The 72,089-nt window shown below is 30.2% G+C and overlaps 7 protein-coding genes, 1 long non-coding RNA gene and 1 pseudogene across 18 annotated transcripts; 4 read left to right on the plus strand and 5 right to left on the minus strand.

The window, feature by feature from the left end:
* Positions 1 to 1,121: 1,121 nt before the first annotated feature.
* On the minus strand, positions 1,122 to 20,515 carry LOC132935166 (uncharacterized). Of its 7 annotated transcripts, none has more exons than XR_009663177.1 (5): positions 19,605 to 20,515; positions 4,873 to 5,025; positions 3,170 to 3,505; positions 2,888 to 3,103; positions 1,122 to 2,782 (listed from the first exon to the last, which is right to left on the minus strand). XR_009663177.1 is itself a non-coding variant. In XM_061001636.1 (5 exons), exons 3-5 carry the CDS (start codon positions 4,881 to 4,883, stop codon positions 3,010 to 3,012), a joined length of 441 nt encoding a protein of 146 aa, XP_060857619.1. In that variant the 5' UTR covers positions 4,884 to 5,025; positions 12,098 to 12,199; positions 12,269 to 12,357; the 3' UTR covers positions 1,122 to 3,009. The 7 variants fall into 7 exon arrangements, 3 of the variants coding, with proteins under 3 accessions (XP_060857619.1, XP_060857617.1, XP_060857618.1); XR_009663176.1 differs by having other exon boundaries at positions 1,122 to 2,813; XR_009663178.1 differs by having other exon boundaries at positions 1,122 to 2,634; positions 2,746 to 3,103.
* Positions 8,272 to 10,234, plus strand: LOC132933558 (uncharacterized; annotated as a pseudogene).
* LOC132935411 (uncharacterized) lies at positions 12,494 to 17,674 on the plus strand. 4 transcript variants are annotated; one of them, XR_009663239.1, is made up of 7 exons: positions 12,494 to 12,988; positions 13,593 to 13,863; positions 13,932 to 14,041; positions 14,812 to 15,072; positions 16,008 to 16,171; positions 16,233 to 16,326; positions 16,457 to 17,674. It is a non-coding gene; the product is annotated as an uncharacterized LOC132935411 (long non-coding RNA). The 4 variants fall into 4 exon arrangements; XR_009663242.1 differs by having other exon boundaries at positions 13,593 to 13,859; positions 13,920 to 14,041; XR_009663241.1 differs by having other exon boundaries at positions 13,593 to 13,859.
* A 2,120-nt stretch (positions 20,516 to 22,635) lies between the features above and the next one.
* On the minus strand, positions 22,636 to 27,551 carry LOC132936043 (uncharacterized). Of its 2 annotated transcripts, XM_061002706.1 has the most exons (10): positions 27,334 to 27,551; positions 27,020 to 27,263; positions 26,755 to 26,886; positions 26,509 to 26,696; positions 26,194 to 26,287; positions 25,794 to 26,077; positions 25,545 to 25,710; positions 25,349 to 25,466; positions 24,790 to 24,870; positions 22,779 to 22,822 (listed from the first exon to the last, which is right to left on the minus strand). In XM_061002706.1, exons 1-8 carry the CDS (start codon positions 27,364 to 27,366, stop codon positions 25,360 to 25,362), a joined length of 1,248 nt encoding a protein of 415 aa, XP_060858689.1. In that variant the 5' UTR covers positions 27,367 to 27,551; the 3' UTR covers positions 22,779 to 22,822; positions 24,790 to 24,870; positions 25,349 to 25,359. The 2 variants fall into 2 exon arrangements, with proteins under 2 accessions (XP_060858688.1, XP_060858689.1); XM_061002705.1 differs by lacking the exons at positions 25,349 to 25,466; positions 25,545 to 25,710; positions 25,794 to 26,077; positions 26,194 to 26,287 and having other exon boundaries at positions 22,636 to 24,870.
* A 2,669-nt stretch (positions 27,552 to 30,220) lies between these two features.
* Positions 30,221 to 31,061, plus strand: LOC132937415 (uncharacterized). Its single transcript, XM_061004237.1, has one exon. The coding sequence runs from the start codon at positions 30,330 to 30,332 to the stop codon at positions 31,059 to 31,061; it is 732 nt and encodes a 243-aa protein (XP_060860220.1). The 5' UTR covers positions 30,221 to 30,329.
* Positions 31,062 to 31,639: 578 nt separating this feature from the next.
* On the minus strand, positions 31,640 to 32,828 carry LOC132941019 (uncharacterized). Its single transcript, XM_061008899.1, has 2 exons — positions 31,722 to 32,828; positions 31,640 to 31,663 (listed from the first exon to the last, which is right to left on the minus strand). The coding sequence occupies exons 1-2, from the start codon at positions 32,826 to 32,828 to the stop codon at positions 31,640 to 31,642; spliced, it is 1,131 nt and encodes a 376-aa protein (XP_060864882.1).
* Positions 32,829 to 36,396: 3,568 nt separating this feature from the next.
* LOC132941099 (uncharacterized) lies at positions 36,397 to 38,851 on the plus strand. Its single transcript, XM_061009025.1, has 4 exons — positions 36,397 to 36,948; positions 37,547 to 37,701; positions 37,792 to 38,240; positions 38,835 to 38,851. Exons 1-4 carry the CDS (start codon positions 36,397 to 36,399, stop codon positions 38,849 to 38,851), a joined length of 1,173 nt encoding a protein of 390 aa, XP_060865008.1.
* A 245-nt stretch (positions 38,852 to 39,096) lies between these two features.
* LOC132936168 (uncharacterized) lies at positions 39,097 to 41,722 on the minus strand. The gene is made up of 8 exons (XM_061002858.1): positions 40,952 to 41,722; positions 40,776 to 40,886; positions 40,401 to 40,711; positions 40,206 to 40,338; positions 39,972 to 40,148; positions 39,811 to 39,915; positions 39,254 to 39,749; positions 39,097 to 39,193 (listed from the first exon to the last, which is right to left on the minus strand). The coding sequence occupies exons 1-8, from the start codon at positions 41,436 to 41,438 to the stop codon at positions 39,097 to 39,099; spliced, it is 1,917 nt and encodes a 638-aa protein (XP_060858841.1). The 5' UTR covers positions 41,439 to 41,722.
* LOC132941230 (uncharacterized) lies at positions 41,512 to 44,092 on the minus strand. The gene is given in 5 exon segments (XM_061009219.1): positions 41,512 to 41,537; positions 41,642 to 42,083; positions 42,085 to 43,196; positions 43,686 to 43,871; positions 43,936 to 44,092. Coding segments are annotated over 5 exon segments (1,923 nt in total).
* Between the last annotated feature and the right edge of the window lie 27,997 nt (positions 44,093 to 72,089).

Genomic DNA, 72,089 nt, shown 5'->3' on the forward strand with positions numbered 1-72,089 from the left:
ATTTCACTTTATAGTTTATAATATAGCTATACTGTTATACAGAGTGTAATAGGAAGATCTGACGGATGAAATAACTTTTGTTCTAATTAATATTTTACATTTTTTTATATATATATATAATTTATATTCACTTGCGTTACACTTATAAAATAAAAATATTTTTATTTTTAATACTGAAAATAAAAAATGTTAATTTTAATTTTTTGGATAAATTAAAATAGCCAATTTGTGTAATGATTGTAAGAATAATTTTCATGGAAAAAAAATTTATCCAAGGCAAGTAGTTTATTTTATAGAATTTTTTAAGTATCAATATTTTTTTGATTAAATTATTTACTAATCATATATTTTTAACTAATTTTGTCTAACGTTTAAAAAGCATGATTTTTTTTTCTGTTAGGTCTTCGTGTTATTATCTTTATTTATCTTTCCTGGTCTTCTTTACAATAGTTTTAAAATATTTTGCTTTTCCTTCATGGTAAATTGTACAAGAGGGCATTACTGCTAGTAATCTCATATTTTATTTATTTAAATTGTTATTACCTACAATAGGTTAGGTTAGGTTAGGTTAGGTTACATAGGTAAATAGGTAAATGCAATCATTTATTATTGTCATGTTTTAAATAATTAATTTTTCTATATAATATAATTTCTTATATTATTCATACCATATTAAAATAAGGTATCTGTCATAGTAATTACTAAAGTACCCTACCTATAATATGAAATTTACTAGTTGACCGCGTTATACCATATTGTAAACACAAATATGTAGTATTATATTTTTGGTATTTTAAATTATTCAAATTTTAAATTCTGTCATGTAGGTAATATAAATACTTAGTAAAACTTCTAAAATTTGAAATTAAACTTATTATTAAAATATTAATATAGGTAGTAGTATACTAACATGGTAGTCTTCCGTGTGGTATCTAGTTACATTTATTTGTTACAAAAATAAAATATTAATTACACCATTTTTTTTTTTACAATTTGAAATTAATTTTCATTTAAAATATACTTTTCATTACAAGAAAGAAATTAAAATATATAATATTAATCATGATATAATAAACTAGGTATGATGGCAACGACCTAATTTTTGTATTATGTTGCGCAAAGATGGCGACCGTCTTTTGCTACTTTTCATTGGTTTAGATATTAATAATATTATTATCATAATGAGAAATTTAAAAACGGCGAAAGACCAGCGCCATTTTTTGTCAGAGTGATGGTCAGCGGGCGAGGAGAATGCGTATCACGATGTGTGCATTATACCTAGTTTATTATATCATGATATTAATAAATTTAGTTGTACAAAGAAAATTCAAGAAGAACTAACATTTCTTAATAATCGAGCAACCATTTTAAAATCAATTAAACCATTAAATGAATCGTATATTAATACGAATAATGCTTCTACTTCTACTCTAAACCAGCATATCAATGATTTTTAAAAAAAATTTATAGGCAAAGCAGAAGATTTAGTTAGAATCTGTATTTATTCCGATATTATAATAAGAACAGTTTCTATACATGCAATTTGTGCTGATGCTCCGAAGTCATTTACTGGGAAAATCAAAAGTCATACTGGTTATTTTTCTTGCACCAGGTATCTTGCAGAGGGTAAACATGTCGGAAGTACTTGTTTCCCATTTTAATATAGTAATTCTAGAGAAAGAACACACGAAGATCATAAGGTTCTTTGACTGTATCCTACTATACCAAGTACGATAATCTAAAAAATTAGTACAAAATTAATGTTTCTCAAATCTTCAATAACTAGTGATTTTGTACGAAAACCAAGACTAAGTAAAGTTGTTGGTCATTGAAGGCTACCGAGCTTCGTCAGTTCTTACTTTATAACGAACCACTTGCTTTGAAAAATGTACTTAATGTTAAAGTGTATAATCATTTAATGGTTTTGAATGCATTGAATATTATATTGCGTCCAAATATTGATGTTAAATTATTTAATTATTTTGATAATTTCTTAAAGAATTTTGATAAAAACTTATAATCGCTTTGGTCCTCTTGATGCTTGTTGTTGTATATTTGATACTTTAATTTAAGAGGACGCTACCCATGCATTTGTTGTCCCTGTCTTACACACGTACGATATATCAAATTTTCATTCACTAGTTAGTGTGCTGTTAGTTTTGATATTAAGAGTGAATTGACCTGTTATCAAACTTTTAAGTTAGGTTAGTGTCCTCTTAAATCTTTGTCTCATTAAAATTAAACTAGTAGAAATTATAATAATTTCATGAGAATAATAAATAAAATATAATTAACTTGTTGATTTATTCAATTTATTATTACGTATACATATTTAAAGTAATCTCCCTCTACATTTTCGAGACTGACAATTGCATATTATTTTTGTGGAACCCGTCTGTTCTGTTCCCACCAGTATGTTTTTGTGTGCAAATAACGATACCCATGGGAACTGTAAGTCATGCATATCAACGAATACATTTTGAACAAATATATTTGGAGAACACGAATGATTGAAATAACATCCAATATTGCCTCTAATTTTGGCATCCATAATATATACACACTCGTTGTTTCCAAAGTATTCACGCACTGATTTTGAAGGTTTAGGCTTTATTTTTTCGTATCGCGTGTACTCTGGAAGATGAAATGGACCAATATAGAAAATCCAAAGCCCAAAACTGCTATTGATACATTGGTATATTGTGATTTATTTTATCCAGATATTAAACTTTTTGCAACAATTACCATTACATCAGCAACAGCAGAAAGATCATTTTCTTCCCTACGGTGGTTGAAAAATAATATGAGATCTTCTATGACAGAAGACAGACAAAATGGGTTAGCAGTACTGAATATTCATAATATTCATATTCTTAATATTCATTACCTAATAACATTGTTGAAGTTGGACTGCTAGTACTGAATGTTGATTGGTCAACTCAACCATTTGACGGTTTGGATAATTTTCCAAATAACTTTTTATAAAATACCAGGAATTCTCTACTTCATCTATACAACATGTATACTTCTCCAACGTGCAATTAAACGAATCCCTTGGTGTTGTCGATATTGAACTTTACTATCATAAAAAAAAATCAAGTATCTAAAAAAAGAATAATTATTAGTATTGAAAACTATTGCTATATTGTCATTATATAATTAACCTTACCGAAAGTTATTAAGCATATTTGGAGGTTCAGCTGCTATACCAGCATAAAATTCATCATCATATTTAGAATTAGGATCATAACATGAACCTTTTATAGTTAACTGCATTGCATATACAGTTTGTCCACTCTCAATAGTAGGATACTGGAAATTCCGAGGGAAATTCCTTTCTAGAGGTATATTAGCTGGTACAACACAAACTGTTCTATCAAACAAGATACTATTGTCCTTATCAGGTTTATCTAGTTTAAACTTTTTGGCTCCTTTTGATGCAAAACTTGTGACATTTGAATTAGATATTTTACGTTTAGGGTCACATTCAAGCATTTCTTTTACACTGGAATAAAAATACATTAATATGTTAATAATAATACAACAAAATAGATGTATCATTAATTTAAAAATGTATCTTGCAGATGACACCAAAAAACTTTTAGTAATCTGTTATCCATAGGCCATTATTTTTAACTTTGTCTGCATAGTAACTAAACTATTTGTTTTTATACACTCAACCAATTAAACCAATAAGCATTATTACTATACTTATATTTAAAATATCTATCTAATTTCAGACATCTTTTTATTTAATACTAATTGAGTGTTTTCGCTCACTTATCTAAAATCGTTTTATAGTGCTTTTATTACTAGAAAATGAAAATGAATTGTAGAACATGTCAAGATAGGGTTATATAATAATTTGACCAGTTTAATATACTAGTGGGGACAATACTTAATAAGATGAAAGAACTTAGAGATCAAAACTTGAAATTATTTGAAAATTATGAAAAACTTTCAATTGAAAGCAAAAATTGAAGAGTTGGACCAGAAGTCATTTGAAAATGCAGTTTAAATTATTGGACATTACCTATAATTTGGAATGAAGATTGCTAGTATATAGTTAAAGGAATAATTGAAAAATTTAAAATAGAATGTGATGTATTGAAAGCATATAGATTATAAGATAACAACTGAACATAAAACCAATATGAAAATAATTGCTTGGCTGTCAGATAATAATGGTAGAAAACGGTTGGTCACAGAAGCGAAAATATAAATGGGCAGCTAATCAGTATCGAGACAACTGGCCAACACCGAAAATGTATATTAATAATCATCTGACAAAATTGATATATTAGTAAGGAAAGATGAAAATACCAAAGTTATGAGGATCTACAACGAAAATGATTTGAATAAAATAATATAGGTAGGTCTCTAGTCTCTATCTGTTTTAATTATGTACCTACATGTAAAAATTATATAATGAATGGTACTATAAATGAGTTAGATAACCTGTATATTAGAACTAATATTTCTATTTGATATTATATTATATCGACTTACAATCATATTATTATATTTAAGCATATTGGGTATTAAACTAACAAGAGCTGATCTATAGGAAACTATTCCGATATAATTGAGAATCGCCGTTTGAAATACAAACAAAAGTAACGAATGTTTTCCAAAAAATATATATATATATATATATTTTTACTTGTTCACGGATGCGCGAAAACAGGTTGGTGGTAACATATTCTAAATTCTGATTCGGGCATAACGCATTCAAATTTCAAGCAAGTGTAAAATATAAACATTTAACAATTGACAGTTGAGGTTTGCGATCGGAATATAATTTATCCATCGTATATCACAAATGTTATTCGTGATTTATTATTCTATTTTTTAATATTAATATTTACTGACCTTGAAGACATGTTATCGAAGATTTGCAGAATGACACTGACCAGCGTCAGGATATACAAATCAACCACTCAGCGGGATCCGTGAAAAATGAAATATGTGTCCTCTGAAACAACGGTGGCTGCTTCGGCGGTACAGTGATTAAACAAGTAGCAACTAAAACATAAATGGAAGAAACTAAATTGAGGTTATCGGTGGTACCTAATATCTATATCTATAACGTCAGTGTGTTGCAGACGAGTAAAAAACAGTTGTATGCGTGCCACCAAATACTAAAATGTAATCCATTTTAAAATTTAAATTAAATTAAATATAACCACTTCACTCTGGCACAGTTTATTTTCTAAATTCGTTAATGTTATGTAATTTTATTTAAAGTTTTTATTGAATTTAACCACCTGATGAATATTTTTACCTAACCTTTTAAGACCGCTTATCCATTCCCACTACTCTCATAGGGGCGGCGGCGGCAGCGACTATGTACTACGACGACGCACGGACGATATTCTTACTCTATGGTGACAACTCACAATTGCAAAAACAAACCATTTCGTGACTTGCATTCGATTGTTCGCGACGTGTTTATACTTTTATTATTATTTCCTTCTATATTACTATTTTAGGAGGCCAGCGGTTATTAAAGATTATTATTATTATTATTATTATTATTATAGAATACCAGATAATTAACACATCAACATTAAAAATAGTTGATATCACACCAAATACACTTCGTAATAACTCCGTGTAAAAAAAGCTATGTTAAAAAAAAAAATTTAGTAATGATTAAATCTTTAAAAGACGTGATACCTATATATGGAAATTAAGTAAAATGCCATTTTATAATGTTACAAATACCTATGATGACAAATAAGATCAATTGTAATGTTAAATACTTAGTCAACATATTGTTGATACATTATTAATAACTGTAAATACTGTAGTGGTTACTTAATTGTATTTATTTAAGTATACTTCTACGTCCTGCCAAATAGTTAAACATAATATGTTGACTAAGTATTTAACATTACAATTTATCGTATTTGTCATCATAGGTATTTGTAATATTATAAAATGGCATTTTACTTAATTTCCATATTATATCACGTCTTTTAAAGATTTAATCATTACTATTTTTTTTTTTTTCAACTTAGCTTTTTTTTTACACGGAGTTATAACGAAGTGTTTTTGGTGTGATTAATGTTACGCGGCGCTCGCTCGCATATTATATATTTATATTTACGCGGCGCGTACTATGTATGATTAGGTTTTATCAAAAAATGACCTAAAAAAAATGCAAATGACATAAAAATGACGAAAAATGTCTTTAAAAAATGACCTAAAAAAATTACAAATATTTGTTTTAAATTTATAAAAATACATTTTTATATAAATATCGTCGCCGAATTCCGACACAAATGCACGCAGACGAGCACTAACCGACGTTTTAATTTTCGGCATTTCGAAAATATTACGAAAAAATAATAAAATGTAGGTACAATATTATTTACTATAACACGAAAACGACGAGACGACTGTAATCGGTCAGATAAAATAGGATACTAAATACTAATCGATTATTAGGAAACACGACAACGACAAAATGTAATCGGCGAGATAAAATCGGATAGGTACTAATCTTAGTCCGTGGTAATTTCCAAGTTTTAAGTTATCGGCATAGACAAGAAACAATCAGAAGTGAACTAGTGTAAAATCAATAAAAATGTCGAAAAATGTCAAAAAATGACTTAAAAGGAAAAAAAGCCAAAAAATGCAAAATAAAATTTAGTTTTTCAAATTCACATGCTAATGAAACACATTTGTGGCCAGGAGAGTATCGTCTAAAAAGTTACAAAAAAAATGCAAAATGCATCAACTTCCGAGCCCTAATGATTACGTATACACTATGATATTACTTATATAGGTGTTTATATAGGTAATTTAATAGGTATATAGTCACGGCTCGCTACAAAATTATAAATACGTCACCTAGCTAATTAGAAATGTCATTTAGATTTTATATTATTAATTATTTTACTTTTTTTTTAAATAATTACAAAAATATTAACATTATGTATTTTCTCAAATTCTAAAATATTATTAAACATTGATTTGTATTTTAATAAAGATTGTACTGTATGTCATCTACCAGTACGATATTATTATATTCAACGATTAAAATTAATATTTTATTCGAATTTTTTGCACGTGAATAGTTGCAAATTATCATATAACAATTTTTATTTAATGATATCCAGAATCGTGTGCTGATCACAATCGTCCTGTTCACGCTTCGCAACACGGTGAAAGCTGGTTTCGAACACACGCCAGCCGAGTTGGTTTACGGTGCGACACTTCGACTTTCAGGCGAATTGTTTCACCCCGCCTTCGCAGAATCTCAACCACCCGAGCACGTAGCGACGCTCCGGGATTTCATGGCGCAGCTGCGATTCACGCGCGGTACTATACTAGTATTAAATACTACACTCTACAGCAACCGACCCACTACGTTCGTCCCGAGCGATCTGAACCAGTCAGTCATGTTTTCATTCGAGTCGACGCCGTCAAGCCGCCGCTCCACGAAATTATGATGATAGACCATGGTGTATTATATTCCGTTACAATAGTTACCGACGCTCACGCGTCGTACCCGAAATACTTTGTAAAATTATTTAAATTCGTGTATTCCGTCTGACGAGAAGTCAGTAGCGACTAGCGTATTTGTGTAAGTGTAGTCGTACTAGGTCAACCTCCGACGCCCCGGGACTTCTACACATGAGATATAATATAATATCGAGTAATATATTATGTATCTAATACATGATACACCACCGCCCCAATATTCCCTTTCCGTGGTTGGCTACACCGCCCGGTACATCGGCATCCGAACATGCCGAGCGGTAGCAGCTACTGTTAACTTCTTACCGCGACTACCGACAGTAACGGGCCTCTCTCAAATTTAATAATAAATTACGTGTTTTTTGATCCGAAGAATTGATGGAAAGAATTATAATTGTTATTAGTTTTCAATAATTATTATATTATCGCGCACGAAGACTGAGCCGCCGACTTGCGTTCTGTGATTGGCTGACAGTCAGAAGGAAGGAAACCGTCCTTTATCGAAAGCGACGGTTTCGCCGCCGTGCATACGGAGAATCACGAAAACATCGCGTTTTTGCGTGATCCTTAAACAATAACAAAATGTACAAACAATAAGATAATAATTCGCAAAGGAATATTATTACACGTAAATAAAACATATTATCATATTAAACATATTTATCTATTCTGTGATATTATGCGTGATAATCGCAAGAGCAAACGTATACGCGCGAGTGCAATCAAACAAAATTGTGATAGTGTGATAATACAACTCGCTACGTATACAGCTGCTGCAGTTCTCGGCGATACGCGAAGAATAGTTTTGGTTGGCCAAGTGGTATAATATTCTTAAAGTGACCGAAGTATGTGATCACAATAATTATACGGATTAACAACCGGTGGTTAGATTGTAAGTAATTCAGTAATTGTAAAACGTAATTAATAATTATAAATACATTTGCTACTTGTAAAAATGATAAAATAATTTGAATATGAATACCATTTATCATAGAAATTAACACATTTTAACAATTTAACAATATACTTAATAGAGTAAAGCACAATCTATGTCTTAACATGTTTTTTTTATTCATAAATGATTAATTTATTTTAATTCAATAAATAGTGTACCTATACTTATATTATCTCTAATTTAAAATCTAACTTATTGGTAGATTGTCTAGATTACCTAGGTAAATTCATACTTAAATCTTTGGAAGTTTAACCAAAAATCAAAATAGTGGAAATGTTAAATTATAAGTTCTAACATATCATATTATCACGTATAATGAATAAAAAAAATATCTCTTATTGGTAAAGAGACTTAAAATTATTGTATTATCTATGTAGTAATACTTATTAGTTATTAATTATTAATTATTTAGGTAATAATATTTTCATTTTAAATTTATCGGATATTTTTTTTATGCTGTTATAATAATAATATTGTTACTAATTGTTATAGGTAATATCTGTTTCTTTAATATGTTAAAACAGTAAATATGTTTTCCAAAATTGGAGGTTCGAGTTATAAAAATACTGTAAGAAAAATTTTAAGAAAACTTCTTGAATATATAATTTAATATTATATAAAAAGTAACATCATATTGAACATAAATATCAACATAGTTGTTATTCGCAAATTGTGAATCATGCCATAAATGTTACAATAACAAGGTCAATAGGTAATTTGTTTATAAGGCCACCTTTCACCATACTGTAGGCACTACATTATAATATTACTTATGTGTACGTCATGTCTATATGTTATTCAGAAACAAATAAAATAAAAGTGAGTGGAGAAGTTTTTTGTACGAATGAAATAACTGATAATGACCAGTAAACTATAGATACATTTAACCCCTGGTAAAAATATTAGTCTCAGTTAATATAGTTCTTATTTGGTAAGTTACATAGTTTTTTAATAACGTCTATCTTTGCTAATGTTGTACAGATGATAGTGAGGATGATATGTTTGAGCCAGCATACCACTCAACGGAAAAAAGCAATAAAACAAATCATATTGGTCACAATTAGTTTTAGTTAATACAATTATTATTTGATAAGTTACATAGTTTTTTTTTTTAATTTCTATATTTGCTTAGGTTGTACAGATAATAGTGACAAAAATATGGTTGAGCTGAATATTTCAGCAAGAGAAGTATCTCAAGATGGAAGACGAAATTACTTCTAATGATGGAGGTAAATTAATTTTTATAGTAAATCTGGTTATTGTAAAATAAAATGTAATAACTTAAAATTAATAATTTTAGTAAACTTATCAACCATTGGCATTGCAAACATCATGTAAAAACAGTTCAAAGCAACACTATACACTCATTGTTTACTTGAACAATTACTACAATCCAATAATCAAACTGTCCAACCAGCTAGTTTAAGTATTCAAGAACAATTTTGAAGCAAGTTCCACAATTTGCCACTTAATTCCTTAGAAGATGTTGTTGAAATGGAAAATAAGTTGAACGATCCAGCATCACAGCATTTAATGGTAATTTTTTATTCATGATTATTAACTCAAACTTAATTTATAAATAATTGCTTTTATCATTTTAGAAAAATCACTCAAGACAATGTGGGTGCCAAAATAGTATATAAGAAACTGTCACTACTATATTAAGAATGGTAATGACTAATGAGTGATACATGCGCTCAATATTATAACTTTGATGGAAAGAACAATGCAAAGAATCCATTTAAAGAATTAACTCTTAATTCTATCATAATAGGTATAATCACTGAGTGATAATAATCTATACATACAATTATACTAAAAAAAATTATTTTTTATATATTATTCTTTTTCGTTTTGTTAACTATTAGATGTTGTTATAAATTTCCACACCGATGCAACAGAGTATGATGTTAAATCATAATGTTAAATGATCTTAAATAACTTCCAAGATTCATAGATCAATGGCTTAAGTAATTCAATATTGGTTACTTTAAATGGTAGTCATAGATTATACTGAAACGAATCAAGGTTAGTGTGTTTGATTGTTCCTACAAATCAATTGATTAAATAAGCCAATTCACTGGTATCACTATAGTAATTTGATTTAGTAAAAAAATAACTACCATCCATCGTCTAAGTGTTCGTCCCTATAAGTACCTACATAAATAACAATAATTTACATTAATCATCTTTCTTATAATAGTGATTATGTTATGTTTTTTATTATATATATTCTTTAGTTTGTGAATATCCTCATAATATAACAATTATTACGACAGCCTATGATGGCTAATAATATTATAATGTTATATTGACGTAGACAGATAACGTAAACAATGATGGTACTACTAATATTAATTTGTAAAATATATATTCGACAGATATTGAATTTCCTTCTTTGCATAACTGTACAGAGCAAGAGTATTGCTCAATACTTATATCATGAAGTAGTGAATAGTACGTAATATGGAAATTCACAAAAAAGGAACTACATACTACAATAAATTAGAAAATTCAAGTTACAATGAGTTCCTCCTAATGATCACTGGTTTATAGTGTAACGGATGATATCTGTTTACTACGACGTATATTAAATAATTAAAATAGGTAGTTAATTGAAAGGCAATGAATAATAATACTGTGGGAGATAGAAAAGCAAACACAACAACAATTTGGCAATTTGCGGGTTTGGATCAAAAAGGTTCTATGTGTAAATTTGAAATCTTTCAGAAAAGCCAATTTAATATGTTTAAATATTTTTCAGATTTGGACGTATAAGTTATCAAAACCTTTTAAATTAATTCAGAATTTGTATTATTTCGAAAGTTAATTGAGAAGAAATTTGGTAATCAAAAAATAATAAAATATTTACATAGAACCTTTTGGATCCAAACCCACGAATTGTCAAATACAGATATACGATCATGATAGGGGAGGAGGTCAGCCGAGTGATCATGAAATATGGGAGTAGTATTTAAAGCGCAGTACATATTTATTTAACTTTTAATATAAAAATTCACATCATACATGCAAAACACGAATCGCATATATAGTGGCAGGATATGGAAACATATATCATACATATATATGTATATATATATATACATAAACTAGAAACAAGGACATAGTATCTAATGAATGTTAGTGTTTCGAGGAAACGACGATATGACTTTTTGCACAACTAAGCATGCAGGATATAGATAATGACTTTACGCAATAAGGATAAGTCGATGGACAACGGGGAAGGTAGGAGAGCATGGGGCCTTATAAAAGCAGACCTAAAACGGCTTGTATTCAGACGTGTCACCCATTGGCATCACAAGCATCTTCATGTCACACAGACTAATAATTGTATTATTTTGACTTGGATTAATTTCATTGAAGTACATCTTAATAAACATCTTAACAATTCAACGAGTTATATTTTATTCAATCCAAAAGAAGAAAATCTTCATCACAACAGTCTTGCTACCCGGTAAACCACACATTCGACCCGATTGTCAGTTTACCACAATAGAATCAACAATTTATTGGAATCAAAAATGAAAATCCTAAACCAAATATTTTATTGAAAACAAAGATGCTTTATGGATTCAACCGGTTAATAGAATCATAATGGCCTGAACCAATATGATCACATAAATCTGTACTCACTGTATTAAAAATATTGTACTCGGAAGGTGCACCTATAATTTCAACTAGTTGACTTCCAGCACCACTCCTGGCAACTGCGTCAACAGCAATTATCTTTAAAAACTAAAAAATATATAAAGCGTCAACACTATATAGTAGAAATTTACGTTGTGCATAAAAGTTTCCACACACACACAATCCGTTGGCCCAAGGGTTTTTATTAAATCATGTAAGTTAACTCAAATATGAACGCACTTTTATAATTGTGATGAAAAACATACAAAATAGGGTTCGCGGGCGAAGACATGATAAGGTTCATTATCAATATTTTTATCATATTTAGTTCTGTGATATTATCATACCTACATTGAGATAGATAGTATATTAGGTATCTAAAAACTTGCCGCGTCTACCGACGGTAACGGACCACTCTTAAATTTAATAGTAAATTACGTGTTCTTTGATCCGAAGAATTGATGGAAAAAGTTATAATTTTTATAAGTTTTCTATAAAAAAAAACTGCATTCACGTTAAGAATATACGTGCGCGAAGTCTGAGCCGCCGACTTGCGTTTTGTGATTGGTTGACAGTCATCGGAAACCGTCGTTTATCGAAGAATCACGAAAACATCGGGTTTTTGCGCGATTCTTAAACAGTAAGAAAATGTACAAACGAAAAAGATAATAATTCGCAAGGGAATATAATTACGTGTAATTAAAACATAATACAAATAATATATAAATTATTATGTGTGATAATCGTTAGAGTAAACGTTTACGCGCGAGTGGAATCAAACAATTGATAGTGTAATAATCGAGGTAATAATACAACTCACTAGTACACTATACAGCCGCTGCAGTTCCATGACGGCGATGCACGAACAGGAAGGGTTTGGTCGGCCGAGTGGTATAAGTAAGTAAACGGAGTATATTAAGATCAGAATATTTATACGGATTAACGAACGGTGGCTTGATAGAGTTAAACTGGTGAAAATTTGACGATGTGTCGCTTCCTGTGGTCGGTTGCGAGTAACACGTTTTAAAAATTAAATTACAACACTTATTTTTTCCTCCGAATTAATATTTATTTAAAGTAAACTATTGTAGACATTCTATGAACTGAAAAAAATCTGATAAAAAAAAATATTGTTCTAGTAGTCATCGAGAAATTTAAAATGGCAGTGTGATATCGTTGGGCTTGATACCATATTATAATTGATCATCTATACATGTACAATTTGCCCACTTGTTAAATGAATTAGCTAATATAGAATATCACCTTTTTTTCTTTATATTCTGTTTATGTAAATTTTGTGCCAACGACAATAATAACACCATAGTTTTTGTACAAAAATTTATAATTTTTTCCATAATATTAGGTACAGAACTATACGAGGTTTAACATGTTTTGGGCAAGTAGCTGGACATAGTACAAAGACTTTACCACAATACAAATTGATTAAAATAACTCGTTATACATATTATTTGGTTATAATGAACATTTTTATACATTTTAGTTACCGGGAAAAAAAAAATTCAGGTTGTACAATATTGTTACTAGTTCATTAAATGTAAAAACTAACAAAGTTACATAAAATCGGGCGAGACAACAACACATGTTGGAAGACATATTCAAACATCTTAAGCCTTACAATGATAGAAGCATGTGTGATTATATTGATATTTTGGAAGATTTTCCACGTGATAGCTTGGATACTAGATTGAATGAAGTTAATATGTGAGCTGGAAAGGGCTTTAAGATTTATAAATCGCTTTTAAAGAAAGTTGGTAAATATTTTAAAACTTTACTTTATAATTCTAAATTTGATTATTTTTATTGGCAGTTTTGTTTGCAGATAAAGCTGAAGACAATTTCATGGTCCAAGCGTTTGTCATTAAAGATATAATAGATATACTTTTATTTAGGATGCAAAATGTATTTGACTGACCGCCAACTAGCAAACAAGTAACTCATGTTATAATAATTATACTATTAAATTAATTTACAATTTGTTTAATTTAATATTATTTATATTAATTGTTAAGTTATAAAAGGAGGTCACAGACTCATAGCCATAAAGTTTACCTACAATTTTAGAAACTGACAAATTATAAACCATTAACCAATGCCAAAGAATATGTTTCAATTAATGCATGTGAAAAAAATATTTTTAGCTTTATGTAAATTCATCTCCAGATGATAAAACAGGTTACTTTATTAATTAATGAAATACAATATTTTTACAAAAAATTTAAGTTGATTTAATAATATATATTTTTTATATTCAAATAGGTAGGTAGGTAATAAAAATCATAATTCTATACTTGAGAATTTACTGGCCAACGATAATTGGATAAATAATATTTCAGTAATTAATATATTTACCTATGAATAATTATGATATTAACGAAGATAAAATTCTGCTAAATTCAATAAAATGGTACGTACATAATACATTTTTACAAAAAAAAGAAATGTATTATAACCAAGATATAACTGTTAGGCATAATTTTTTTTTTTAAATTATCTGTAGCTATACTTGCAATCACTGATAGAGTAGGGATTAATAACTTAAAATTGATTCAAGTAAATCCAGCAGGTATTCTAATGATTTTAATGAAATACTTACTGTTTATTATATTTTATTTTATAAATACATTTATTTAAATAGGTTCCTATAATATGTATGTTTCATAGATTTTAATAGATTTTAAAATGTTATTGTTTCTTAACAGATATAATATTACAGGTTATACGACAATATAAGACATAATTTAATTTAAAATTTGTGTTCAATAATTTTGAAAGTGTAAATATATGATGAAGATTGTAACTATGATGTGCAAAAAAAACAAAAACTTTCAATTCAACCAAACATAGCATTATGCAATAAACATGAGTTTGAAAATGCTTATAAAATACTTCCAATACCAAATAAAGATGCATTGAATACTTTAAAAGACATTTTATGTAATGATGCCTTATATGAACAAACTGTAAGTAATTGTGAAATGTAATTAATAATTAGAAATTTGCTACTTTTAAAAATGATAAAATAATTTGTTATTTATTATAGAAATCAACAAATTTGAACAATTTAACAATATACTTAATAGAGCAAAGCACAATCTGTGTTTTAACAGGTTTTTTTTTTCATAAATTCGTGATTTATTTAAACTCAATAAATAGATACATACCTAAATTTATATCTCTCATTTAAAATCTAACTTATTGGTAGATTGTCTAGATCTAAACATATATGTGTACCTAAGTAAATTCATACTTAAAACTTAAAAAGTTTAACCAAAAATCAAAGTATTGGAAATGTTAAATCATAAGTTCTAACATACTATATTATCATATGCAATGAATAAATGAAAAATCTTTTAGTGGTAAAGAGACTTACAATTATTGTATTATCTATATAGTAATACTTATTAGTTATACATTTTTTATTACTTAGGTAATGATATATTTATTTTAAATTTATCATATATTTTATTTTTATATACTATAGGTAATATCTATTTCTCTAACATGTTAAAAAAGTAAATATGCTTTCCAAAATTGGGGGTTCCAGTTATAAAGATACTGTGAGAAAAATTTTAAGAAAATGGGTTGAATATATAACTTATAATGGATAAAAAGTAACATCATATTGAACATAAATATCAACATAGTTGTTATTCCTAAATTGTGAATCACGCCATAAATGTTACAATAACAAGATCAATAGGTAATTTGTATATAAGGCCGCCTTTTACCTTACTGTAGGTACTACATTATAATATTACTTATGTGTACATCATGTCTACATGTTATTCAGAAACAAATAAAATAAAAGCGAGTGGAGAAGTTTTTTGTAGGATGAAATAACTGATAATGACCACTAAGCTATGGATACATTTAACACTGTTATATGCCATTATAGGTAACCAATATTATATTCTCATGACAAGTTGTAAACCAATTGGATTCGTAGATTCAACAGAACGAGTATGCAAACCCAATAGAAGTTTTACTAAATAAAACAATCACCAAGATGTTGGAATAATAGAATCAGGCAATTTCTATTTGAGTTGAAAATAGAACAAAGTAGGTACATAGAATCCGTGTATTTATTTTAATCACAATAATAATGAAACATTAATTTTAGCTATTTTTGTTGATGATGGTTTGATTGTCAAGCAACAAAATAAAAATAAATATATTATTACAAGGTCTTGAACAATAGTTTGAAATAACACAAGGTAATCTAGATTATTTTCTAGGTATTGAAAGAACTAGATGTTTTGACGGATCATTATGTATACATTAAACAAATTTTACTAATACACTAGTTAGCAAATTTAATTTATTAAATAGAAAGGAATATTTCAGGTCATCTGTTCATGCTAGGGCTGTCATGGCTAGCGCAGAGGCAATCCATAGTAACGTTCAGTTCAACTGAAGCAGAATATATTTCGGCATACGAAACAGTCAAAGTTTTGGTTAGTTTTGGAAATTACATTAATTCTTTATTGTATAGAATATTAATTACGGGGCTGTGTTGAATATTGTATAAAAAGTAACATCATACTGTTCAATGATAACAACATAGTTGTACGAATCACGAAATAAATGTTTCAATTACAAGGCCAATAGATCACTTGTATATATAGCCGTATTTTAGCATACCTACTGTAGGCACTAAATTATGATATTACTTATGTGTACATCATGCATTAGTTATTATGTTACTTATTACTAAAAGCAGTGTAGTCATTTTTGTCTAGATTGATCTACAAATATAGTTCTAAACTCAACTTAACTGTTGACTAATAGCTATACTGACCGGCCATAAGGACAATCAAAATGCATTTAGCGAGGCATTTAGTAAAATAGTAATTATGTTCTCTACTTCTTAATAAGTTATTGGCCAGTTGGCAGGTATTGAAATTATTTATTTTATTTAAGAAATTAATTTTAGAAGCAGTACCTACGTACATTCTTCTTCTTTTAATTTAGTAAATGTTTTTTTATTTATATTAATTTACATTTTTTTTAAACTAAATAATTTATTAACATGAAGCAATGTTAATCTGTACATATACTAGTTATTGTAATTAAGTTTTTTTAATGTATTTTTTTTACTAAAAATTTTTAGAAGCAGTACCTACATTCTTCTTTTAACACCACAAGAATCAAAGATATGGAAATTGTTGCTATTATTTGGCTCACAAAAGCAAGGGAAAAACTAAAAACAACAACACCAGCTGATTCCTAAGTTTAGTAAATGTTTTTTTTATTCATATGAATTTACTTTTTTTTTAACTAAATAATTAATTAACATGAAGCAATGTTAATCTGTACATATACTAGATATTGTAATTAAGTTTTTTTATGTATTTTTTTTACTAAAAATTAAGTTTATAGTGGGTTATAGTTTTTTTTTTAGAAATTATTACCTGTTATACAAATACATTTTAAATCACATAATTGAAATGCGAGGTGTGCAAGTATTTAGTTAAAAAAATATACTTATTTTATATCTGTTATATAAATTAAATAAGTAATATACATTTATATTGTTACTTAACTTATATTTAAAATGTTAATCTGGACTAGTTATTGTCATAACATTCGTTTTTTAATGTATTTTATTTGTTAAAAATTAAAATTATATATTTTTTTTTATTAATGATTATCTGCATATACCTAAATAAATTTTAAATCACATAATTTAAATGCAAGGTGTGTACATTTTAAGTTAAACGATACCTATATTATATTTAAAACACTGAACTATAGTTAGTCACATTTTTAATAATATTATGACTACAAAATGAAATTGGTTAACTTAATGTTTCAATGTTAATTTATTATGTGATTATTTTCTTTTTAAAATTTGAACTATAATACCTACCTATATAAAAATTTTTTTTTTTTTTATATTTGTTATAATTTGCATTAACTATTTAGGTATTTAATATTTTAATTGATCAAATTCTTATAAAGATGATTTTTTTTTTCCATTTTGAAACCCATGTATAAGATTAACATATTATTATAGTATAAGTATTGATTTATATGTATTATAAATTATTAACAAAAAGTTTCAATCTTAATAAAATATGTTAGGCATTTTTTTTTTTATAATTTTAAGCTTATATATTATAAAAGGCGAAATAATAGGTATATGAAATTTTTTTTATTGATATTTGATATGGGTATGTACCTATCAATTGGTAATTTAATAAAGTTAGGTAATGTTATTTTATTTTCAAGTTCTATAATTTATATTGGGTAGGTACCTATACTATATAAATTATTTATTGATGTATGTATATACACTTATACACCTATATACTTTTGTATACATATGTATTGTTAGATAAATTGTATTGATCAATGAAAGTTATATACTTTGATGGTCAAGTTATGTATTCCTTAGATATCTAACGAATATCTTGACAGATATTCCATGAAGATTACTATCTTTTCTTGCATATCAAATTAATGTCGTGTGTGGATACCAATACCATATTCCATAAATATTTTCAAAACGTTCCTTAGATATCTAAGGAACTACCTAAAGAATATGCTAATAAAATATATGATCTTATGCAATAAGCATACTACTTCTCAAGCAAGACCTCGAGCAAGACATAGTGATATAATTATTATATTCTATTAATTAATTTAGCCTATTGTTTAATATACATAGAAAATATACCTATCAATTCTCCAAAGTATTCATTAAGTTTGAAAATAATATAGATAATATTATTATAATTTATATTATTGTGCGAGAAGTATAATATTCATGTGGGTATGTTGTTTACATTTCGATATTTTCGTTTCAGCTTTCATTTTGTTTGTAAAAGAAGCAAATTGTATTTAATGTTTAGTGGCCGAAAAGTGTACAGTCGATGCATACTGCATGTTGCGCTGATACCGCTTCTGTGTTTAAATTTGTGCTTAGCGGAAACGATCAAGATATGCTGTAGGCAGAGGGGTGCTGGGATATGGTTACCTCACTGTTTACCTCTCTCTCTCTCTATATATATATATTAACTGTAATATTATATACAGTTATATAATATTATAATAATACAATAACAAATTAAGGGTACCTATGGTTGGGCGCTGTACTATAATATATAATAAATTACAGAGATCAATGATAGTAAACCGATGAATAGGAGGTAATACAGATGTGATCATGACAAATTAAACCATATATACTACGTTTATATTATGGCGCTAAAACAGTTTAAAACTAAACAGTTTTGAAAGCTAAAACGCTCGCGCTAGTAGTTTAAGAACTTAAAACTGTTTTATTTGCATTAACCGGTTTATCAAATGTACATATACACGTTTAAGCAAATAAAACGGTTTGAACTAGTGCGAGCGTTTTTGCTTTCAAACCGGGATAGTTTTAACGCCATAATTTAAATGTAGTAATAGAGTAACAATATTACTGACGGTTAAGACTTTAAGAGTTACCAAAGACGAGTGACGACAAAAACGATATAACAACACTTACGTATATAGCTTGGGTTGATTCCGGCGCGGAATCACTCTGGTCGCCCTGGACAGGACGTGAAGCTGACCGATTGACTTCCGCAACTTGCAGAGCACACACAAACTCCATGCTGGAAAGTGAACAGCGGGATTGGTAGTGGTTTCGTTAGAGCCGAATGACGATCGCATCGATTCACTTCGGCGGCGGTAACGTCAACATTGACGACCATCACGGGCGAGAAACAAGGCGTATAAACGCAACGCGTCTTATGCTAATCACCAGCGCGACGACTTAACCACACGACTATTTGGCAAAAATACGATAGGTACGCGAGCTTAGTCCGACAGTCGGTTTTAGGGCAGCAAACAAAGGCCAAAGACGAGCGAAGTATTGTCTGGAACACGTCGTCTAGCCGGGATCACAGTATCACACTGCGCATCGCGTTGAATCTTGAAATTCGAGCGGTGTAGCGCGGTACAGTAAAGTTGACTCGACGTCTGATTGGTGCGTCTCTTGCCGACAATATTGTCGGTCTTTGTATTCCGCACCAAATGACAATTTGTGCGACGCGTCTTATCCACTCTATGTATATGCGTATATCTGTGCGTGTGTATGGCGCGTCGGTTTTAACAATTAATACTATTGTGGAGGTTGCGGTTTAGTAGGCGTATCGACTACCTCCAACCAAGTCACGTGGGGCGTGACGAGAAAATGAAATAATTGAACAACGCGGCTTGTTGATTACAATTTAACGATTATTCAAAATATACAAGAGAGAACGGTGGAAAACAGTACAAGTTATTAGTGGTGCTCGTTGGCTTTATTGGCGATGCGACAAAAGCGTTGGTCACGAGGTTGTTGTGAATGACGAACGTATATTATGAGGAAAAGCGGTGCAGCGCGCATGTGTACTATAGCGTAGTCGCGGGACGAGAGAGTCGGTCCGGGCGGCGGTTAAGCCGTAACCGCTGGCGAAGCCGTTCGTCGATTCGGAAGGGGGTGACCAACATCAAGCCACATCGTTAGTGCCATCGTCGGCCGGGAAGAAATCATGTAAATACTATAAATAATTCTCGATAATACGAGAAAGCCAATGATAATGTGGCGAAAACTAATGCCTTAAGTTTCACTATTGGTGGCCTACCTTTGCCCCTTATTATTATTATTATTTTTGTTCATTGATAGACGGATATCTACTAATAATTCGGTGGAAGACAAGCGCCAAAATCCTAGGTACCTGTGTGTCACGGTTAATAGATATTAATCGACAAATGTATAATCTGATTACGATAGATTGTCACATATACAGTCGTGTGTGAGCAGTTTTGTGTTATATCTAGGGCTTGGAAGTTGATGACCTTAAAAACATCAAAAGATTTTTTTAAATATTTTACTCTATTTTACTATACAATTCTATATACATTTATCAAAGCTTACAAATTGCTCAATATATGACATAAAAATTACAAATAATGTCTTTAAAAATGAAATAAAAAATATTTGTCCTATAAATTTATCAAACCGTACAAATTACTCAAAAATCATTGCATTGTATAATTAGAGCGTTTTTGATGTTATCAAAAGTAAATAAACGACGATTATCTGTTAAAAAAATAATATGTATACTTTGAAAAACTTCTCTCCACGTCCACTGAAGTGATTGGGGCATATCTGAATTACGACTGTAATCGGTCAGATAAAATCGGATACTAATCGATTATTAGGAAACACGACAACGACAAAATGTAATCGGCGAGATAAAATCGGATAGGTACTAATCTTAGTCCGTGGTAATTTCCAAGTTTTAAGTTATCGGCATAGACAAGAAACAATCAGAAGTGAACTAGTGTAAAATCAATAAAAATGTCGAAAAATGTCAAAAAATGACTTAAAAGGAAAAAAAGCCAAAAAATGCAAAATAAAATTTAGTTTTTCAGATTCACATGCTAATGAAACACATTTGTAGCCAGGAGAGTATCGTCTAAAAAGTTCCAAAAAAAAATGCAAAATGCCTCAACTTCCAAGCCCTAGTTATAACATATTGTTAGTACCTACCCACTGTGCAATAATTTGTACCACAGACGTTTCTGGGCTGTTGCAATGAAACATGGAACATCACAAATTGCGTTCCATAAGTGTATTTAAAACATCCCTTGGACCGTATTTGTACCGCAATGATGTCACAAATAAGACATATACCGAACATCTCTTTGTAACATCTCTACAACAATCAAACACGATGTTCCTTCCACATTAAGTTATAACGTCTATGAAACATCACCGAATGTTTTATAGCTGTCTCAATGTGATGTTATTAAAAACATCACTGCGATGTTTGATCCTATTGTATAGTTGTTTAACTAAAAATATACAATGCTGATAATATAATTATGGATTATTTATAATATAATACCTGTATTACCTATGCATAAATAATAAATATCTATGAATCAATATTTACTACCTAATTTATATTGAAAATTAAAAAAAAAATAGAATTATAATTTAGTAATTCCAATTTATTTATTTGAATAGGTATAAGTTAAAAATGTATTTACAAAATAACATAAATGCTAATTGATAATATAATACAAAATTCATATTCATATAATATAAAAGAATAAAAATTTGTTTGAATGATTTAAATCTGTTTATTTGCAAAGTTATATTATATCAGATTAATATAAAATGTAATAAAATTATTGAATAATAAAAATTATATATAAATAAAAAAAACAATCAATCTTAATATAAAAAAGTGTATACACATAATATAATATATAGGTAGTATAGTATATTAAATTATTATAAAATAATAGGTATACAGTTAAAAATGTATTTAAAAAATAACATAAATGATAATATAATACAAACAAAATAAGTGTTGTTATGTTTAAATAGTTGGTTTGAATGATTTAAATCTGTTAATTTTCAAAGTTATATTATATTATTGAGATAAAATTATACATAAATCAAAAGAAAACAATCAATCTTAATATAAAAAAGTGCATACATATAATATAATATATACCTAGTATAGTTTATTAAATTATTATAAAATAATAGGTATACAGTTAAAAATGTACTTTGCAAAATAACATTAATGATAATATAATATAAACAGAATAATATATTTTGTTTGAATGACTTAATAATGTGTTAATTTTAGACTGAAGGTACACGCTAATTAGGTCTCTAAATGACAAAGTGTTGAGATCAATGCCAAATTGTCGGATAGTCTAATAAAAAAACATTTGTATTTTATATCAGTTAAATTAATACAATATAATTCGGACATTTTAGAAGTGTCAACCATGTAAACCCCGATTTTGAAAGAAGATTCTGGTGTATTAGTAAATTCAGAACAGCTGATGAACTGTTTTACAATTAAATTAGGAGGTTCATTTTTCGGTTGAACAATATGCTGAACCATAACAAGAGTGTTATTAGTAAGCATTATGTATCTATCTTTTTCTTTAAGAACATTTATAATTGTACTTGTTAGTTCTAAAGTGATTTTTTCAAAAAGTTTATCATTTATATTAAAGAGAGGTGAAGGATTACTGTGTATTATTTCATTGCTTAAGACAGGATATTGTTTATGTAATTGAGCAGGAAGTGTATCATACATTTTTTGTTTTTCTACTATTCTATTGAAGATTTCTTGCAGAGGATATTTGATTGACTTGATAGATTTTTTTATTTCTTGTAAATAATTTTCATAACGAAAACAACTAAAATTGTCTAATGGACCATGAAGAAGAACATAAAATGGTAAGTGAATTAAACTATGTACATTATAAGATATGTAATGAGAACCATATAATGCAGAATAATCATTAACAAATTTCTTTAGAAACTGTGTTGATAATTCATTATATTTAGAACAGGTTTCAGAACAAATTAAAATTCTAATTGCATAAACCAACAATAGGAAATGATAATAAAACTTTTTTTTTAAGTTACCCTTTAGAACTATTTGACCGGTATATAATAAAAAAGTTCTAAGTTCTGTGGCTTTATAATGTTCAATTTCATCTAGCGCCCTGGGTAAGCGACATATCTCAGAAGGTACATAAGGTCTTAATTTTTTTAACTCATTATTTATTTTTTCTTTTTTATCTTTTTCCAATCTTACTTGCTTATTACCTTTCACCCAAAATTCAACTAATTTTTTAACTACACCTAGGCATACATTATGCATGTAATCTAACACAACTGTATTGATTATATTAATTGGTAAACAAACTAAAGGACTATTGCCTTTATGGTAATCCTCATCTTTTTTACTTCTGAAAGACTCATCAGTTCTTAATGTTGCATCTAAACCAGGATAAGTCATACGATGTTCCAAATATGTACCTTCCTCTATACATAATGTACAGCCAAAATATGCATTATGACCCTTAACATTAAGTAAAAACGCCTTCGCCGGGCTATCACATGAAACATTTGAAATATTTACAGTAAAAAACAACCCATTTACAGTCAACCCATTATCTAACACATCCAATAAATCTATTATTAATGGATTTAAGAATTCTTCAATAGAAAGGGGTTTTTGAAATCCATGGAAAATGCCTATAGGTATAACATTTTCTTTTAGCTCTTTAAAATTTAAAATTGATATTAATGCTGGCCAAATTTGACTTTTAGAACTTTTAGATACAGGAAGGCCATCTATATTGAGACCTATCTCTAATACATGGGATTTAATATATATTTGAGCATTATTTTTAATTAAAATAGGTAGTAGCATATTTCTTAGACCTAAATGTATGTAGGAACCACCAGAAATATCGACAATATCATGGAGTTTAGGAGTTTTCATCAAAGTCCTAATATCTTTTGGAACGTCTAAACCTTCACTTTTCAATAATTGAAGCAAGCTGTTACAAAAATTATGAGAAACTTTGTGTTTAATAATTAATAGACGCAATTTATCTGTTATACATACATTTTTCTGTACATCAACTTCCAACATAGGGTCATGATTGGTTATAACTGGATCATTAAAAGCATCAAAACCCGAATTAAAGTTATTGGATTGGACGGTTTCAACATTTAATGTATTTAACAAACATTCAGGTATCATGGGATCTTTCACCAATACTGATAATTTTAGTGGTAAATCATTGTTTGTAATATTTGTCTTAACACAATTTATACTATTACTATTTACTATGGACGTAACATTCAAATTTACTTTTTGTTGTTCAGCTTTTAGTACTCTTCTAAAATATTTTGTTGATATGAGAGATAAATCTTTTTTCTTTGAACTGCAAATCTGAAAAAATATTAATAAAATAATTAGTCCACAAATAGGGGTTAAAAGTAATTCAATCTAAAAAAGTTAAATTGAATGCACCACAAAAAAATAAGAATTGAAAACCAGTATTAATATTATATTAATTTGTTTGTTACATATTATATTATATTAAACGAGAATAATTTTTTTTATTATTTTACCCATAGTAACGCCTGCAAGGGCAGAGAGTACAATATATTATACAAGATAAGAAGTAACATAACATTGATAACTTAAGTCTAATAGCTAATTTTAAAATAGCATAACTAAATTAAGCTAAGAAATACCTCTACCTAGAGGGGATAATAAACATTGGTTTATCCGTGGAAAAATTTAAATAGCCCGATCATTTTTATTTTAATGTTATGTTCAACTTTAAATAAGGTTTTTTTAAATATTTAATTACTTTTTTATTTAACTACAAAATTCAATGTATTCAAAATAACCATATACTAACTTTTATTAAAATTATTTTGCTCTACTCAAACGAGTGTTTGCATGTCTAAGCCAATTAGCAACAGTGATTTCAAATTCTGAATCCGTTAATACATCATTGGAATTAGCTTTAATAAACCCTAAAAAAAATCATTGTTTCTGTATATTATAATATATGTTAATATGTAATTCATTTGTAATATAGTAAATTAAATAACTTTTTATTAGTTTTATCACTTCAGAACTTCCTATTGTAATGGATATATTTTTACCACGTCCAGTCCACGTAGAGATAACAGCAAATTCATCACTAAATATTTTTTGTAACACCCTTGTAATATTACTTTTTAGTCCACATCCACCAATACTTTTAATGAATGATTCCTAAAATTATTTATAGGAATATAAGAATAAATTGAAAGCAAATTTTCTAAGTTTAAATTAGTTTTTTTATAAAGATAACATACTAGTTTCAACACAAAGTCCATTTCATTTACTATGTTCGATTCAACTGATAAAAATTCATCTTTATCTTTAATTGGGAATAATGAAAGAAAATTTGAATCAATATACTGGTTAGCCATTGCAGAGTTTAAATTATTGTTTTTTGAATTAGTTTCCAAAACTTCAACTTTTGTAAGTAATCGATTCAAAATTAAATTTGATGCCACTAACTCTTTTTTAATGTTGACTTGTTCCAATTGCATATTAGTTAAAATATCAAGGATTTTCTGATTTAAACTACCAGTATCTATGTAATAAAAAAATAACAAAAAAATATTTGTACTGATTTTAAATTAATAATATTGAAGTAGTTAATTCAAAAATATAGGTAATTCAGATAAAATACTAAGTAAGTATACTCACTGGTTGTACTATATGAGGTATTAGGAACAATAAATGGTTCATATCGTTCATATAATTGTATTTCATCAGTATTTTCAACCTGAGACGTTGCCTGCTATCAATTAAATATTAATTTCCACATCAAAATGAAAATAAATTTGGTTCAATTGTTAATTTTTTATGGTACTTAATATTTTATAAATTTAAATTGATATAATGATATTTTATATTATATATTATATTAAAACATAGTACCTATACTATTTTATTTTTAACCTTTTAAAATTTAACTATTGCAGTGCTTAAATACCTAATTAAAAATTAAATTTGTATTACCATATGTATGTTATCATTAACTATGTATGATACTGAGGAACTAGCTGCAATTTGTACTGCCGGTGGTGATACAGACTCTAGTTCACAATTGAATTCTTCATCGGAATTCCTCACCAGCAATTCAGTAAATGTTATCGGCACATCTTTTTTTAGTTTTTTGCTGATAGGTGTTACTGAAAAGCTACAATCTAAATAAAAATAAATTAATATCTAATTTTTAAAGAAGTATAAAAATAGAAGGCATACCCTCAAAGTCACTGTCATCTTCAGATGAACTTCTTTGGTGGTTTTTCTTTTTCTTTTTGAGTACTTCAGATTCATTTTCTGTAGCAGAACTTTCAATCTCCACACGTTGATGCCAGGCTTCTTTGAAATTGACTAAGTAAACCAATACAATTAGGTACAATTTGAATTATGAAGTAATGTCAAATAGGTATCAAGTTTATTTGACTTGTATTAATTATTAATCGAACCTATTATAATGTTTTAAAACTTTTTATAAAGTACCTACCATATATTTTACTGGACAAAATTTTAATTTTGAATAAACCCCATAAATCTTCTGGATCATAAGCGTTTGTTAGTTCAACGCTAGTAACATTAAATGGAGGCCATCGACAAAATTCAACTACTGAAATGTTTAACGCTGTTAGCTCCAATGTTGGTGGTAAAATTAGCCAATTAACAGGCACAACACTGTAATCGTTTGATTCCATAAACAAAACAATGACCCATCGCTTATTATACGTCCGGTTCTACGTGGTAATGGTAAAAAAGCTTATGTTATTAAATTTAAATTACATAATTAAAGAATATAGTACTTACTTTACGACTCTTTAGCGGTTGTTTCGTAGACATGATGTTACTATTATATTAAAAAATGTATGTTTACTGTATTACTATTTAACACTGGACACAACAAATAAAATAACAAACTATAATATAATGTAAAAATGATCTATGCGACTCTGCTAAAGTGCACGCAAAAAATGTTATTAGTTACAAATAATTATCGATTATTCAATTATATTATTCTGCAACGATTAGACGATTATAGTAGGTATAATACAAACACTGGCAGGACGCACGAACTCAAGCAGGCGAGTATTATAAATTACTGTACAGATTCGAATAGTCGAGTGTCGACGGAGGAGTGCGGACGTACAGCGGCCGGTCGGGCAGCACCGGTGAACCCATTATATATATATATACAATAGTTATTATAGTTACCAATGAACTGATAATAACGTCATAGAAAAACCCAAATATTATAATAAAATGTCTAATAATAATGTAGATATAGCTATAGTGTGGTTCGTAGAACCCTCCCCCCATCCTGTTCGGGCGACAGCCGATATAATAATATAATAGTATATTTATATATTATATTATATAATGAGGATTTTTATCCGTACAAGCTAAACATCCCGAGAACAACCTATTGACATTGAAATGCGATGTTCCGTATAAGTTAAGTTTGAAACGTTGTTGATATGTTATACATTTATAGTTAAGTGACAATTAAATGAAAACATCCATAAAATGTCCTAGTAACATAGAAATGTGATGTTCCGTATGCAACCCAAAACGTAGGTCGCAGAGATGTTAGGCAACATCAAATGTTTAGTGGGTATTTCGTAAGAATTCGTTAAAATGGATTTTACAAAAACTGTTACGAATAAAGGTGTAGTGTGTATTTTGTTTAAAGAGCAAAAATATAGATTTTTACGAGAAATGGCCAGTGGTAATGTGTCATTGAGGTGTACCAAAAAAAAAATGTTCTGCTAGAATAGAGATGGATTTGACTGCAATTTTAAATTAATAATATTAATTTTTTTTTTATAAAATCTCAACCGATGTATTAAATTTATATTGAATTGCATGTATATCATAATTTATGATTTATTAATTTTATAATATAACATAATTTTTATAAGATATATCAATTTTGAAAAAACTACTTATATAAAATATTTATTTTGGCGAAAATGATATGTCATTTTTGCCCCTTTGGCGCTTATGTCATATAAGGGTATAACAGGCATAAAATATTAGATTGGCGCTTATGTCATATAGCCTAATAATTGACTATTTAGGTAGGTAGGGGAGACCCGGGCAAATTGACGAATCTAAGGTTTGAAGTATTCTCGGATGACTAATTTTTATGATACAAGTTCAAATTCTATACCAATTTATAACTTTTAACTTTTGTAAAAAAAAACAACAATGTCAAAATTTGTCTTTAAACCAATTTTTTTTTAATAAAAAAAAACGAAATTCGTCATCTTACCCATGGGCTGGGGTAAGTTGACATTTACCCGGAGTAAGATGATATACATATATAAATACATTGAATAACTTTTAAATATAGTTATTTATATTAATAAAACAACTTTATGTAACAAAACTCATATGTAATTATTTTTTAAGTCTCGAAAATAACTAATATAAAATTATTTTAACAAACCTTATTGTTAATAAGAATAACATATTATTTAAAATTTTAAAACTTTAACAAACCTTGTTGATAATAGTAAAATAATACTATAATATAAGATAAAAAGGTGGATAAGTGGATGTCACTCTGCTGTACAGTAGGTTACAAGTGGGTCACTGTAATGGATGGTGTTAAATTTGAATTCAATGACATAATATCATTGTATAAGAAAAACGATTCTGAGCGAAAACGGTCAGTCAGCCTATGATATTACCAAGTATATTTGATGATATTGTTGTGAATAAAGTAATTTATATATTACCTATTTACGTGAAGCCTTGTTTTAAATTTTAAATCCTTAGCCATAACAGTTAAACATTTTAAGTAGTATGATTTGGTATGTTCAGAAGGCTCGCCCCCTGATCCACTGATCCTTGCTGATCCACTCGCCCCCTGATCCACTCGCCCTCGCCCCCTGATCCACTCGCCCTCGCCCTCGCCCCCTGATCCACTCGCCCCCTGATCCACTCGCCCTCGCCCTCGCCATTCACCATCGTCATCACCGCCGCCCGATCGCGCACGTACGCGACGTATATTTACCCCACCCCACCTCATACACTTCCTCACCCCCTGATCTTTGCTGGCCCTCCCCACCCCACCTGCAGGCCAACCCCGCCTCATCACGTGGCCGAAATACCATATTATTGTACACACCATATTATTGTATATATTATTGTAAACTTTTTTTCATTAAATAAATATTGAAAAAAAGATTGGTGGGATTCGAACCCACGACCCCTGAGTTAAAGCGCTGACGCCTTAACCCACTAAGCCACAAAGCCGTGATACCAATAGAATGATTCTTAATGTATATAGCTCTATGAATATTATTCTATACTTCTCTTGCGCACGAGGAAGGTACTCGCACGCACGCACATGTCGCAACAATGTTATCATATATCTGTTATCACTAACGTATCATAATATACCATATTATTGTACTCGTCTCAGGCCAAATCATAATAATACATTTGTGGGGAAACAGCATTCCTTAGCATGTTGCTACAGGTCTGTTATCCATTGTCATTAGATTTGTAAAGAAAAACCCATAATATATGAACCCTTTGTCCATATATCCACCTTAAAGTATGAGTCATGTGAACAGATGTCTTCATCCTTTGTTATTGGGGGATTCACCCCCACCTAATATTTTTTCTCCCACCGAATATTGTCTCAATTCGATAGACATTTGACTCTCCAAGAGTCGATATTCAATCAGTCTGTCTTCAGTCTTTCACACTTACGATTCTACTCCGCGATACTTAGTTTATTCAAGTCTTTTAAATTTTCAAGTGATTATTATTTTAAAACGATTTTTAAAAACATGGCTGGTTCAATTGAAGACAACGCAGCATTATATAAGAAGAAGACCTACACTTATGTGCCACCATCGTCACCGGCTGAACTCATTGAAGCCACAAGCTTCACACTTGACTTTGCGAGTCGCAAATTTATACAAGTCGGTATTCTACCAGATGAAAAATACCAGGTCGTTGTAAATATATTAACTTCACCGAGATACGTTCATATTACTCCAGTCTTTTTAAAAAAAATATTTTCTTATATGGGGCATATCCTGTCTTTTATACTGGATACGCCGCAGAAATATAAACGCGTTATATTTTTCGAAGACGAGATAGTGAAACTATCAAGTATGGTCTATACCGGGGAAAATGTGCTTGTGATTGAGTCTAAAACCCGAGACGGTTGTAGAGTTCTACTGAACCGAGCAGATCTTATTCAACTACAATATCTGGAGCGGAGCATTACAGAAAGTATTATACGAAAAGAAGTTTACAGCACGCCATTAATTCAAAGCCAGAGCGAGGAGTTCGTAATATACCTACACGAGAAATGTTTACAGATGGAGTCACCACCGATAAATTTGAATGAGATGACAACATACATTAAAAACGTGGAAGACGATAGAGTCATCAAATCTCTTCCAAACCTGGCACACCAAATACAAATATGTGCAGCTAAACCACTAGCAGAATCTGTGCTAAATAAGGTAATTCATAAATATAATAATATTACATGTAGAAAAAATATTTAATACAATTCTATTTTAGTTACAGAATGTTGAGATGGGTCCCCCAACGTCGCCAAGCTATTCACCGGTCGGCGATATATTCAACGAGCAAGACGAATCACTTATACAGTTAAAGGTAATTTATATAATCATATTTTTAAAAATAAAAACAATATTAATTTTATATTTTTTTTTTTCCCAGCCACTAGATTATATTGACGGCCCAACCGAGATTTCTAATCAACAATCGGTCGACGTAAACGATGGACCAGATTTCTACAATCTATTTTATTCACCGCCGGCTTACATCGAACATGCAGTGCCAACACAAAAACGATCTCCTTCAACATTCGCTGAACACCCAAAACCAGTACGCAATGTTAAACCGCGTCTATTTTAATATGTGTAAAATAATTTATGTGAAATAAAAACAAGCGTGATATATAAAAAAGTATTTTCATTTATTAATATTAAGGTTTACAATAAATATTAAGGTTTACAATAAAATATTAAGGTTTATAAAAAAGTATTTACACTAAATATTTACAAGGTTCTTACTTCTCCGTTAAATGGATTATAAGTAATAATTTGGTCATGTAATATTAAACAATATGCGGAAGTGGAAGCTGGAAACGCCTCATCAGCTTCTAGTTCAATTCTGAGGTCAACAGTTGACATTTTCACGTTGTCGTTCTGTCGGCTCATGTCAACAACTATGATTGGAGAGTGATTTTTGAATTCTGATCGGTTCATTAGAGGTGTTACATCGTCGTGACCGTAGTAAGATTTTTGGAACTCTGCATACGCGCGGTATAATGTCGCCATCTTATTCTTGTTAAAGTCACTTTGAAAATCTTCATATGGAAATACTTCGGAGTTTAAATAGACTTTCAAGTTTTTAATTTTACAATGATCGAAGTATGACATTGCTTTACTTGTGCTATTTTTCCTATCAGTTTGAAATCCGATTATAACATATCGAGGTTTTTCCAACTTGTTGGATGTCTTTACTTTCCACGAATGTGAAGTGTTTTGAGGTAAAAATGGGTATTCACACAGTTCCCACGACCTGAACGTACATGTCAGGGGTTTTTGACTGTTGACTACTTTCAACAGTCGAATTTTTTCTCTATCGCTAACTCTCACTATAGGCATCCGCCACAATATTTTTGTTATGTTTATTTTAGCGTCTTTTAGTTTAGGAGCGTCTACGACAGCTTCATTATTTTTATACTGTTTGATGGCATTCATATCAATCGAAGCTCTATTTAATATGAGTTGCTGGCTACAGTTTATTAAAATTCGCTTATAATCTTCACAAAAACCAAACAAATGTTTAAGATTAATACATCCGTTAAAATTACCACTATCAATAAAATCTTTATTAACATTTTTAAAATCACTATCCCAGGCAGCGTTTTGGTGTGAGGAAATATTTGTTTTATTGTACGAACAATATCCTTTTAATGTGGTCGATATACCCGGATTGACGAGTTTCTGAATTTGATTTCCGTTTATTTCATATTTCATTTCGGAGAAAAGAAATGCCAGTCCGTTGTTTATAAATCTAATCTCGTCAGTTATTTCTGAAGGTTTGGTTATTGTTCCCTCGATGTAAATATAACTCTCGCACGGTAGTGTATAAGACTCTGTGTTATGTAAAGCAATACGCACCTCATCATTATTAGAAAGAGCCGATGTTGAATACGGTAAAAAAGAATGATAGTCGATTTGAGTTATTTTACAATCATCGATGTATCCAGCCGTCACGTCTAAATATGTGTCGTCCATATTAAATGACGTTAATCGAGCGTAGAAAAACCAAATTGTCAGGTGTTAGACTATGTCTAGTCTGTTTTCGTCTCGAATATTTTTTCTTCTTCGGAGTTGTTACCTTGTTAGTGTTTTTAACACGACTAACGGGTTTTTCATATACAGGTCTATTTATATTATAAAATTGAAGCCCCATCACGAGTCTTGAATTAATAATCGTATTGATAGCGGTTCGCCCCGTAGATCGATCAACTCGTCGTCCTGATTTTTTAAAATTATACTTGCGTATGTTATAGATGTAGAATTAATGGAGTAAAAAACCAAATGTGTTGGTACCTCTATTATTTTATAGCCCGGAGGAACATTCGGATAGAACTCATGGATTGTATGGCACTGCTTACCGTTGACGAATGAACCCGTAACTAGATTTGAATCGATATATATACAGTTTGTTTTGGTAATATTGACCAACGTATCTGATTCGTGTTTGACATTAGCAGCATATTTACGATTTTTGAACCCCAACAACTGTCCTATACTATCAGTCATACGAAAATCTACAGTTTCACTACAAAACATTGTACATTTTAGTGTATTATTATCTGCTCTCAACTCGAATAAAGTATCTGTATTATGCAATACACGTTTTATAGCTGCTTCAATTTCATTCAACTCATAAGAGCCGGTAGGTATTACATAGCTGTCGCTATTCATATTGTTATCATTACTGTATGTGAAGCATATTTTATTACATTTTTCGTTTACGTTAGGAATAGAATTATTCGTTTGAAAACCTAACAGACAGATTTTTGCATTTTTACTGACTTCTATCGGTGGAAAAAAGTCACATGACAATTCGCTAGAGTTGCCGGTTAACGTTATAGTATACATGATAAAAATTTTAAGCACAGATGACCACAGTTTGTTGTGTTATATTTCTGATGTCTCTCGTAGTTATATTCGATATTGCAACCGTTGAAATATTTCTGTAATTCTAGCGGTGGCGTTAAATTTCCATAACTATCATAATATTTAACTTGTTTTCCGATTTTCTTATACGCTACCCAATGAGTACCTGTACCGTTTTCGATGTCTAAATTAACTACAGCTGACTCTTGATGTTTTGCTCGTCGAGGTAACTTGTCTCTAGCAAATACACCGATGAAATGAGGAATTTTCGACATGTCAGCGTATTTTATAATCTCATAATCGTACAACGCTCTATCGGGTAACGTAGAAATTAGTTTTTTGACCTTGATTTTTTAACCGAGCCGCCCTTGTGTGGTGCTAGGTATAAACCTTTACCTTTTACGATTTTATAAGAACTACCCTTGTGAGGAGTAAGATATAATCCTTTGCCTAAATGAATAGGTGTGCTTTTTCCAGAATTTAATTCTTTCACGACTTTTACTATATTACCTACTCCACCGGTAAGCGCGCCTAATGCTGATAAACCAGCGAAAATAGGAATTAAAGGTAGAACACCACCTTTTTTCGGTATTGGTATAATTCTCGGTGTTTTAGTTTTCTTATTTTTATTCTTTTTAATTTTTTTCGCAGCTGACAGACATGTTCTTACTAATTTTGTTATATTATTTTCGTTCATTTTATTTTTGATGGAATTTTTAGCAGCCAAAACCATTTGTTTAAATCCGCAACCAGCTCCAAGCTTACGTTTGACTTTCATGGCTGTAGTGACTAGCCAAGACGCCGCTTTTTCTTTGATACCTGTGTTTTTAGATTTAAACACTTCCCAAGCCTGATTTTCTAATACTTCGTCTGCTCTATGTCGATCAGTTAGCAAATTACTTTCCTCGTATGCGATATCGTGCGCTCTGGCCAACTCGTCAAGTCTGTTTATACCACGTTCTCCTCGTGCTAATCTTTGTTTCAATTTGGTTCCGGGACCGGCAAATCTAAAAACAATTAATCACAAAATTTAAAAACGGATTTATTAGTCATAATATATTGTAGCGACTTACCTATAACCAGGTAAATGTAATTCCACGGGTAAATGATTTATAACAGAGTTAATAAGACCGGAGCCTTTATTGTTGTTTCGCTTACGAACGAGAGACATCGTGTGACGCTATCGCTAACATAGCACCTATATTTATAGTGAACAATTTAAAAAAAAAATGCGCTTTATCGAACAAGAGAAAAAACTTCGAATTTATAATATTGATTCTCCCGAGACAATTCAACAGAGACATGGAGAGCTTTTTCCAAATACGATAAGGTCGTTGGTACTCGGCAGCTCGGGGTGTGGTAAGACCAATCTGATATATTTTCTACTAGTCGATGAAAACGGGTTACGATTTGAAAACGTTTACATATACTCCAAGACGCTGGAACAACCTAAATATAAATTATTAAAACGTATTATTGATGGAATAGACGGTATGAACATTTTTACCTTTTTCGAGAATGATAAAGTAATTCCACCCGAGAAAGTTTTACCAAATTCAATTTTTATCTTGGACGATGTTATTGGTGAACACCAAAACGTTATAAGAGATTATTTTTCTCGAGGTCGCCACAATAAAATAGATATATTCTATCTGGCCCAGAGTTATTCAAAAGTACCAAAACAGCTGATACGTGACAACGCGAATTTAATAGTATTATTTAAACAGGACGAAACAAATTTAAAACATGTATACAACGAGCACTGTTCGGGCGATATGTCATATACACAATTTAAACATTTCTGTATAACATGTTGGAACCGTGACAGGTTTACATTTGTTGTTATTTGTAAAGATAGCGAACGTGATAACGGACGATATCGTTTTGGGTTTGATACTTTTGTAGTTATATAAGATGAAGCAACTAATAAATATTATCATTTAAAACGTAGTCATGACGGAAGCAACTACTGTGTTAGATGAGCTAGTTAAAGCTAAGGAAAGTGTTAAACGTAAATATATCGCATTAAAAACCGGATCAGATAATGTTCAACAATTAATGACACAGACATTAAAACCAATAATCGATCCTTTAACTAAAATATCGAATAAACCTCGATTGAACAAAGAAAATATTGCCAATAAATCCTCGATTTTGGACTACAATCAACAAGAAATTGAAAATTGGTTTCAGTCTACAGACTTGGATAAGATCTATGGTCCGAAAAAACTTCCAAACGGACATATTATCTTGGGTAAAAAAGAAGTAAAATTTATAGAAAACACTATACTTATTGACGGTACTGTTTACCCATCTACGTCGGGTCTTAATCAGTTATTATTTTTAAAAAATCCACTTATTTTTACCGACAACGATTTAGATGAGTATAAATCAATATTAACTCAAACATCGGTACATTTATCCGCAGATGGAAATAAAATAAAAAAGGGTGGTACTAAATATTCAACAATTATTAGTAAATTATTCCCCTCGGGTGGCGAGCTGTCTATGAAATTACAGAAAAATAACTTAGTGTATTGGGATAATCCAAACGAGTTGGTTGATCGATTACGTCTGCTTCTCGCGTCAAAAGCAGCTGGCAATACAAGCGTTTCAAACGAAATAATATCGATTTTCAACGAATTACACGAGGCCGGACTAATAAAGCGAATTCCCGATGTCTAAACGGGAAATCGCTAACGAACTTCACAAACCAGCAAGGAAAAATTTCACTAGGCGTCGAGTTAACGTCTATGGAAAAAATGATTTATGGCAAGCTGACTTGGTTGAAATGATACCATATTCAAAAGTAAATGGTGGTTACAAATACTTCCTGGTTGTGATTGATTGTTTTACAAAATTTTCTTGGGCGAAACCGTTAAAGTCTAAGACAGGTAAAGAAGTTACTAGTGCAATGTCTACAATATTACTTGATCGTTCGCCGAAACTTTTACAACTCGATAACGGAAAAGAATTTTACAACACCACATTCGACGCTTTGATGACCAAGTATGGCATACACAAATATTCAACTTTCAGTATTCTAAAGGCCAGCATAGCAGAGAGGTTCAATCGTACTTTGAAGGGAAAAATGTATAAGGAGTTCACTGCCCGTGGCTCTCATGAATGGGTTTCAATTTTACCAAAGTTACTTGACGAATACAATAATTCATACCATAGGACTATAGGAATGACACCAATACAAGCAGATTCCAACCCCGCTTCGGTGGTAATAAAACATTGTGAAATTAATACTGTAAAAAATAAGTTTAAAGTTGGCGATAACGTTCGAATAAGTACACAAAAGGGCGTGTTCACAAAAGGTTATTTACCAAACTGGTCTACGGAAATATTCGAGATTATCAAAATAAATAAAACATTACCCGTTACTTATCAACTACAAGATTATATGGGTAAACCTATAGCTGGTTGTTTTTACTCTGAAGAAATATACAAGACCAATTTCCCAAACGAATATTTAATTGAAAAAATTATACGTAAAAAACATAATCAAATGTACGTCAAGTGGTTAGGATTCGATAATACACACAATAGTTGGATAAATACACGTGATGTTAAAAAATAGTGTCAGTCGTTTTATAACTATGAACGTGTTCGGTAGTTCTCAGGCGAGCGATGCTAAAAGAATTATATCAGATATTCAGTCAAGTAACAAAACGATACTAAATGACGTGAAACTCCAACAGAAAGAAATCGAAACTTTGAAGAATAATATTGTTAATCTAAGTGATAAGATACAATTGCTTGAAAATAATATACAATCAAGTAATAAGTCTTTATTAAATTGTGAAAATCGTATGTCGCAGCTAATTAATGACTGTGCTGACAACAGTACAGCGATCGCTATCCGGGGGCAAGACGTGGCCCAATTAAAAGATGAAATAAATCGTATAACCGGAATATTTGATGAAAATTCATTGCCGAATCACGGAACATATATTTCAGAATTAAATTCACGTTTGTTAATCCTGGAAGGCAAAAATATTATGAAAACTTGATTTTACACAAAATAAAATAGTTGGTTAGAGTCATACGGTATATATAATTTCAGTCGAGCTGTATACACCATCGTGTTTGGTAGTCTTTTGCCAGTGTTATATAAACCTGAAATTATGTCGTCGGCCATCGCAGACATGCAATGCGTTCTTGGAGCAGGCAATAAATATTTTATTAAAGAATTATCTATAGTCGACACTGAAACATGGGCGAACCAACACTGGATTTTTAAAAATTCTAAATCTAAGCAGGACAACAAGAGTCGAAAAACTAATAAGTGGTTGGAACATAACTATCATAAACTTACTATAGAATATGGTGATATTGAGTATGAAGAACTAAGTAGAATATTAAACTCTTTAAAGTTCTCATGCATTTACGTCAAAGGTGAGCAGAAAAAACAGCTGCTTACAGAATTTATACCTCAAGTCGTACTAATCAACATCGAAGACCTTGGATGCCCACGTTTGGATCAATTATGTGACGATGAAACTCTACCTTGTTGTATTTTTCATATGGAATTTAATCCAAAACAATGTACATTCTATAAAGTATTTGCTATAAGGAAATGGTTTATAAATAATTCTTAAAAAATTGTGAATGTATACATTTTATTTAATAAACATAATTATATTTTAACATTGTTTTTTTAATTTATATACTAACATACATACATTTATATATATGTTAACATTTACAAGGTTTTTTTTAAATATATTGGCTTCCATCTACCTGAAACAGAAAAAAATGATTATAAACATTTATACAGGAAAAAAACTTAAATATCTAACAATTATACATTATAAAATTATACCTGGATATTTATAAAGTATACAATATAAAATAATACATGAAATATATTAAACTATCTTAAATATCTAGCAATTATACATTATAAAATTATACAAGGATATTTATAAAATAATACATGAAATATATTAAACTAACTTAAATATCTAGCAATTTGACACTATAAAATTATACACGGATATTTAAAATATAAAATAAAAAAAAAAAAAAAATATTACAAGTTTATACACTACTATTTTACAAACTACACTTACATTTACAAACTACACTTACATTTACAATATAAAGGTCTAATATTGCAATGAAACATAATAATCCAACTTATATCATGGTTATACGTACATAGTATTTACAATAATTTCAAGTTTATGTGAAACAAACTAAATATTAAAAAGGTAGAAATATATATTAATCTATCTTAAGTAACATGATAATATTTACAATATAAAAAAAACTATATAACATCTAATATTTACAATAAAACTATATAACGTTTACAATAAAACTATTTAACATTTACAATAAAACTAATTAACAGAAAATATATAAATTAAGTTATACATTGTAGTAGCTCTCTCATCAATTCTTTTTCCTCATCGTTCCAGTTCCCTCCATCTTCCTCAAGCTCTGGCCATATGTCATCTTCCCTAGAAAATAAGAAATATTAGTAAAATAATTTAAATATATATATGTTTGTAATAACTTACTCTATACTATAGTGTCCATGGGCTAGTGTGTTGACTTTATCTTCTAACACCACCCTCTTATCGTCATAGCTATTGTAAGTTAATTTTTTTGTCTTTATGGTCATGAGTTGATGGTTGAATGACCGTATTGATATGTTTTCCCTATACAATTCTAATCCTTCTTCATCAAACAGACACTTCCTATGATCCTCAAGAGTCATGTGGTTTTTAACCACATGACCTCTTATCCCCTTCGCCTTGATCTTTTCACCACCAAGTCTGTCCTCCGGTCCAGTATATACGTTGAAAGCGTAGGATTTTGCTCTCAACGCACAGAAGTCGCTAATAACATTTCCGTTTACCTCATCGGAGAAGTAACCGGGGGTCTTCTTCCTTCCTGCCACATAACACGGATGGTCAGTGGGCAGGTTAGCAGTGTCCATCCGGTCCAACAAGTTATGGTTGGTCGCCAAGTCTGCATAAAAATCATCCGTTTGTATGTGGTAAATCAATGAATCTAGTAAAAATAATGTTAAATTAATATATTATATACATGAGTATAGTTTTAATATATTTACCTGTATCAGTGTACATTAATTTAATTTTGTCTCCATAGTGCCTCTGCATGACATCATAATGGTACTCATACATTAGCGTTTTTGATACATCCAGTACAGCGAATCCTGTAAATAATAAAATGTGTTAATAAATGATAAAAGTGGTAAAAAAGTATATTTACCAATATATATAGGTTTATCAAATTTAATAATTTTATTCTCCAGTGCGACAGCGTTTAGGTTTTCGTTATAATTGGTACAGTGTTTAAATGTACTCTTGTTGATTAATTTTTGTAACCTCCTCTCACACGACACTAACTCCATCTTCATCTCCTTTCTTTTAGACTGCATAGTCTTCCCTAGAAAATTAAAAAAATATCAGTAAAAATGTTTAATACATAGTATTAGTGACTTACCAAATACAGCGTTGTTCATTAATTTAAAAAAGTCCTTTTCAAAATCATTCCTCGCCTTCTTCCTCATCTCGGTGTTCAACTCAATATATTTAGCCAGCCAGTTAGACTGGTTAAATTGTATCACTCTATGTACCTATAAAAATAAGAAAAATGTTAAAAATCTGTTTTAAAATCTTATAAAATATAAATATTTACTTTTTCTACTATTAGTCCATTCTTAATGGCCTGCTGCAGGCTCCTATAGTGAATTATGTAATTTTTTTTCTCCTCGAACGTCGCCATCAACTTTCGCACCTTCGATCCATGTGGCACACTATTTTGCGGTAGAAAGGGTAAGTCATTGTGGTTATCATGCAAATGTCGTGGGTACGACACATCCACCTCATACACTCGTCCTATGGGGGAGGTATCGTCCAAATCATTCAAACCGTTTAACGTAGGTTCAACCCAGTTGAACCCACCGTACGGCATGTACTGCGACATGGCCCATCCATACAAGTTGTTACCTATAAAAAATAACAAATATTAATAAGTATGAAAATAATAATACGGATATAAAAATATACTTACAGTCCTGATAAATAATCCACGATTTATCTTTTGTCTCGTCGTAATCCGGAGTCTTCTCGTTGTTCGCCTTTCCATACCTCTTACTCGCCTGCACCAATCCACCGCGTATACCTATAAAAAATAAATGAGATTATTATATGTACATTTTTAAAAATAATATATATATATATACTAACCATTTTCGAACATCAACAACATGTCATAATCGTGTAGCAATTGCAACTTTTGGCCTGTGAACTTTAGCATGGCGTCAAAACTTAAGCCTGGTGCTGTATAATAGTGAGCAGGGTCCAGGTTGTACGCCCTCATGCATACGTCACGAAAGTTTTCGAAAACGTCTGCCAGTAGTAAAACGTCAATTTTTAGGTAGAGATCACTATAATCCCCGAGCGTCTCACAATCAAAGTGGTCCCAGACCTCCTTCGCATGCTCAAAGTCACTCTCCTTTATACTGGTCTCCGTCAACGTACTAAAAAAATCCCTCTTCCTCGGTAATCTCCTGTCTTCCAGCCGCTCCCAACTATCCGTGTACTCGTAAGGGTACACACCCTTCCGAGTCACGAGTGACATATCTCCGGTGACAAAATGTTTAGCTGTCTCACGGAAGTTCTCATGTTCGGGTGTAACTAAATTTTCGGCCAGGGACGACAAACTCGACGCCATAAACCTGAACGAGTCGATAAACCGAACAGTGAAGGTACTATTTATATATTTCGAAAAAGATATATATTTCTCCTCACTGTTCGGTATAACGTTGATAGTCTGAGTATCATAACCAAGTTCAGATATTATGAAGTGCGAGTCGTAGTTTGAGAGATTATGAAAAAATACGGGGACAAATTTAGGCTGTTGCAACTCTAAGTTACACCTAGAGCACAAGGTCTGCCTAAATTTGCCCGTCAGATGATCATGATCCCTAACCTTATCGCCCCCGACTAATACACATTTGCATAAATTACACGTACTACACTCTTGATATGTTTTTTCTTCGCCCTCAGTCATAATAATCGCTATATTCGTCTTCATCAGATTTTCAATTTTATGGGCCACCTCAACTATTGACTCTACAAAATGCCTCGCCACGTCCGTCCTGTCTTCACTTCCTCTATAGATTACCGGCCCCGCCGGTATCTCGTGTTGTTCCAATAAATCCGCCGGCACGTCCTCGCTCGCCTTCACTAAAAACCCATAACTCATCGCCTCATGCCTCTGTATAACTGTCGTGCTACCTCCTTTTTTCTCCTCCGTCTTCACCAAGATCGCCTCGAAATCCGCGTAAATTACAAACGGGTGCCTAACCGTTTTTTTTCCACGCCCTGAACTCAACACACTCCCCCTCCTTCGGCATCTCGGGTAGTATCGGCTTGTGCGCGCCGCAAATCAATTTGTGTTGGTCCAGGGCCTCCTGTCCGCTCAGCTTGTATTTATGTCGTCTATCATCAAAACTAGTAAAACATCTTTTGCAGAACACTAATCTCTCAGTGTGTGATGTTTTCTGCTTGCGTATGAGCCGGGAAAAATTCGAAATGTAAACATAGTGCGAGTTGTCGCCATCTGTCACCAACAACAGGTCGAAATGGTCCGGTTTTTCTTCGCTGATTACTCGCAGCGGGTACACCTCGTATGTCGGGTATTTTCTAGGTGGTTGGAATTTCTTATCGAGCCCATAGACGTTAACACTTACATTGATATTATTATTTTCAAAATTTGATATATCCGACAGAGGTGTAGGGAACGAAATACCGTCAAAATTATATTTCCCCTCATGCTGACTATATCTATTTCCCTCTACACGACATACCGTTGGTCCGGTCACATGCCTTGATAGGATTGCCCACTTAAAACAATGCTGGTCCGTATTCTTTGGGTTGATGGTACTCCGCTTCCTATCAATATATTCAGGTAATTGTATGTACGATGATCCGCCCATCGGCGTATATTTATACACTGCCAGCAACAGCCCATCGATCGACTCTAATGTAAATCCACTTCCTCTTCCCATATATTCGTCCTTCTCCTTCATTAACTTGATATACGCCCTCTCTATAATCGTTCTAAAATCGCTGTCAGGGTAAATTTCAACTGCCGAGGTCTTGAACGCCCTGTTCTCTGACGAATTGGGGACGTTGGGACGGTTGTAAGTCGCCTCGAGTTTCAAATTAAATTTTATTGCGTGTTTTTGTACGTGAGTTTTCAACAAATTTATTAGTTCAGGTATGAGGGGTCGAAGAAAGTCTGAATAAATCATTGTATTGCCGATATTTTTGGTATAGTACCACACGATTTTACGGCTCGCAGACGACAAAATTTCTACGAATCCGGGGGCCTTTACCATATCCATACGCGTCTTTTTTGCCCTAACAGCTGAGGTGGTGTTAGCAGTCGAAACACGTTTCCCGTTAACGGCAACGGTGTAAGAATCTTTAAAAATAAAAAATACCTAATATCAATATCTAATAAATAAATCTAATAAAAATCTAATCAACCTGCGACTGAGAAATAAAATCTTTGCAGCTTATAAAATAATATCTGTCTTTTTAAAAATCTGAAGATATAGATACATCTTAAAAAAAAAAAAAAAAATATTACTATATTTATCGTCATCGTAAATAATTCATATTACTATATTTATCGTCATCGTAAATAATTCATATTACTATATTTATCGTCATCGTGCAAATAATTCGCGATAGGTAATTTAAAAAATCTAATGGTCGAATAATAAAATAAATCTAAGTATTTGATAAACATTGAGTGTTGTACGGTAACTTGTGATAAATCTATTGATATAGAAGCGTATAATAATGTAACGTATTCGTTTAAAATAATGTAACGTATTCGTTTAAATAATTTAAGATGTTTAAAATCATTCAGTCTTTTAAAAATTTAATTAATTCTAATAAAACTAACCTGTATCCTCGAATTCGTCCATGGCTTCCATACACATTTCGTCTTCGGTTAACATGTTCGATCCACCGGCCGGGACATCAGGAACAAATATTTGCGGTGCAATCTGGACCTGATGAGCTGGAGCAGGTTGATCGATGATCGGCGCAGCTGGCAATGGTCTTAAGTGGGCTGGAACATTTATGATACCTTAGGAAATATAATAAATTAATATTGTATAAAAAAAAAAAAAAAACTTTATATTAATACATACCATGACCATTTTTCATATGTTTGTTGAGTCCGGTTTTGTAAGCGAATGTTGATGGGCATACAGTGCACGGAAAACGTACACCCGTATGCTTCTTTTGGTGTGCTGTCAAATTACGTTTTGCATTGAAAACTGACGGACAATGATCGCAGTTAAACATATTTAAAACGAGGTGAAAAACACTTGTAAAAATTAAACACTTAGAAAAATTAAACAGAGTGCGTAAAGCGAATTGTTAGGACTGTGAAAACACGGAGAGAGCAAAGGCAGAGTAAACGTACAACAGGTATGGGTGTCTGGAACAGACTGATTATGTCTTGGCGGACAACGGAGCGAGTGTCCGGAAATCTGAGCATTTGTGGTAGGAGTAGCATTTCAAGCCGTGGGTTACCAAAATATTAATCGGGTATTTACTATGATAAATGTGTACATCACTAGTTATTACCAATTATTTTAGGAACCATCGTTTATCAGTACAATTTCTAGGAATTATCCTGTGCATTGTCAACAACAACCCATCGAAAGACGGGTCGGAATAGGTCGCTGGGTTAACAATAGGTGATGTATACCATCTAGCGGCGTCTAGAGTACGTGATGGAAACAAAGGACGATTAACCGAAATACACTTCACTCGATGAAGCCGTACAAAAATAGTTACTAACATACCAAGAAATGTGAACATATGGCACTAAGAAATTACTATATAGCGTTTTTACCATCTAACGATATATTATATAAATATTAATAGGGATTTTATAATAATAAGAGTGTACGTGTAAAAATGTTAAAAGATTATATTTTAAATAATATTACAAACAATTTTTTAAAATTTTTTTTAACATGGGTACAACATTCATACGTATCCATATAACGGTTAAGCTCTTCATATGTATCCAGCCGTGACGGTTCAACTCTTCTCCATTTCCAACGGCTGCTCTCCAAAAAGTAGATTCTACCACTCCCAAATTTCATCTTTACTTGACCCGAATTTGATATTGCGATGATTTTCCTGAATAGCTAATTTGTTACAATCGTAATGTATATCTAAGGAATCTAAAAATACATTTTTGTAGACAATTTTATTTGTTTCTATAGGTAAATCATACTTATTTATTGTAATATTAATATTATTTTCTTCACATTTTAATTCTAATATCTTATAAATTAAATTATACCAATAATTGTTGCTGACAGTCGGCTTGTTGTGTGTTATGCTTTTTCTAGTAATTTTCCTCTTCCAGAAATCATGTCCACTATCGCAAATAATCCTGTACACTTTCTCATACAACTCGCGTAATAACACTTCAAAATCAAACGCTGAATATGTTGCAATATCATCTACTAACCATACTATTTCACATTTACCAAATTTACGACTTATAATTTCAAACCACTTTGAACTATTAACTAAATGATAATTTTTACAGAAGTTACCCCTTTTTATCCTACATTGCTTGCACATGTCCGATATAGCGCAATTTACACCACATATTGCTTCTAATTTCTCTCCCAACGATTTTTTTAAAACGATATGTAATATTTCATTGACTGAATAAAAAAATGTATCATAATATAATATAATATAATATAATATAATATAATATAATATAAAATATTCTTACATGATTGAGGATCCATTATGTAGTTAAAGACTCTTTGAATTAATTAAAACAAAGAATAGAACTGTTTATGTTTATTTGCGAAGTATTAAAACAGAGATAAGATTAATTAAAATATAGATGCTGATGTCGTGACAGATGAATACGATGTGATTTAAATTAATAATGATTTTAGTGGTATGAATAAATTATTTTGGGGTGGTATAATGATCTCATATAAGTGAGAATGATCCAATTTATCAGGTGGGGTGTTGAAGGTATAATTCAGTTTGGAGGATATACCGTAATTCCGTTAATTTCATCCCACATCATGTAAAATATTCATAATTATAATACATATGATTTGACCTGAGACGAGTACAATAATATGGTGTACACAATAATATATACAATAATATGGTATATTATGATACGTTAGTGATAACAGATATATGATAACATTGTTGCGACATGTGCGTGCGTGCGAGTACCTTCCTCGTGCGCAAGAGAAGTATAGAATAATATTCATAGAGCTATATACATTAAGAATCATTCTATTGGTATTACGGCTTTGTGGCTTAGTGGGTTAAGGCGTCAGCGCTTTAACTCAGGGGTCGTGGGTTCGAATCCCACCAATCTTTTTTTCAATATTTATTTAATGAAAAAAAGTTTACAATAATATATACAATAATATGGTGTGTACAATAATATGGTATTTCGGCCACGTGATGAGGCGGGGTTGGCCAGCAGGTGGGGTGGGGAGGGCCAGCAAAGATCAGGGGGTGAGGAGGTGTATGAGGTGGGGTGGGGTAAATATACGTCGCGTACGTGCGCGATCGGGCGGCGGTGATGACGATGGTGAATGGCGAGGGCGAGGGCGAGTGGATCAGGGGGCGAGTGGATCAGGGGGCGAGGGCGAGGGCGAGTGGATCAGGGGGCGAGTGGATCAGGGGGCGAGTGGATCAGCAAGGATCAGTGGATCAGGGGGCGAGCCTTCTGAACATACCAAATCATACTACTATTTTATACATTTTTAGCTACAAAATAATTAATAAATTATAAATTTGATAAATGTTGTCAAAATTTGAACTTTAAATGCTTATAAAAAAAAATTGTGCCTATGTATTTTTAATATTTTTCAACTGCTATTAGAACGATATATTAGGAGCCTTATATTAAATTTTCACGCTTTTTTATCCAACTTTTTTATAAAATTTTATTGATATTTATAGAAAAAAAAACTAAAAAAATTGAAAACTGACAATGTCCGTCAACAGCTCAAAACGAGTCAAAATATTTTCAAAATTGTATGGTGTATAGAAAATGCTAATATAAATATTCAGTAAAATTTTGAAGTATCTACAGTCATTTGTTTTTTAATTACAATAAAATAAGAAAATTGTTACATGAGAAATCGAGTGAATATCAATTGTTGTAAAAATATAAATTTTAGACGCTCATAAAAATTTAATTTAAGTTTCTTGAAGACATTTTTTTTTTTGATAAAGGTAGACAAGCTTATGAGTGATCTTATATTCCATTTTTAAACCTTAGATTTAAAAAGAAAAATTTTTATGAATTCACAACTCAAAATAATTTGCTGATTTTTGTGATTTTTCCGTATTTTGTCAAAATTTGAACTTTAAATGCTTATAAATAAAAACTGTGACTAAGGATTTTTAATTATTTTCATCTGCCTTCAAAAACAGATTTTGCGTAAAAATTCCCGTTTTTTATTAATTTTTCTTTTGTTTTTCACGTCGCTTTTGAATACTACTGGGAAATTTTTACTTTTGACCCCCCAAAGTACTAACTAGATTCACTTTCCTATTAGAAAAGTTACTGTTGAGGAAAATCCAAGCACTTTTACTGTCATAAAAGGTGATGAGTGATACAGACACAAAAATAAAAAATAAAAAAAAAACACACATCATTGTAAAATCAATACATTCATCGCATCGCTCAGAATCTAAAATAATTGTATATAGACGTTGTTGTTGTTTTTGGCCATGTCACCAGGTGTGTTAAGAGGCCATAACTCCGGAACCACTTATCCCACAGCGTACACACTTCACAGAACCATCTACATATCAATCTTAATATGTCCTGGAATTTTTATCGGTTTGGTGGATCTTGAGTTATAAAATGTATTCAAAATGTACACTTATTTTTATATATATAGATATAGATTTACAATTTACGTAGGTAACAATAAATTACTTTTAAATAAAATATATAAATACATAATAGCCAATAAGTATTATACTATTATTGTTTGGACCTAGATATATCAATATACATTGTACACAAATATGCAGATATCGGCGAATGTGCGACGGTTATTTAAATCCGCCGCCGCTGTACATCGCAATCGCATTAATAATATGCAATGCATAATTAAAAGCAGTTTTAGTTCTGCCGTTGCACTTGCGCTTGTGGCGGCTACAGTAAATTTACCATGTGTATCCAAATTACTAAAATCAGTGGACACCCACCCACCAACATTTCCTTACACACATAGTATACATGTCATATAAATGTATTGTTATACAACCATCATATTCGTTTAGCTAAAATGTTTTATACGAATGTTAGGGTAGGTTTAAAGTTTACAAAAAACAAAAAATACGAATAGACACTAATTAATTTATACTCATCTATTTGAAAACTTAAAATTATAATGGTATTTAATATATTTTATAGACATACTTAATAAAAATGAAAGTATAGACTATTCCTCCAGCGTCAGTGCATGCTGCATGTCACTTATTACTGCTACTGCAACCAACGCACAGTGGTCTGAAACCCATTTTTAGCTGGCCATTTCTAAAAACAAAAAAAAACTACATTTTAGTGTTTATTTATTTTTGTTATAGTATTTTGATGGTAATTTAAGAAAATTAAGTGATTCATTTGATTATTGAACGTTATAGAACTGTTTGATTAGATATATATATATATATATATAAATATTAATTAATTTTTTTTCATACAATATAATATTATTGTATAAGAAAAACGATTCTGACCGAAAATTGTCAGTCAGCCTTTGATATTACTATTTGATTATATTATTGAGAATAAAGCAATTACTATATTAACCTATTTACGTGGAGCCTTGTTTTAAATTTTCAATCCTTAGCTATAAAAAAATTAACATTTTATAAATTTTTAATTACAAAATAATTATTAAATTTTAAATTTGATAAATTTTGTCAAAATTCGAACTTTAAATGCTTATAAAATAATAGGCCCTACGTATTTTTAATATTTTTCAACTGCTATTGTAACATTATTTCAGGAGCCTTGCATTACATTTTCACGCTTTTTTAACCAACAAATAAAATGTTATTGGTATTTATAGAAAAAAAAACTAAAAAAATTTAAAACTGACAATGTCCGTAAACAGCTCAAAAAGAGTCAAATTATTTTATAAATTTTATCGTGTATAGAAAATGCTAATATAAACATTCAGAGAAATTTTCAAGTATCTACAGTCATTCATTTTTTAATTACAACAAAATAAGAAAATCGTTACATGAGAAATCGAGTGAATATAAAATGTTGTAAAAATATCAACTTCGAACGCTTTTAAAAATTTAATTTTACTTTCTTGTAGACATTTTTTTATACACAAATTTATGAGGAATCTTGTATTACATGTTCAAATCTTTGGTTTAAAAAGAAAATTTTTTATGAATTTCTAACTCAAAATAATTTGCAAATGTTCGTCATTTTTACGTATTTTGTCAATATTTGAACTTTAGAAGCTTATAAAAAAATTTTGACTTTGGATTTTCAATTTTTTTCATCTGCCTTTAAAACAATAACCTAGGAGCCTTCTATTAAATTTTCAAGCTTTTTTAACCAACAAATAAAATTTTATTGATATTTATAGAAAAAAAAACTAAAAAAAAATGTCCGTAAACAGCTCAATTTAAGTCAAAATATTTGGAAAATGTTATGGTGTATAGAAAATGCTAATATAAACATTCAGTTAAAATGTCATGTACCTACAGTTATTTGTTTTAGAGTTGCACCAAAAACCAAAATCGATTTTCTCAAAAACAGATTTTGCGTAAAAAATCCCGTTTTTCTTTAATTTTTCTTTTGTTTTTCACGTCGCTTTTGAAAACTACTGGAAAATTTTTACTTTTTATCCCCCAAAGTACCAACTACATTCACTTTCCTAACAGAAAAGTTACTGTATACTTTATCGTCTTATCCATTATCAACCGGAAAATAATGGTATTAAGGTACGATTTCGATAAGATTATATTATAAGACTATTAAAATAATACTTTTAAACTGAACGTGTTATTTGTTTTTTCATTTATAAACGTTCGCATGCACGAGTATAATTTTCGCTTTAGTTTGATTTTTAAGCATTTATTTTTCCCTACACTTGCATTTGAAATGACGGATGATCAAATCGATAAGTTATTTTTTAAATTTAATATTGTTTAACTTGTATTACTGATATGCCTACAATGCCAATAAGTTAGGTATTTTATCATATTTTAATTTTCTAAGAAAAATGTTGATCTCTTTATACACATCAATAATTAAATAATTGTAATGTAATATTTTCCCAACATCCGTAACATATCTGTACTTTGTTTAGTTAATGTGACTTCCCTAAGAGAAACTTACAATCGGGATATAATCGAAGTTATTCGAGAAAGAGTATTGTTGACGTGTATATTTTATCTCCAATAATTTGTAAACGATTCGCTCGCGATAGCGAGCACTATGTAATATATAATAGTATAAGAAGTCTAGTGTCAGTATGCGTTCGACTGCCAATCACCGCTTAAATAAAAATATTTTACCTACTTCAAAATAAACCGAGTATATTATATTCTTATACTAATAAAATTGTAACTAATTTTCAAGCCCCCCCCACCATTGAAAATCCTGCGTACGCCACTGATGTATACTATTTGCTATTCACACTATATTATAATATAATACCAATAATATGTCAAGCAGTCGCCCAACTACCCACCCACGACCCACCCCAAAATCATGTGTATCCGTCGATACACATGAGGTATAGGATAGCCGCCACTGCTGGTCGGATCGCGCATGACATAATATGTGTTGGCCGATCGTCGTTACTATTATTTTCATGTACGTGGTGCTTGTGGTAATAGTGTCGAAATATCTTAACACTTTTCTTGTGTCGTGTTCACTGTTCAGATGAGTGATCGGACGATATTATTGTCCCGCGGGTGATTGACACTTATAAATAATTATAATACACGTATAGTGGTGTGCGTGCGTTATACTCGGGCACTACCGTAGGTACTAGGTACATTATAATTGTGTTACGATTGTTGCGTAATCTGCTCCATAACGGTCGGGTATCGTTATTAGTTATTATTATTGTAAATCCATGGTGTGCTAAAATTCTCATACTGTCAAATCTTTTTTATTATATTATTATTTAATGTGAATTATTATTACTGTCGACATTCACATAATATACGTATCTGAGACCGGTCCGTTAGGGAATTTATAATAAGAGGTCTGTAAAAACAGTATTGCCGTATGTATGTACTTATTATAATTTATATTTGATTGTCGTCATATGTAAAAATATATCTTATATTATCCTTATCCGAAGTGTGTGATCTATTATTCATATTATTAAATACACTTAACCTTAGAGACGAGTAAACGTTGTGGTGTATAGTATATCAAATCTAAGGAGATCTAATACTATTGCTAAACACTAATAATATGAAATAAATATTTATTCTTATGAATGTGTAATTTTTTTTTACTTTTTGTTTGCTGTTTTAATTTTATAGTGGGCCATACTATTATTAGTATTTATTACAGTTTTTTATATAACTATTAATTAAAACATTTTCAAATTTTTTGATGAATTTAAGTTTACATTTTATATTACATATATTTATTTTTGTATCCTGATACATACGGTTCTGTACATAATTATTTTAAGAAACTTACAATTCTTCATTAGATGGAAATCTATGAAATGCTAAAATTGGATTTAATTTCCCTGTATTGTAACAATATTTTGTTGAACATGACTTTTTAGAACATATTTTTTTAAGTTTTTATAATATACAAAACAAATATTGCTCTTTATACCTACGAAAAATAGTCATTTTTGTTTACAGCCACTTAACATTTTGGCCGTATTTATTATATGAATAGCCTAGGATATAGGCAAACATAGTACAACTGAGGGCTCCGTCTGTCACTGCTGATTATCATTGAGTAGATTAAACCCCAATTTTTAATATGAAAATTATCAAAACATTTTTATTATTGCAGAAACCGGACAGGATTTGCATACCATAGGTACTGAAATATAGTCCAAATTGTAGACGGGACGAACTGTAGTTAAATCAAAAACGAATTAAAACTTATGAAACGTATATCAAAAATTGTAGTATCTTACACCCTATCTTTTGGTAAAAAAATTAGGTAAAAATAATAATTATTGCAGAAACGGGACAGGATTCCACCGCCAAGGGTGCTGAAATATTGTCGAAATTGTAGATGGGACGAGCTGTAGTTAGTTCAAAAAGGATTTAAAACCTATAAATTATATAATATCAAAATATTAAGTAGGTAGATTAAATCCCATCGATTAATATAAAAATCAGCGAAAAATATTCATCATTGCAGAAACGGGACGGGATTCCACCGCCACGGGTGCGCGTAATTAGGTCAATATTTTGACGGGACGTTCTATAGTTAATTAAAAAATGAATTAAAACTTATGAATCGTATAAGAATAATTTGAGTATATTATACCTTATCTTTTGGTAAAAAAATTGGGAAAAAATAAAAATTATTTCAGAAATGGGACGTGATTTCACCACCACAGGTGCGTGTAATTAGGTCAATATTTTGACGGAACGAGCTGTAGTTAATTCAAAAATGAATTAAAACTTAATATGAAACGTGTATCAATAATTTGAGTATATTATACCCTATTTTTTGGTAAACAAATTATGATAAAATCTATGGTACTATGAGGTATTGCATATTATAATTTTATTTATCCACTATTATTATTAGTTATAAATTATAATCAATTTAATACATAAAAGACACAACATGGTTACGTCTGACTATGTCTTTATTATTTCTAAACCGTTCATCTCATTGCGATAAAATTTGGTACAGAGATGGATTAAACATTGGAAAAGGAGATACATTTAGTCACAAAAAAAAAGGTAAATGAAATGTTCAACACGGGGATGTTCTTAAACAGAAATTTTGAGATTATTATTATTATTTTTTTTGTCTATAAATGGTTGCTATTGGTTTTAATAATAATTTTTATTATTAATAATACGATAAGCCTGTGTATTTTAGTACAGAATGTATAGAATTCGATCCACAATTTTTGCATTTTTTGATACTTTAGAGCACCGTTTCTTATACTGTGTTCTTGTGAAATTAGGGGTTCCACAATTAAAGTGGACATAATAAACGGTACCACGGGTAAAAAGTTTAAGAAACGCTGCTTTATAGTAAAACTTTACACTTACGGACGCACCCGCGGGGTCTGCGATCTACCGCAGGTAGGTACTGCTCGCATAATCACAAAAACCTAGCAATAACAACGCATTGCCGTGTCCAGTTAGTATTATATATTATGGACTACGCAAAGATATATTTATGTATACAATTTGAAAACTAAAATAATTATTATATTAATAAATTGTCGATTGAGTGCCATATTAAATATTTAATAATAATAAAAACTTAATACGAACAATTTTACATATAGCTAGGCACCACTGTTTTACCGCAGGTACCTATCTTTATTAATATTGACATATTTCAATAATAATATTCGATTAAAAATAAAATATATAACATGACATGTATCAATTATTATAATTTATAGGTATCTACTGTATACAGAGCCGTGCCGTTACGATTTGGCGCCCGGGGCAAAATTAAAAATATTCGCCCCCTATTTTATTTATCATTAATCATAATGCGTTTCATTCCTATTTAATTTAATTTCATATGTAATCGTATCATAAGAGCGTATCATATATAAGTATCATATAGTTAAAACTTAATTTTTCTGGACTTTATTGAAGCAAAATCTTCAATGACGTCTTCAAAATCAATGCTTTTTGTTATTTCATGCTCAATTGATAATATTGCAGAATTGGTTAATCTGTTTTGCGACATGGTTGACCGTAAATACGTCTTAGTAAGTTTCAATTTACTAAAAGAGCGTTCCCCGGAAGCGTATGAAATAATCGTGGCGCAACAACACGCAGTTGACGTCGAGACGGTGTCACAAGCCCCGGGCCGCACTCGATCAGCTTAGCAGCAGCACACAAAAGTAAAGGCCACCTGGGTATACAGAAAACCACGAGGTTTCGGGCGGCCAAGACGTCGCGGCACCAACGCTCAACCGAAGTTATCGATGTAGGTATATAGCTGGTCCGCTACGAAAACGCACTTTCAGCTCGGCCACGCACACGGTAAAACAATTGCTTTCGATAATCGACCACTCGTCGCACACGTGGTAGCGACGCGCATACAAACTTGAGGCACGGCGACGCGGACAAAGGCGTCGTGCTAACGGTTCGGAAAAAAAAAAAAAAAAAACAAAGAGCGCGCAGTCGCCGAAGCTGGGCTGGCGTCGCCGTCGTGCGATCGAAGCGCTAGAACACCCAGGCGGCTTCGAGAATGTTTGGCGCAGCTTGTGGTCAAGTCGGCGGGCGCGAACCGGTGGTTCGACAGTCCGCGTTCGAACAGTTTGGCTTATATCTACGTTTATTTGTGTATATTTATTTTTGTGTGCTTTATGCATAATGTAATGCGTTAAGCTCGAAAATATCCCTGCTACTAATTTGATACTCCAACCGAATGTTTGATATAGTATTGATATATTTAATCCTGCGTTGAAACATGACAATAATATTTTCCAGATGAAAATCAATCCCAAACAACCACTTACGACATTTCCAAACCCGGTAAAAAAAACCCCACATCTTTTTGAAATGTTCGTCTACGATCTTAGTTATAATATCACCACCAATAAAGAATTTAATCCTTTTTCATTGTTTAGACTCTAGATTCTAGAGTTTCGTACCCCATGGTTTGTCTTGCCAAATTATTTTGAGCCGCATTGGCATTAATTGGGAACATAAGATGTTGTTGCAAAGCGTTCATGGAGTCCTGGTCTTATAATCCAGACGACATCAAGTTTACTGGACTTTTGTATATCCAAGTCCATTTTGTGCCTGGCTTTAGCGCTTGTGGTATTTTAATTTATCTACTTGTATGTGCCATTCCTAACGATAAGCCCCCGTGTTCATATGTCGATGGAAGTAGTTCGTTGCAATCAATTTCAGTGCCATATTGTTCCAATACGTGAGTTTTTGGTCCCATAAAGTATGTCTTATTATTATATCGTACCGGCAATTCATTGTAGCAAGTATTTGGTCGTTCAACTTCAACGTCAACAGGAGTGCATCTGAATAAATATATAACTTCTCCTCCTGTCATCGCACTTAAGCCGGGACCTCCATCCATTTCATAAGCAAACTCCGACAAACTGTGTGGAGCCATCGATAGTTATTGTTTTAAAATATTTCTTTCCAAAACTGTTTCATAAGTATGTCAGTGTACATTGAGGTCACCGTCGATCGTAGAACATTTTCAATGTAAACAAATTTTGTATTTACATATGCCATTAGATCAGTTCTATACGGTGATAATGTTTTCAAGAAAAAATAGTTCATGAATATTGGGTCCACCAGTATATACAACTGTGTGTGTTCGGTTTGAATGACCAGAATTTCACAAGCAAATGTTTTTTAAATTTTTTTTAAGGCAAAAACAATTTTTTCTGTTTCAACGATATAGGTATGTATGAGATTTATAAGAGTTTTCGTTTTGAGGTTTCGAAACTATTAGCGACGCTGGTCCGTCATAAAGCACGGCAAACTCATGAGTATCACAGTCATACTCGTTATTATTCCATATAACTTCTCCCTTGTAAGAGTCTATTCCGTACGCATGATTAAGCTTAAATCGAGTTCCTGTTGGCATAATTGATATATTTTCTTTATTATTAGCCATTGATATGCCATCCAAAAGTTATATTGTAAGTTTTGCTTGCACGACAACATTTGTCCAAGAACCTTTGTCGGTAGTATAACCGAGACCTTCGCAGCTTCCTTCCCTGTCCAATAAACCAACTACAGTATTAGACGCAATATTCGAGTCATTGTTTTTCAATACAAAAACTCTTCCCATTGGGGATTGATAAATACGTTTTTGGTGCATTTCTGCACATTTAACGCTGCCTAGTGATAACTTCCGTGAAAAAACCTCCTTCTACCATTTGAGCGTCATCAAACATTGAACATTTCATTACAATATAGTCGATGGTGATCATACATGATTTGTATCCAATATTAAAAACTGCAGCTTTTTGTAAAAGTTTTATTCTTTGAACTTTATAGAATTCGTTGGTGGTGGAGGATCGCAGTAGTCACTAGTAAGCTATTCAATGATGCCATTTATATTTATATGTGGTCCCGTACAGTCATATGATATAAAGGCCATTACCTGTGAAATTATTATAAACAGCAATACTTGCATTTTAATATTTATAATGCAGTAGGTATTGTACATTTTCACCTGTTAAAAAAAAATTTAAAAAAAGGTGAGTAAGTGGATGTCACTCTGCTGTACAGTAGGTTGCAAGTGGGTCACTGTAATGGATGGTGTTAAATTTGAATTCAATGATATAATATCATTGTATAAGAAATACGTTTCTGAGCGAAAACGGTCAGTCAGCCTATGATATTACCAAGTAAATTTGATGATATTATTGTGAAAAAAGTAATTTATATATAACCTATTTACATGGAGCCTAAGAGCCTTGTTTTCAATTTTCAATCCTTAGCTATAAAAGTTGAACATTTTATAAATTTTTAACTACAAAATAATTAATAAATTTTAAATTTGATAAATTTTGTCAACATTTGAACTTTAAATGTTTATACAAAAAAATTGTGCTTATGTATTTTTAATTTTTCAACTGCTATTAGAACGATATATCAGGAGCCTTATATTCAATTTTCACGCTTTTTTACCCAAGAAATAAAATTTTATTGATGTTTATAGAAAAAAAAAATAAAAAAAAGGTGGATAAGTGGATGTCACTCTGCTGTACAGTAGGTTACAAGTGGGTCACTGTAATGGATGGTGTTAAATTTGAATTCAATGATATAATATCATTGTATAAGAAAAACGATTCTGAGCGAAAACGGTCAGTCAGCCTATGATATTACCAAGTATATTTGATGATATTGTTGTGAATAAAGTAATTTATATATTACCTATTTACGTGAAGCCTTGTTTTAAATTTTCAATCCTTAGCCATAAAAGTGGAACTTTAAACCTGATATATCAGGAGCTTTATATTAAATTTTCACGCTTTTTTTACCCAACAAATAAAAATTTATTGATATTTATAGAAAAAAAAACTAAAAAAAAAGAAAACTGAAAATGTCCGTAAACAGCTCAAAAAGAGTCAAAATATTTTCAACATTTTGTGGTGTAAAGAAAATGCTAATATAAACATTCGGTGAAATTTGCAAGTATCTACAGTCATTCGTTTTTTAATTACAATAAAATAAGGAAATTGTTATATGAGAAATCGAGTGAATATCAAATGTTGTAAAAATATAAATTTCAGACGCTCATAAAAATGTAATTTAAGTTTCTTCTAGACATTTTTTTTTTGATAAAGATAGACAAACTTATGAGTAATCTTATATTACATTTTCAAATCTTAGATTTAAAAACAAAAATGTTTATGAATACTCAACTCAAAATAATTTGCTATTTTTGGTGATTTTTCCGTATTTTGTCAAAATTTGAACTTTAAATGCTTATAAATAAAAATTGTGACTAAGGATTTTTAATTTTTTTCATCTGCGTTTGAAAAAATAACCTAGGAGCCCTCTATTAACTTTTCAAGCTTTTTTACTCAACAGATACAATTTTATTGATATTTATAGAAAAAAATACTAAAAAAATTTAAAACTGACAATGGCCGTAAACAGCTCAAAAAGAGTCAAAATATTTTGTAAATTTTATGGTGTATAAAAAATGCTAATATAAACATTCAGTCAAAATTTCATGTCCCTACGGTCATTTATTTTAGAGTTACACCAAAAACCAAAATCGATTTTCTCGAAAACAGATTTTGCGTAAAAATTCCCGTTTTTTCCTTAATTTTTCTTTTGTTTTTCACGTCGCTTTTTAAAACTACTAATTTTTACTTTTGACCCCCCAAAGTACCAACTAGATTCACTTTCCTATCAGAAAAGTTACTATTGAAGAAAATCCAAGCACTTTTACTGTCCTAAAAATTTGATGACAGACACAAAAATAAAAAAAAAAAAAAAACACATCATTGTATCAATACATTCCTCGTTACACTCAAAATTTAAAATATTTAAATTAATAAATTATATTAAAATTGTTTTTTAAAAGCTAATTAGTGTAATTATCACATTGTTAATATTTAATTACAAACATACACTAGATTTAGGAATACTGATCAATATTAAACCAAATACCACGTTAATGCCAAATTATTATATAAATAAAGATACACAATTATTCAACCAACTCCCTTATTGTTATAATTATTATGTTTTATTATGTTGGAAAAATTAAATTAAGACTATACTTATTATTATGTATTAAAATGTAAATTATTATGTAATTAATTTTTATTATTACTTATTAATAATATGCCATAATATTTTCATTATAGTCATTTACTCGTTTAATTACGGCAATAACTCACGACAGTCCGTGTAAATAATGCAAACCGGTAGAAGCTAGTGTAGACTATGTCAAGTGTGGTCAAAAATTATTTTTTACAAATTTGTTTTCTATACCTATTGCTTTATGTGGAGCTGTGAGTTGTGTAACCAAATACTAGTTAAACAACGAGTATGATGAATAAAATATTTGGAAATGTTGTGGACAATTATTAAGAAAACAAATAGATAAAAAAGATGGGGAAGTAGATGTCGGTCTGCTGTAGAGTAGGTTACAAGTGGGTCACTGTAATGTGTTGTATTCAATTTCAATTCAATGATATAATAACATTGTATAAGAAAACGATTCTGAGCGACGACGGTCAGTAGGTCTATGATATTATTAAGTATATTTGATGATATTATTGTGAATAAAGTAATTTATATATTATAATTTATTTACGTGGAACCCTGTTTTGTATTTTTAAATCCTTAACTATAATAGTTTAACATACTGTACATTTTCAATTTGATACATTTCGTCAAAAATTGAAGTTTAATTGCTTATAAAAAAAATTTGTGCCTATGTATTTTTAATATTTTTCAACTTCTATTGTAACAATATATCAGAATCCTTGTATCAAATCTTCACGCTTTTTGGCCAAACTAAAAGATTTTTTATTGATATTTATATGAAAAAACTCTAAAAATGGAAAATTGAAATTGTCCATTTATAGCCCAAAAAGAGTTTAAATATTTTCAAAATTGTATAGTGTATAGAAAATGAAAATATAAACATTCAGTGATATTTTCATGTATTTACAATTTATAGTTTCCGAACACTATTGGGAATTTTGAATTTTAACCTCGCGAGTGCACCAACTAGATTCACATTCCCATCGAACAAGATACTGTTGAAGAAAATCGAAGCAGTTTTACTGCCCCAAATGGTGGTGACAGACACACAAAATAAAAAACCCACATCATTGTTTAATCAATATATTCATCGCTCCGCTCAGAATCTAAAATTAAGGAAAAACGAGAATTTCTCGTAAAAACTGTTTTTGATAAAACCGATTTTCGACACAATTAATTTTGGTTTTTGGTGCAACTCTAAAATAAATCTTACATGACATTTTCATTAAAATTTTATATTAGACCCTGGCACCGCAAACTTAACATTTTGTTACAAAAATGGTTCCACAAATTAGTAACCAGTTCGTAATAATTCGTAACCACAAATTTGGAATTTGTAACTTAAGTATAACCGCCCAAAATCCATTTTCCGTTTGCGGGTGCCAGGGTCAGTGGACTCCAGCACCCGAAACTCGAAAAATCGACTAACGGGTCCGTAACGGTTCGAAACTAGCGAACGAACATTTGTTATGTCGTAGGTGTAGAAGCGGATAGAACACGTGCGGGTGCGATGTCCTCTTAAATATAATTTATTTTCATACATTTGTACAATGTTTTTCTATTTATTTATTTATTATTCGATTTTGTTTTCACGTTTTTTTTCATATACATAATATTATAATATGCATGTTAATATTTATTGATTAATATTACATTATATGGCTGTATATTATATATTATATTTATATACCTATATGTTATTTAAATTATTAGGAATTTAACACATATTATTTTCTCTAAATTGTCATTATTATATTATATCATACAATAAATACTTATTATATTTGTTTTATTTTTCGTAAATTATTTCAAATGTTGTGTTCTCTTCACTTAAAGCCGCTTGACGTCGGGTCTAACTGCGCCCAAATTTTTTATCCATATTAAAAAGGTATTATGTAAACTGCGCCCAAATTTTTATCCATGTTAAAAGGTACTTACAACTTAAGCTGTGCGCCGTTTGTAAAATATATAAAACTTTTGAATTATTAATGTCACTATGATTGTGTACTTTTGCAATTATATCACAGAAATTATATTGTTGTCTAAAAATACCAACACGTTATTGAATAGTTATTGCAGTTATACGGCATCTACTGATGGCTTATCAATCACTACATCCGGCATGGGGCTACTTAGTACATGTCGTATTCAGTTTAATCAGTGAAGTCACGATGGCCGAACAATTCGTTTCGCAGCGCGAAAAAAGCATGAAAATAATTGAAAAATTTAAATTTCGGAAAACTAATCGGCCTCTAAGTCCGGGTGAGGATAAGTGGTGATGTACAGTTAACACTTGCACAGTATTTTTAAAAACGGTAGGTGATGACGAAATAATCACTGAACAAAATTTAAACCATAGACATAAATCTTTAATTAACTATATTTTCCATTCTTCAGTTACCTACGCTACCAACGTTGTCGGCAATCCACTGAAAATGTATTGCATACCTGGTGATATCCGCTTCGCATATTGTCCGCCTACCTATGTGATTTTATGACTGATACCTAGACAATCAAATAAACCTATCAACTCTACACTTTTTAACAATTTTAACAACCAAAAGCAGCGGACAAACGGTAGGTGATCCTGGAGATCGTATCCAGCCTATCCATTTACAACGTTCGTGACGCTCAAACTCTTAAACATTCCCGCCAAAGCGGCAAATCTCTAATCCTTATCATTAATCCTTAACACAAATCCTAAACTTTCATCTTACAACCTTTGCGACTTTTATAATTCTAACTACATTTTCTCCAAAATCGGTACCCACTCTCAGCGAATCCAACGGACCCCGAGTTTCACTTTGAGCTAGTACAATTAATATAATTTACGTGGAACCTTGTTTTAAATTTTCAATATTTAGCTATAAAAGTTGAACATTTTATAAAATTTCAACTACAAAATAATTATTAAATATTAAATTTGATAAATTATGTCAAAATTTTAACTTTAAATGCGCTTATAAAAAAAATGTGTACCTATATATTTTTAATATTTTTCAACTGCTATTGTAACATTATTTTAGGAGCCTTGCATTAAATTTTCACGCTTTTTTACACAGTAAATAAAATTAAATTGTTATTTATAGAAAAAATAACTAAAAAATTAAAAACTGACATTTCCGTAAACAGCTCAAAAATAGTCAATATATTTTCAAAATGTTATGGTGTATAGAAAATGCTAATATAAACATTTCATGTACCTACGGTCATTTGTTTTAGAGTTGCATCAAAAACGAAAATCGATTCTCACGAAAACAGATTTTGCGTAAAAAATCCCGTTTTTCTTTAATTTTTCTTTTGTTGTTTCTTTTAGTTTTTTTTTTATTTTTTACTTATTGATTTTTTTTTGTGTCTGTATACGATAAGTAGTTAGAATTAGAATTAGAATTTATTTGCAAACAAAACAATTAATAGCACTTGAAAATATAATTATAATAGGTATCGTCTGCTCACCTTCTATAATTTATAAGCTGTGCTTGTGTAGATGGTGACGAGTTCTTAATATAGAAATTTAAATATTAAACATAATTATAAATAGACTAAAACAGAAAACAATAGGTTAATTTGAGAGAGAAAGAGAGAAAAAAATAGTTTTATAATAATGAATGAAAACATAATAATGTCGGAAAATTGGTACGGTTGTTTTGAACGTGGAATATTGGTACGGTCGTTAAAAACCAGCGTTTCTTAAACTATGAAAAAAACAATCTTAAATTAGATAAGTACTGCATGAAATTGTAGGGAAGTATTAATCTAATCTACAACGACAAATGACAATATCGATAACGATGAATAAAGATATTGTATAGGTTTCATGCGACCTAGTGCAACTGCAACGTTCAACTTATTGCCACGTGTCCACAATTTTCAATTCTTATTTTTGTTAAAATGGAAAGTTTTAAAACTGAAAAGGGAAATGAATTAATACCGTACAAGAATTATTCGTATGTAATTTTAAGAAAAAATAATAATACTATTAGGTGGAAATGTTCACAAAATACAACATTAAAATGTCCGGGAAAAATTACAACGAATTTAAATAAACCCGTAAGTTTTAAATTAGTAATAATTCATATTATTGTATCTATTGTATTGTAATGTATTATTATTTATTTTATTTTAGTATATAAACTATTCAAATATAGTGCCTCATAATCACACTTCAAATAATAAAATTGAGGAAATAATTGTTATTAAACATAATATAAAAAAAAGAGCCTTAGACACACGAGAAACTCCAAGTCAGATGGTTTCATCCATCATGCACATATTTCTGGTTAGATGATAATTTTTTTTATTAAATAAATATTATTATTATTAATTTTTTTTTAATATTTTATGGCTGTAGAAGATACAGCGGTAACACTGGGAAATTTGTCTTCCATAAAACGTAACATACGAAATTACCGACATAGAAAATTTCCCGATGAACCGTTAAATGCAAATTGTTGTCTTCCTGAAGAGTGGAAAACTACGATGGGTGCTGAACCTAAGCCATTTTTGATTTTTGATAATAAACAAGCTGATTCACGAATTTTGATTTTTGCCTCTAATTTCGCTTTAAATGTTTTGTCTTGCGCGGAAACTTGGTTTATGGATGGAACTTTCAAACGCTCATCTACTATATTCCAAAAACTTTATGTTATACGAGGAAAGTATAAAAATCAAATATCTACTTGTGTGTATGCATTTTTGCCTAATAAGTTAAGAAGTACGTATATCAATATTTTACAACAAGTTGCTATTAATTGTCTTCAAACTTCAAACAATCCAAAACCAAAATATATCGTGATGGATTTCGAAATAGGAGCTATAAGTGCTACTAAACATGTATTTGGTGATAGTGTGCAGGTTAAAGGATGTTTTTTTCACTTATGCCAGTCAATGTGGCGAAAAATTCAACACCTAGGTCTAAGTTCTGTTTATAAAAATAACAAAAATATCAGAATAAATTGCAGTGTGATTAATGCTTTAGCTTTTTTACCTCTCAATGAAGTATCCAGTGGAATGGCTTATTTGTACACAATAATTCCTATAGAACTATTGTTAGTGGCTAAATATTTTGATGACATCTATGTCAGTGGTACTAGCGGTACCCCAATGTTTTCTCCAATTTTGTGGAATGTATTCGATGTCACATTGAACGGTGGTGATAGAACAAATAACTATTGCGAAGGGTGGAATAATTATTTTAATAAGCTTGTAGGAACAAGCAACCCATCATTTTGGTTAGTTCTACAATGTATTCAACAAGATGAATCTACGATGCGAATTGAAAGTATACGGCATGAACAACCTAATAATTTAACATCTCGAAAAAAAAATTAAAATATGCTTCCCTTCAATATAAACTTCATGAAACTATTACCAGTTACGTAAATAAAGAAATTACAATGGATATTTTTTTAAATATCATAGGGAAACTATTGTGAATTTATATTTAATTTTGAATTATTATGAATTATTTAATTTTGGACACATTTTTTGACTATCATATTACTATTATGAATATATATTTAATTTAATTTTAATATATTATTATTACTATATTATTAATATTAATTGTGAACATATATTTATTTTAATTTAATTTTTTGAACCACTGAAAATAAAATATTTTATAGTACCAATATTCCGCCTATTTCATTTCTTTTGTTCAAAACACAATCACCGTACCAATTTTCCGTTTACCGTAACACACTACTAAAGGGGAATACGATTACGCGCATTGGGTATTAAACTAGCAACAGCTGTTCTTTAAGAACCCATTCCGACATAATTGAGAATCGCCGTGAAATACAAACGAAAGGTACAAATGTTTTCCAAAAAATATTTATATTTTTTTTTATTTGTTCACAGATGCGCGTGATTCTCAATTTTGATTTCCGGTAACATATCTTCAAGGTCAGTAAATATTAATATTAAAAAATAGAATAATAAATCACGAATAACATTTGGGATGAACGGTGGATTATTAATTATATCCCGATCGTGAACCTCAACTGTTAATTGTTTAATGTTTATATTTTACACTAATTGCTTGAATGCGTACTGCCCGAATCAAAATTGAGAATCAAGATTTATTAAGATTCTGTTTGTATTGATATGATTAAATAAATGTTTTATTTTCCCAATTTTTTGATTAAAATATTATTTCTTTTAAGTTTTTATATTGTCAGTTGGCCAACAAAGTATTATTTTATAAATCATATACTTAAAATGTTTATATTATGATATTTTTCTGTATAATATATACAATTTTAAATAATACGATTTTTAAGTATTATTCAATGATTGTTGATATAACATTTTTTTCTATTGTTCTATTAACAAGCATGATCAAACCTTTTATAAGCATTTGAGTTTTAAATTTAAATTGATATTATTACAAATATTTGGTACTTTGAAATGTCCCAATATTGTCCATTAGGGTTGATACTATAATAAAAAAAATGTGCAGTATGATATAATATATTTGTTGTAATATAAAATTGTATACATTGAAAAAAAATAAATATAATTGTACCTAATAATATAACTTTTTTAGGATGTTTAATGAAAAAACAAATATATTATTAATTGTTTATAGAGTATTTTATAATTTCACTTATATATATTATGTATATAATAGGTAGATATTTAGGATATACTACTTATACCATTATATTAAATGTTAAACATTTTTAAAATAAAAATAAAACATAATATTGTAGCTAATACCCTTTTTTAAATTGTAAATAGAAAAAAAAATAATATATTATTAATTATAAATAATATTAAAAAAAAGACATTGTAGCTATATAATATCTCCTTTTTAGCACAATAAGTATTGAAAAAAAGTATATTTTAATGTACCTATAAGAAGTTGTAATTGTTTATAGAGTATATTATTGTACTCATACAGGGTGATTCTTTTATCAAACAACACTCATTATTTGAAAAAATATTGACTTTTTTTTCAAAACTGTAGATTTACACTTGAATTGTATTTTTTTTAAATATTTTTTAATATTTTTTAATATTTTTCACTATTCTTTTTATTAATTATGACGTTCAAATTTTCATTTTTCGTTAATCCGTTGATGAGATATTGCTCCTCATAGTTGGGTGGTTTTGGGAGGTAGTTATTGTGTGTAAGTATGTTATACCTCGCTAGTATAATAAATAGTGTTTCACATCCAATTATAACAAATAAATTAATTTTCAATTCTGAGCAGACCGAGTTAGTAATAGGCGGTGACCGGTGGGGAGGGCTTCCGGGGGTTTAGCATCCCCCCTACCAAAGTCTGTCAAGCCCCCTCTTTTATTAGCTGTGTAGGATTGAAGCCCCCCTACTCACATTTATGTTAATAATGTTAACCTCCCTGAAATGTTAATGAATTTCCGACTATGGAGTTAGTACTTTTGAGAGGTAAAATCCGAAAATTCCCAGGACATTTTAATTATAATCGTGAAAAAGAAATATAAATTAAGGAAAAACGGGCATTTTTATAAATTTTAATAGGTACCTTCCACTGGTTTTAAACAAAACTGACATTGTTTTCTTTTTTGTGTAGTTTGAAAGCTACCTCAGTCATAATATGACGTTTTCGATTTTATGTAGGTAGTTTTTTATACTTGTTATGTCAATATTTTTGCTTGGTCAAATAGTTGAAAACATTTTATACAAGATTGCTCATAACTCATAATTTGATCACGTGATTATACAATTCAAAAATTATCGAAAATTCATTGTCAAGATATAATTTTAAAAAACCATTTAAAGTTAGAATTTTGACGAAATTTGTAAGTCATGAAAATTTGCATAATATTTTGATTTATAAATTCGTAATAAATTGTTCTTTTATCTCTAAGATTTGAAAAGTAATACAAAATTCCTAGTTAAGATATTCCACCTATAATAAAAATAAGTTTACCGAAAATTCACTTTCATTTTTTATAAGCGTTATAAGTGGACATTTTTTCGATATTGGTTATTAATTTCTAATAAATCGATTTTCGATAAATATGATAAAATTTTCAAAATATTTTGTCACCTTTAGAACTATATTAGATACCTATAGACAGTTGAAATTATCAATTTTTTAATTTATTTCTATTAATGTTTAAAAAACTTTTTAAGTTGTGGCAAAAAGCTTGAAAAATTTAATACAAGGTTTCTCATAAGTTGTTTTAATTGCAACGCCGATAAAAATATTAAAGATACATAGGCATTTTTTTTTTAAAATGAGTGTTATTAACATAGGTATATTATATATATTTTTATTTAATTACCTGTAATCTTATTGTCACAATATTTTTGAACTCCTGGGCACCAACACGAGTTCTCTCAAAGAAGCCCTGTATTCATATGTATGTATGAAATTAAATTAAATAAATAAAAAAAATATATATCAGCATGTATCTGCCAGGTAATATCAGCCTACCCACAGATACTGATCACCAGTTTATTTAAATTCGAGTAGTTATTTATGAACTCATCTCAATTCGACACGCTTATGTAAGTATAATATAAGAATTCAAAAAATATATTATTTAGTAATCTATTAAATTAATAATTAATTTAATAGATTGATTAATAATTCAGTGAAATAACTCATCCTACAATTTATGATTGAAATTTTTTAGAGTATCATGATATAAAATTGTCTATTAATGTTTATTCAGATTTTTACAAAATTAACATTGTTGTCATTTTATACGATTCGTCAATGCTCAAGTACCTACATTTTGACTGTAGCAGATTTTGGTACCATTATTCTTGAAAGTATAATAATTATATTTATTTACACATTTTGGTATCAGTATTAGTACCTAAAATATAACATATGTAAATGCAGTTATAATATTTAATTAAACTGTGGGTAACCGTTTTTAAACATTCACAGATTTTTTTATCCCTATAGTGTCTTTTGACTCCTGGCAAAAACCGTACAGTACAGTTAATATTATATGGTACTAACAAGTACTAGTGCTGCCATAAACTTGAATACTAATTTATTATAATCTCTCCTATTTATACCGGAGTATAAAAAATACATAAGATCAAAATCTTTAAAATTTCCATGTTCAATTATGAACTAAAAAATGATAGACAATATACATGGTTTATTAAATATTGTACCGACAATAGCTTTCCTGTCTTCCTTTCCCGCTGCTGACCTAGACTCGCTGTGGCATAAATTTAAGTCTTTTGATCCGGCCGTCTTAAATTGTTTGTTTGAGCTTAACAGCGCGGATGAGTATTCGCGTGCTTTACATTTCACTGTGCATGACCTTGTCGATGCATCCAAAACTGTTTTGGCGCAAATTCGTCCTACGGTAGCGGAGCGGAATATTATTAGTAGCACTCAACAGTTATACAATCGTTGACTCGTGTTCATGTCCGATTATGGTTTGTTGGTTATGTTGCAATACATATATATTAGCCGGCAATATTTAAACGTGTTGAGTGTCCGTCGTTTTCGGTACATGTACCAGCGCGCCACCGTCTTCGATACGGGTGGTCGCCGCAGTCATTCGTGGGCAGATCGTGACTATCATCGTGTTTTGGGGTAACTGGCCCTTACGAATCGTTCAAAAAATATGTGTTTAGTCGCGGCAATCATATCCACATATTGTTAATAACCGACTGTTTTTTGGCAGTACGGTAAATCATCGAATAACGCAAATAAGTCGTCGCGCGACTTAATGCCGATTGTTTCATATCGATTCGTTATATACTTATGTGGTACACATGGATCAAAGAAAAACCTGTCGGAATGGGACGACTCGCTTCCATCGGTATCCCGGTGTGACCTCCCCAAATGTTTGTTTTTGTGGATCGCGCGACAAATTGTTTACGCGCACTTGTAATTGTGACCGCATTGTGGTTTATATGCGCCGTACGACTGTCGTTTGATGTCGACGTAACTGTGACCCGTCGGTCGTTGTTACCGTTCGCGGAGCTTTGGTACCATATGTACCTACAAGTAATTTGTTTCCGTGCGTGTAGTGTTCGACGGAGGCAGATTATGATAGAAATTAGAATATAGAATTCTGATCGCTTCATGAGATCAATTGGAATGTTTGGCAAAAAACACGTCTAAAATACTATAGTATTGTATATTATGTATGTCACGCGTGTGATAGACAAAAACAGAAAACCACGGTATCGAATCACCTTAAATTATATAATATCATTGTGTACGGAAAATGATTCTGAGCGTTGATGGTTTGTCAGTGATGATATTTTAAATTATATTTTATTGTTATTACTTATTATTAATATGGTAGCCGATTAGTTGAATTAATATTATAAAATTACAAAAAAATAACTAAAATCGTAACTATTGGTTACTTTATATGTACCTAATTTCCTCCAAATTTGAACATTTTATATTTTTGTGATTTTTTGGTTACAGAATAACCTACTTACGTGGAACCTTGTGTAAGTTTTCAATCCTTAGCTATAAAAGTTGAACATTTTATAAATTTTGAACTAAAAAATCATTTTTAAATTTTAAATTTGATAATAATGTTGTCAAAAATTGAACTTTAAATGTTTATAAAAAAAATTGTGCTTATATATTTTTACACTACTATTTAGGCAATATATCAGGAGTTTTATAGTAAACTTTGATATTTTTTGGCCTAACAAAAAAATGTTGTTGAAATGTATAGAAAAAAATTGAAATTTTAAACTGCACATAAATAGCTCAAAACAAGTCAAAATATTTAGAAAAATTTATCAAGTATAGGAATTGATTAAATAAATATATGATAAAAATTTCAAGAATCTATGGTTATTTGTTTTTGAATTACAACAAAATAAGAAAAACGCTACATGACAAGTCGAGTGAATATCCAATATTGTAAATATTTGAACTTCAAACGCTCATCAAAATTTAATTTGACTTTGTTATACACATTTTTTATAAAAGTAGATAGCCTTATATAGAATCTTGTATTACATTTGAAAATCTTAGACTTGAAAAGAAAAATTTTTAGGAATTTTTAATTCAAAATAATTTGCACATTTTCGTGAGTTGTACGATTTTTTTTCAAAATTTAAACTTTAAATGCTTATGAAAAAAAAGTGACTATGGATTTTTAATAATTTACAAACGCCACAGTAACAATATATTAAGAGCTTTGTATTGAATTTTCAAGTTTTTTATCAACAAATAAAATTTTATTGACATTCATAGAAAAAAATTAAAAAAATTGGAAACTGAAAATGTCCGTAAACAGTTCAAAACAAATCAATATTTTTTGAAAATTGTATTGTGTATATTAAATGCTAATATAAACAACTAGTGAAATTTGAATGTATCTACGGTCAATTGTTTAAGAGTTATATCAAAAACCAAAATCGATTTTGTCGAAAACCGATAAATTCCAGTTTTTTCTTAATTTTTCTTTTCTTTTTCCCTGCGCTCACAAAAACTATTTTAAATTTTAGACCCCTAAAGTATTCATTTTCCTATCAGAAAAGATACTGTTGAAGAAAATCTAAGCATTTTTACTGTCCTAAAAGATGATGACGGATACAAAACAAAATTTAAAAAATTTAAAAAAATTAAAACGCATATCATTGTAAATAGCTTCACTCAGAATCTAAAATGAGAATTTTTACGTAAAGCCAATTTTCAAGAAAATCGATTTATAATGAAGTAATAGCCGAATTTACAGGTACATGAAATTGTCTAACCGAATATTGGCAAAATATTTTGATTCTTTTTGAACTATTGATAACTATATGAGCAATTTTTGTTTAATTGCTGTCGGTAAAAAATTTTTTGGTAGGGCAATAAACTTTAAAATGTAATTGGTACAGTTCCGCATAAGTTGTTAATAGTGAAATTAAAAAAAGTTGAGCGTAAATCCTTAATAATTTTTTACGACTGTCTGAAGCTAGAATTTTGACGAAATTCATTAGTCTCGAAAATTTGCAAATTACTTTTCAGTTAGAAATGAATAAAACATTTTCAAATGTAAATGATGAAAAAAAAATGACGAAAAATTGCAAATTATACTGCAGTTAAAAATGTATAAAATGATAAATTTTTTAGTTAAAGATTGAAATATTAAAACATAGTTTTTTATAAGTAGTTGATAATTTGATATTTTAACCCAAATTTCTAAAAATATATTCACACAGTTATTTGTATATACAGTTTAAGTTCTAATTTGAACAAAATTAGATATGTACCTAAATAAAAAATGTTTTTAGTTATTTTATTGTAATTTAAAAATATTATGCGTGGGTATACATAAAACTTTTAAAGCAAATTAAACGTTTTCGACAAAGTAAACTTAACATACTGTTAGTATAAATTACTTTAATATCAATATTATAAAATATACTTATATTAATATTGGCAGACTGTCTTCGTTCAATTACGGTTTTCGTGTACAATGATTTTATATCATTGAATTAAAATTTAATACATCCATTAAAATTACCCATTTGACATCTAATAAACATTAGAGCGGTACCCACTTGCCACCTATTTTTTACATTAGTACTTCATTAATTGTATAGTATATTATGACGTCCGTCAAGTTGGCACCGGCACAATACGCTAGGACTATACATCTGATATAAAAAAATTGCTAGGAATTTGCTAGATTTTGCTAGGTCATTTTCAGAATTTGCTAGTATTTCGTTTAAGTGTAAATCAAAATTCAAATATGCCGGTGCCAACTTGACGCAGCACCGGCACATTGTCCGATCGGCTCGAAAGTGGTACCGAAATATTGCTAGTCATTTGCTAGATTTTGCTAGGTAGTTTTTGGAATTTGCTAGACTTTGGTTTTTCCAGTAACCCGGAAAATGGAAAATGGCTCAGCACCGGCACATTGTCCGATCGGTTCGAAAGTGGTACCGAAATATTGCTAGTCATTGTTATGTATGTACATTGTACGGTGTGTCCGATACTCCGATATGTTATCTGTAACGATAAATATATATATATACAACATTATGTGATTATTATGTGTGTCCGCCGTCGTGCGTAATGATAAATAAAGCAGTCGTACTTTGTCAATGCTCGTGTGTGTACCTTCGCCTATCTTATATATAAAATACGTAACATTTGGCGACGAAGATGAAAATTCGGTGAAAATATTATTTAATTTTCTTGTTGTGATTATAATGTCGAATATTTCGCAATACATACCGGGTTCGGAATCATTCAGTAATTATTTAGATCGATTAAACGCGCAGTTGACCGTTTTAAAAGTTAAAGAGGCTGATAAAAAGTCCTATTTAATCGCATACATTGGTTCGGAAGCATATAGTCAATTAAAAGATGCTTGTTTGCCGGAGGAACCACAATTAAAGTCATACGACGAGTTAGTGTCCAAATTGGAAGAAATATATTCACCACGTCGTCTTGTAGTGAGTGAAAGATTTATTTTTAACCAACGTACACAGAACCAGGGTGAGTCAACTCGGGAGTACATAACAGCATTAAAAAAATTATCAAGTTTTTGTGTATTTGGTTCGTTTTTAAACGATGCACTGCGAGATCGGCTTATTGTAGGGATAAGTGATGAATCGTGTCAACGAAAATTACTTGGTATAGAGTCCCTAACGTTTGAAGAAGCATGTAAAATTGCTTTGGATTCGGAGTTGGTTTGTAATCAAACACAACAAATGAACAATAAATCACAAGTAAATTTTATCAATAATGGGAAAAATGTGTCTCGTCAAACACATTCGTCATCGAAGTCGGAACTCAAGTGGAACGGAAATTCTGGTGGAAAACCGTGGTCTGGGAAGTCGTCAAAACCTGGTCAAAAAAATGGTCAGTCAATTCAGCACGGCAGTCAAAGTTCACGAAGTCTT

Source organism: Metopolophium dirhodum, chromosome 1 (assembly GCF_019925205.1).
Source record: "Metopolophium dirhodum isolate CAU chromosome 1, ASM1992520v1, whole genome shotgun sequence".
Taxonomy (NCBI): domain Eukaryota; kingdom Metazoa; phylum Arthropoda; class Insecta; order Hemiptera; family Aphididae; genus Metopolophium; species Metopolophium dirhodum.

Bases quoted from the DNA above. Each gene is read 5' to 3' on its own strand.
- LOC132936043 (XM_061002705.1), bottom strand. From the start codon at position 27,366: ATGTCTACGAAACAACCGCTAAAGAGTCGTAAA. The intron at 26,697-26,754 runs GTATGCCTTCTA...ATTTTTATTTAG, and splicing joins AGATGACAGTGACTTTGAGG to ATTGTAGCTTTTCAGTAACA. The intron at 24,871-26,508 runs GTAATACAAATT...ATATTTTTTCAG, and splicing joins TTAATGATAACATACATATG to ATTTGCAGTTCAAAGAAAAA.
- LOC132935166 (XM_061001634.1), bottom strand. The intron at 3,104-3,169 runs GTAAGGTTAATT...TTCTTTTTTTAG, and splicing joins AATATGCTTAATAACTTTCG to ATACTTGATTTTTTTTTATG.
- LOC132937415 (XM_061004237.1), top strand. From the start codon at position 30,330: ATGGCTGGTTCAATTGAAGACAACGCAGCATTATATAAGAAGAAGACC.
- LOC132936168 (XM_061002858.1), bottom strand. From the start codon at position 41,438: ATGGCGTCGAGTTTGTCGTCCCTGGCCGAAAATTTAGTTACACCCGAA. The intron at 40,339-40,400 runs GTAAATATTTAT...TTATTTTTATAG, and splicing joins ATGGACTAATAGTAGAAAAA to GTACATAGAGTGATACAATT. The intron at 39,750-39,810 runs GTAAATATATTA...TATTTTTACTAG, and splicing joins ATTAATGTACACTGATACAG to ATTCATTGATTTACCACATA.
- LOC132941099 (XM_061009025.1), top strand. From the start codon at position 36,397: ATGTCTAAACGGGAAATCGCTAACGAACTTCACAAACCAGCAAGGAAA. The intron at 36,949-37,546 runs GTAATAAAACAT...CGTATGTCGCAG, and splicing joins ATTCCAACCCCGCTTCGGTG to CTAATTAATGACTGTGCTGA. The intron at 37,702-37,791 runs GTTAATCCTGGA...ATATAATTTCAG, and splicing joins TCAGAATTAAATTCACGTTT to TCGAGCTGTATACACCATCG.
- LOC132941019 (XM_061008899.1), bottom strand. From the start codon at position 32,828: ATGGACGACACATATTTAGACGTGACGGCTGGATACATCGATGATTGT. The intron at 31,664-31,721 runs GTGAAAATGTCA...AGGCGTTTCCAG, and splicing joins TGAGCCGACAGAACGACAAC to CTTCCACTTCCGCATATTGT.